This window comes from Lagopus leucura, unplaced genomic scaffold (assembly GCF_019238085.1).
Source record: "Lagopus leucura isolate 7727_CA_CO unplaced genomic scaffold, USGS_WTPT01 Super-Scaffold_100021, whole genome shotgun sequence".
In the NCBI taxonomy this organism is placed as follows: Eukaryota; Metazoa; Chordata; class Aves; order Galliformes; family Phasianidae; genus Lagopus; species Lagopus leucura.
This window is the reverse complement of record NW_024962274.1, coordinates 587,998-653,433: the sequence shown is the minus strand read 5'-3', so window position 1 is coordinate 653,433 and position 65,436 is coordinate 587,998. Positions and strand designations below refer to the sequence as shown.

At 42.9% G+C, this 65,436-nt stretch overlaps 1 protein-coding gene across 5 annotated transcripts; it reads left to right on the top strand.

Moving 5' to 3' along the window:
- The first annotated feature begins 5,183 nt into the window (after positions 1 to 5,183).
- ARMC9 (armadillo repeat containing 9) lies at positions 5,184 to 62,987 on the top strand. 5 transcript variants are annotated; one of them, XR_006180362.1, is made up of 26 exons: positions 5,184 to 5,286; positions 6,430 to 6,555; positions 7,093 to 7,263; positions 8,154 to 8,309; positions 10,973 to 11,065; positions 12,250 to 12,274; positions 16,269 to 16,426; positions 17,584 to 17,682; positions 23,668 to 23,703; positions 29,557 to 29,591; positions 30,321 to 30,432; positions 31,348 to 31,440; positions 32,385 to 32,475; positions 33,389 to 33,512; positions 34,794 to 34,933; positions 35,720 to 35,796; positions 37,624 to 37,698; positions 38,761 to 38,851; positions 40,243 to 40,301; positions 44,675 to 44,779; positions 45,478 to 45,593; positions 48,848 to 48,972; positions 51,792 to 51,921; positions 56,277 to 56,449; positions 58,983 to 62,566; positions 62,905 to 62,987. XR_006180362.1 is itself a non-coding variant. In XM_042878095.1 (25 exons), exons 1-25 carry the CDS (start codon positions 5,236 to 5,238, stop codon positions 59,003 to 59,005), a joined length of 2,484 nt encoding a protein of 827 aa, XP_042734029.1. In that variant the 5' UTR covers positions 5,184 to 5,235; the 3' UTR covers positions 59,006 to 62,609. The 5 variants fall into 5 exon arrangements, 2 of the variants coding, with proteins under 2 accessions (XP_042734029.1, XP_042734030.1); XR_006180364.1 differs by lacking the exon at positions 62,905 to 62,987 and having other exon boundaries at positions 58,983 to 59,099; positions 62,488 to 62,609; XR_006180363.1 differs by lacking the exon at positions 62,905 to 62,987 and having other exon boundaries at positions 58,983 to 60,990; positions 62,488 to 62,609.
- Positions 62,988 to 65,436: the final 2,449 nt, after the last annotated feature.

The window sequence follows — 65,436 nt, the reverse complement described above, 5'->3', positions numbered from 1 at the left end:
GTAAATGGCATGAGGTTTTTGTTGTATGTATGTGGGAGTATCTTGCTACATGTGAACATGCTGCAAACTCATGTGTATCGGTAGAAATGGAAGACAAATCTTGCATGTAGTGCCTGGGAGTTTTTCCAGGAGATGGTTTATTTTGGTGGATGTTACTATAGCAATAGAATAGTCCATCTTTGTTTTCTGCAAAGCTTAAGAAGTACAGAGCAGAGGTATGGGACTGAAAGCCAACTTTGAGTCCTAGACTTCAGTCAGGTCCCTGAATTTGAAATGTTGTCTCAGTGGGGGTGCTGGCCAGAGCTCACTGTTCTCAGTGTGATGCAGATCTGTTCTCCTGCAGATCAGAGCTGAGAATGATCCTGAAATATCTACAGACAACATTTGTGGAGGTAACATTGGAAACAGAGGCAGTCACTGCTCTAGTCCAGTGGTCATTAGACTTAAGACCCAGGGGACTGAGAAGTCATTCCTCTCGAAGCAGGAAGTTGTGTGGTAGGTGGTTTTCAAAATCTGTACCTTTTGGTTTATTGGATAAGGCTGCTGGTGTATTTGGGGTTTCCCTTTGGGGACTTTTCTGACTGGCCCCAGCTGAGCTCTGTGCTGCCTGGGCTGGATCCTACCCCTTCACCAGTGTGTGCTCAGGCGGCTTCCCTGGGGACAGGTGGGGCTTGGCCCGTGAGGTCTGTGCCGTGCCTGAGGGATGGAGGCAACCTCTGGCTTTCCAATGTTTGGTTTGGAGAATGTGTAGGGGGAAAGTGCTGTTGTAAATAATGTCATTGCAGCCCCAGTGGCTTTTTGGCTATGATTTCCTAGGGAGCATTGCTCTCCTGGACCCATGTGGTGGGACCCACCCCTGGGGTGCTTGCCAAGGGCTAATTGGGTCTGATGCTCTTAGGTCTTCATGAAGGGAGAGGCAGAGGTGGCAGGAAACACGTTTGAGTAATGGGCCTTATCTCACTGAACCTCAGTCACTAATCACTGAAAGAACCGTGCTGTTCTGACAGATCCAGGATGCCCTGGTCATCTCCTCAGTGGCTAACTCAGTTAGCTATCTCAGCTGGGCACAGTAGTGAGGGGAGAGGTGGAGATGGAGATGCTGGAGGCTGTGCTGCCGGGGCAGGGTTCATCTGATCACAGCGGAGCCGCCCTCCCTATCTCTGCCCTCCCATCCAGGCCCAGGCGAAGCCCTTCCTCCTCGTCCTGGAATGCCAAGGTTGGCTGCCACTGATAGTGATGGTGACTTGGTCATTTATCTGTCTGTATTCTGCAGGCTGGAGGACTGCCGCCCAGACTTCAGTCTGCCCTGGGCTGTCACTGGTTGGCTGCTGACAGTGCTAGCTTTCCAGCACTGGGTGGACTGGACTGTTCTCATGCTCCATTCCTCAGGCAAGGAGAAGCTGCCTCAGCCCCTGCTGCTCAGTTCCAGCTCAGGGCTGGCTTGACTTTGCTTCTGAAATCTGCTGTGTGTGGGCAAATGGTCCAACTGGAAGGAGCCCAGGGCTGGAGTTGTGTGTGGAGGTCTATATTCCAGTTCCTGGCATTGGCTGCACAACTAAAACTTTGTTCTATTTTGCTTAAAAGAAGCACTATTCATGTACTTAGATTAGCCATCAGTATCTCCTGTAGTGAGCAGAAGGATCAGCAATTACCCATGTATTACAGAGAGGTGGCTCACAGCAAGTCATCCCTCTGCCAAAGCCCTTTGGACATCATAGAGATTCTGAAGCCACGAACCCCAGGCGACCCAACTTCATGGGCTTGGGCTGATGGACCCACTGCCCCACATGTGTGCACGTGTGTTCAAGCCACACAAACCTCCGTCGTCCTTTTATGTTGCAGAAAATGGATGGCAGAAGAGCTATACCTTGAGGGTACAAATGAGGTGGGAGCTGCCATGCAGGGCACCCCAGAGCTTGCTGCTCATATCCTTTCATAGGTTCTGGGCAGAGACATTTTGTGCAACAGCATTCGTGGCCAAGAATACAAATAGCTGCTCTGGTGACCCAGGGAAGAACTGCAATACAGGCAGAGTTAATTATCAGCTGAAATTATGGGGACATTGTTCTTCCAAAGATAACCTACAAAGGATGAAGCATAGAGCAATTTTTTCCCCTTCAGGATGAAGGAAAGAGACCTGAAATATTTGGTGCAGTGTCTTTGTTTTCAGTGTTAGGGTGGCTCTCCCATTTAGATGTTTTTCTCCATTCTGTCAGTAAGAATCAAGATGAATTAACTTTTTGTTTCTCCACCATGTCTTCCCAGAAGAGAAGCTGAGATAGCTCTGGTTGGTCTGGGCAAATTCTCTGTTTTCTTTAACTTTACACAGAGACCTATTTTGTTTTTATCCAAAGCGTGAAATCTGGGGCCCAGGGATGAAGAAGGAGCAGCAGAAAATAACTTGCTGGAAACATCTGCATAAGGCATGAGAGTTCATGCATTCATTCATAGTGGAAGCCTGCTGCTTGCTCCTCTTCCAGGCTGGGGATTTTGCAATTTGTCCCCGATTGATCAGGTGATTTCTATAACCAGCTGGAAAGCTCACCCCGCTGCCTCCTTCCTGCATCCCATGGCACCAAATCAAAGTGTCTGTTGTGCCTCTCCTAGCCAGGGACTTTGGTTACAGGAAATTACTGGAGAAGGGTTTGCGTATGAATATACTGGCATGGGGCTGACTGCATCCTTCTAGGCTGAGGTGGGGAGAGGTGAAGCTCAGCAGCAGCTACACAAGCCCAGGGAGACAGAGCAGCTTTGTGGTAGTTTGCTGCTGCAGCAAACAGAGAGGTTTTGCAACTCATTGCCTCCCCTTGCAGAGGGCCCTTGGGGTCACACTGCTGTGTAAGTCAAATGTGAACAGTGTTTGACCTCGGTCCAAGCTAACCTCAGCCTTGGGCAGTCCTACTAAGAGCCAGGCCGTGCTCCAAACACAGACATGTGCCATCCATCCACCAAAAGCTCTAATGACTTCTTATTCATTCTCTAAACGCTCCTTTAAAAGTCTTCATTGAAAATCCAAGCCAGAATCTTTTTCAGCAACTAAAAGCTGAAGTTTGACTCAGAAAATAACAGGGTGTCCAAGCTTTGAAAAACGTTCTCCTCTTGCCTGGTTTGCTTTTATTTTTAATGCAAGAAGTTGGAGAGGCTGCTGAAAGAAGCCATTTCCTACAGAATCTTCCACCTGGGCACAGGACACAGTGATCTGTTTTTCAATTGGGCAGGAGGTCGCCGTCCTGCTCACGGCTGGGCAGCCCAGCCCCAGGAGTGCTCAGCAGTGGAACTATCACCTGTCCCAAGGACAAACGTACACTGCAGAGCTGCTCCATGTCCCAGGCACTGACAGATGTCCCCCCTTGGCCGTGGAGGGCAGTGGGTGCTGCTTTTCAGGTCTGAGGCACAAACGTTGCATCTTCCTGACCTTACACCAGATGCTGGCGCTTTGCAGCACACAAAACTGCTAACTGTCATGCTCGGAATACAGATTTCCCAGCACTTCCTAGCATTTTTCTGGTGCTTTCTAAAAGCATTCCTGTGCTAAGAATTTAGGCAAGACCATAGGAATTTCCCACAGCTTTTTGGAACTTCTTCGTGGTTTCTGGGAATATCCCTGTTCATTCTAGGAATTGCAGAGAGCCTTGTTGGAATCACAGGCTGGAATCCCAGGTACTTTCTGAACATTTTGGAGTGTTTCCTCGCAATTTCAGCATACTATCATACACCTTTCTAGCACTTTCTAGGCCTTTTCTTGTACTTTCTAGGAAATCTCAGGTGCTTCTTAAGAAACAAGAAGTCACTTCTAAGTATCTAAGCACTTTCTAAAGATTGCAGAACACTTTCTGAACATTTCCCAGTCCTTTCTAGGAATTCTCCCTTGCTTTCTAGAAATTACAGGCTGCTTTCTAGGCACTGCTGAGTGCTTTCTAAGACTTGCATTGTGCTTCCCAGGAGCGTCTTTGATCCAAAAGCCAAGCTGCCAATGTTCTCCATAAGCCACAGGGCTACACAGCTTTCTGTCTGCAGCGCATAGCATCTACTTTTAGAACAAGCAGAAAAAGACCTACCTATCCTAACTCTGAACATGAATGATACAGTGGCAAACCCTGGAAGCAGAGCGGTCTGTTGAGCTCCAGCCACAGTTCAGATGTTTTTTCAGCGTCTGGAATTCACAGCACAAATAAACCCAGGGTTATGGTTAAACAGAGAGTGTTTTGACCACTCAGGCAGAGGAAGGTGTCCCTGCTTCAGCTCAGCCACGTTCCCTTTCTGCATCCACAGACCCGGCTGAAACCACTCAGTCCCTCACCTGGATAACCAGGCTTTGCAGAGGGAAGGCACGGCAGAGGAGTAGATCTGCAGGGCTGCATTTGCTCTGCATGAGGTATTTCACATCTTACTTTCCTTTCCCAAAGAACAGCAGTCGAATTCAGTGTTTTACACTTGAATGCCAACCCACTGCAGGCAGAAGGGGGAGCAGAGCTATTTGCAGCAGTGCTGAATGGTGATTCCCACGAGTCGAGGATGGGGTGCTGATGCCTGCTTACCCACGGGGACGTGTTTCTGTCATAACTATTCTCCATCACCTCTCTCTTTCCCAACATTTATCCTACTACGTTGACAATTTTAGATCTGGCAGCAATGTCCAAGGGTTGGGGCTGGGTTGTTTTTTTTCCCTCTGTCTTCAATATAAAATAAAAATCCTTGGATGACTGGCCAAATGCCAGCGCCCTGAACCACATTCATACTGGAGCGCAGCGTTGGAAAGTTGGGTTGGGAAACGGTCTCAGGAGAGAGCAGAGCCACTGAGCCGCCTGGTGACCTCAGCTTTTGCTTCCTGTCAGGCTGAGATTCAAAGGCTGGGGCAAACGCAGAGCACCGCAGCCTTTGCGGCTTTTTAAAGGCAGACGGTGCCTCGTTGCGCCTGGGGGTGGGGTTACGGGGAGGGCGTGTTCACCCAGCAAAGGTGCGGGCACAGGAACACAAAGCTGCACAGGCGACACCAGCACGCCAGCCACATCACCGCCGGCAGACCGTTCTGCTGCTAGCATATGCGTCCCGCAGCCGCGAAGCCACCACCCCTGTCACGTGGTTCCACTTTCCGCTTGCGATTGGCTGAGCGCGATCACGTGTTGCAGGAGAAGGGAGGAGCGTGCGGCCGCGGTTGCCACAGCGACCGAGGGAGGCGGCGGTCGGGTAGGCCGCGCGGCGCCGGCGTCGCTGTGTTGGCGGTGCCGCTCAGCGATGGGCGACGTGCTGGCTTACGAGGCCGAGTTACTGGGACTGGTGAGAGAGGTCGGTGCCCTCTTCTGTTCTTCCCTTTTGCTGAAGCGAGCGGGGAGCGAGGCGCTGAAAAGGCGCTCTGCCATCCGGCCGCGTGTTCGCTGCAGCCACCAACGAGGCGGGCAGCTCTGGAGATCCGAGCGGCAGCGCTGCCCGTCGGGTGCTCCCGTCGTCCTGCCCCGAGTGCCCGCGGCGTGTGCCCGTGTGCGCGGCTTGGCTGCGGGGCTCCACAGGCAGCTGCTGTGGAGGGGCGGCCAGGAGCGGCTGCGGCGCTCACCTTTGTGCGCGCTGTGTGTTGGAGCCGCTTACTTTCTGCCTAACGATTCTACCGAGCAGCAAAGTAATTTGAAGCCTAAATCATTTTTGGCTCTCAGTATGCAAATCTAAAAGCAGTTTTAAGGACTTGTTAATATAGCACCGCTTGTGCTAACAACGCAGGAAGCAAATTATTTCTCTTCCCTGTGGCCATATTCAAGTTGACGAGATGAAACGCGGCTTCTTGCCTCGTTAACCAGTGCCTGAGGCTCCCGAAGTGGGGAGGTGCGTGATGCGGTGCCTGCGCGTGGTGGGGGGAAGGCAGGAGGCTGCCGATCTCTTCTTCAGAACGGTGCTCAGCTGGCCGTTGATTTGGCATGCGCAGCCTCGGATGCGAGGGGCTGGAAGTGCCTCTGCCGTGTGTGAGTGCTGCTGCGAGGATGAGGATCACGCTTAAAATTCTGTCCCCCGAGTACATCGTTTGCAACGAAGTTGTTGCGTTGTTCATTCAGGCGAGGTGCTGCAGCAATGGAATTTGGTTCTTTTTCTTCTTTGAATGAAGTTACCGTCTAAATTAGGGAGCATACTTCTTTCAAAGTGGCTGTGAGCACTGTTGTAGAATCTGTAGAAGGTAATCTACCTGGGAAGCAGCATTTTCCTAGCATGTGAGACATGGTTCTTAGTTTGTTCTCATGCAGACATTCAGCACTCAGGGACCGTGCTACCAGAATCACAGAACTGTAGGGGTGGGAAGGGACCTCCAGAGATCATCGAGTCCAACCCCCCTGCCAAAGCAGGTTCCCTACCGAGAAACTTCAGAGGACTTTGGCAATTCGTGGGCCCCTCTTTGAAGCATAAATAATCTAAAAATGACAATTTCTCTATGTTTTTATCTCGTAGTATTTGGATTTTGCTGAATTTGAAGAAACAGTGAAGGTATTTGCAAAGGAATGCAAAATAAAAGGGAAGTCACTACCTAAAACAGCAGGTGTTTCCTTGAGAGATTCAAAAGCCATTCCTGTTCAGGTAATGCATCACTTGCACTTATTCTGAGTAACACTCAAACCAGCCAAAGTCCACCTAACACTATGTGAATTATTACAACAGTAATGTTATCTGAAGCCTGCACCCATTCTTGTTTATTTTGGAGAAGGCTGCAAGCACTCTTCTTTTAGTGCAGGAAGCGTTGAATTTTCTTTTTTGCAGAACTCCAGTACCTGAAGCAGTAGGTTTGCACTATTTCAGCTTTTTTCAGGTTGATGTACTTCAGCAAGGCTGATTTCCAGACACTGTAGGCATTCGTTTTTCTAGTATGGTAAAGATGAGTCCCCAGATAGATGCTTGAAAATTCTTTGCTTCATGTTATGAAGGTTGATTCATGCTGTTGGAGATATTAGAGACAGCTTGAGAAAGAATATTCAGCTGGTCACTGAGTGGTGGGAGGTTTGGGATAAAGCTGTAATTCAGAATCTTCAGGTGTCACTTAGATTCTTCATTTACTGTGGTTAAAAAATGCGGCTCTTCTGTTGTTTGTGTTTTGATTGAATGCTTTTGCCTTTTCAGAAAGATCTGCTCAGAGCATTTGACAATGGTGAGCAGAAGGCTTTCTTCCAGCTCTGGGAGGAGCACGTTTCATCTTCAGTCCGGGACAATGAACCAGTTGCTCAGAAGCTGGAGTTCCATCTTCACGTACATTTTGCCACCTACCTCTTAAAACACTCTGTGGGAAAGCCTGTAAGTTTATTTCACAGTCTGAATTTCAGATTGCTTTTGTTTTACTTGGTCTGTTTGGCTTTGGTTTGGATGAAAATGGGATGCTTCTTAAGAAGTCCCAGGATACGGATCCTGCTTTTGAGCAGCGGCCTGTGTTTTAGTTGAAAGCTGGCCCTGGTTTGTGAAGCAGAGAGATAGAGGTTGGAGGTGTCCTTATCTTGGAGCTCCTGAAATACTTTGACTTGCAAAATCCCAGCGTACAGATAATTTCACACCTCCTACAAATGTAGGATAGGTCTGAATAGGAGAGGAGTATACTTACTGGGGCTGCTGGCTTGAACATGGCGCCATGGGAGTTCATCATACAGCCTCTGGATCCAAGCTCACTCAGTTTCTCAACAGTAAGTCCACAGATGGCAGAGAGTTCACTGCAAGGCATAATAAAAGATACTGGAAGAATTTTATTAATAAGGGTTATCAGTGACTTTGAGAACAACTTCTTGTAATGCGTATCGCTTCTAACAATTTCTCTTCAGAATTTAGTACAAGTCTAATTTTGAAGATCTTGAAACAAATTAAATATATATGGCAAGAAAAAATTACCCCCTATTGCTTCTCATGCTGAATGTGGGTTTTGATTCAGTGATTTCTTCCCTCTGTGTCGCTCCTGACACGGTGTGACTGGATCTTTTCAGCTGCAGTTATCACTGAAATGAAGCATGTCTAAAGTCAGGTAGATATCTTCTGTCAGCCTGGAGCATGAAGTGACACTGCTTTATCTGTCAGAAAGTGGGCAGGTATACTGGGCATTCAAAAGGCAATTGTCCCTCTCTTGTTTCGTTACATTTACACGCTTTATAGTGCATTCAGAATGGCAATCTTCTAAATAAATGTGTGGCTTTCTTTCTTAGGACAAAGCTGAACTTGAGGAAAGAATTTCTCATTTTAAAGCATACTTGGAAACAAAAGGAGCTGCCCTGAGCCAGACTACAGAGTTTCTTCCCTTCTACGCTTTGCCTTTTGTTCCCAACCCTATGGTGCATCCTTCATTTAAAGAACTTTTCCAGGTAAGCATGTAATTTGTTGAGATGACATTTATGATGTTGCTTTTGTGTTGGTTTTTTCCCATATGATGATAGATGTTGGATGATGTTTGATTTGGTAATTGCTTTTATTGTTTCTTTTTACTACAGCTGTACAATAAGAGAACATGTATTTGGTGGAGGAAGGGCTGTGAGGGTGCTGTTGAGAACAGAGTAAAATCTTAAATGAATTTTCTCTTTGCTGGTGTGCTGGCTTTGTGTCTTTTCCTTTCCACACAGCGCTTATGGGAATCACTACAGAGTAGTTCAGTTCCACTTCCATGCTTTGAGGTTGTTGCCCAGGATACCCCACTATCTGTGTATGGTTTGGTTTCAAAGCGTCATAGCTAGGTATAAGGAAACTAATAGAGTTTCATTCAGCTTCGCTTAATGTGGAAAAGAGAAAGGCAAGTAGCTAAGTAATCTTCCCATAACAGAAATTGAGGATGTGATTCTTTTAATTTAGATAACAAGTCAGTGTTCTCTGAGACGTGCTGGAGAAGTGTCCCTGTGTTCAGTGGTTTCATGACTGCTGCCACAGACATTTTTCCTGGTTAATGTTTTTTTGTGTGAATTGTTGTAGCCTTTGCCTTTGGCTGTCAGGGTTCAGTTCTTAGGCACGCACACGTGAGGTGAAACGAGTGTAAAAGTTACTGATTGAACCTTCAAATATGTTTTCACCTCCAGGTGCACTTCTGTAAGGCTCATAGTGACCGACTGCTCCTCTGTTGATGAAGGGGTAACAAAACTCCCTTCCACTGACAGCGCTGTGGGCAGTGTGTAGGGGGGTGGTTACAGATGTGGTTGTAAGGCAGTGGCAGTTCCTGCAGAGGATATTTCACCCATTCCACCAACTGGTGGCTTGTTTGTGTAGTGACAAATTGTGCTGACTTCTCATCTGTGCAGCAAACAGCTGGTTATGCTGTTGCATTTGAGCTGGGTCAAGAAAGTGAACTGCTTTGTTGCAGACGAGCGTGTATATAGAGCTGCCATGTATGTACGTGCACAGACAGGCACTTACCAGTAAAGTAGGTGCAGTGTTTTTGCTGGGTTATGTGCTTATGCCTCTTTCCCCCCCCCCCCCCCCCCCCTTGGGCAGTTGTGCTAGCTCACCTGGGGAGCTGTGTACAGTGCTGGTGGTGGGAGGGGATGTTCTTAGCCTGTATTTCAGCCACGTGCTTCTTCATGTCAAATCAGAGCCCAAGGGATGCTTGCCTGGGGCTGACTTGAATGTAGCAGCTGATGAGGAGCTCCAGTTTAGCACCAAAAAAGGCATGTACTGCAATTTTCCTTTGGGACTAGCTATAAATAATGAGGTGTGCTGGTTGACCTCAGTGTTGGGCAATGACTGCTCTTTTAATTACGCTTAGCAGATTATTTTTTAATACCTAATCTAAGACAGGATCCTCTGGTTTATTCATAGTAACTCAGTATCCATCTCTTAGTCCACAGCCACTCATGTTTTCTTGTGGGAACTGTACAGCTGGCTGTGTGACCGTGTGTTAGTGTGGAAGCACAGGTTGTTCTGCATTTGAGAAAGAACAGCAGTGAGTCACTCCTCTACGAAGCAGTGTTCTTATGGCACCTCTCTTCTCAGACATCTCATGCTTTATGTAGCTGGAGTTCCTAACTGTTTGTTTAATATATCTTGAAAAATAATACACACTTCTTTCTGTAACAGACATAGTTCCTTTGGTAATATATGACATCCTGTGGTTTACCAGTGTCTTCTTACTGAATTGGTGACTGCAGCAAGGAAATACTGTATGCTGTCCAGCGTGGTGAAATATGGACGAGTTCGAGCTGCAAGAACAGCTTGCAATGTATACATATCCAGCAGTAAATTAAGAAGCTCCTGCTACTTGTTGGATTGTACTGCTTTTTCACTTGTTGGAAGATACTTCATTCTCATCTGTTGGCTTTAAATCTGTTATAAACCGAGCAGAAACCAGCAGAACTAATGGTTTGAAATACAAGAAAAATGTAATTGGTGAATTCTTAGACACGGAATTTTTGTGCCTTAACTTTTGTTTTCCTGCACTTAAGAGACACTGTGTCAGACAGCATTCCGTTGTGGTTGATGTCTTGGTCTGTCTTTTCATGGGAGTTTTGTGTTTTTTTTCCCCTCCAAATCCATCTTGGAAATGTTGTGCACTGTTCACTGATGTCACGTCGTGATGCTCCCTGTAGTTATGGGCAGGGAGTGAAGTCCCAGATCTCACTGGGAGTAAATGATGACTTCGTTGCTTTCCTTTTGATAACAGAAGAATGGGAAGTGGTTCATTTGGTACTTTATTTAAAAATGTGACATTCTTGCTACCTTTTTGTCAAGTGCTTGTATTTTAAAGGTGCTTCTAGTTGAAAAACAGTTGTTGCATATGCATATAATACAATGATACTACATGTTAGATTTAAACTTGAACTGAAGCTAGGTCATAATTTTAGAGGTCTTGAAATAATATTAAATCCACTTTGCTGTACTTTTAGGGGTAGTTAGCTAACACATTTGCTTCAGTAACAGCAAAGGAAAATCTCACTACAGTGTTAGCTGCCTTGTTTACTAGTGGAAGGTTGATGTGATCCAAGCAGTCCTTTCAGCAAAGTGTACATATTTGGTGAACAGCTGTCATCATTTTTTTTTTTTGAAGGATTCTTGGACGTTGGATTTAAGGACAAGATTGGAAAAGTTCCTGTGTCTGACTCTCAAAGCCAGCCAGACTCCCAGGCTTCTCACTTTATTTGTATCCTTTTGAGAAAATACTTTGAAGATCATTAGAATTGCTGTAAAGAGGCAGTGTGATTTATTGGAAGAATATGCTGGAAGATTTATTATGCCATTGCAGAAACATTGCAGTTCAATGTCTTTTATGGTAGGAAACATTGTTTATATTCCATGTTCAAAAAAACCTTTTTAAAAAAGTTATGTGAAGGCAATACATGGGTGAATACGAAGCACACGTTTCTCCTGTGACCATTCTTTGTTTGCATGCATGGAGTACAGGCTATCCCAAACCTGACTCCTGTCTTTGTGTTCTTAAAGCTCTCAGTCTTTTCCGTTAGCCATTTCAGGGACTGGCTGAGTGGTTTGCAGGACTTTGCAGAGATTGCTGTTTTACTAAATGAGTTGCATTTCCGACTATTTTTCTTCCAGTGACACTGTTTGAGCTGTGTTGTCAGACCTAAAGTTGCAGACTGACTAGCTGTGTGACAAGATTACCTTCTCCATTTTTGGTCAGGATAGTGGAGGGTAAGGCAGAGAGAGCTGAACTGGAGTCTTTGTTTCTGGCTTTATTCTTCTCTAGCAGATGAAGTTTAAATCCTCGTTCACGTGCCCCATCCTGAAACATCACGCAGAGTGGTACTGAGCTGGAAGTGTTATTCCTGCTCCATTCTTGTTTATTCCCCAGGATGAGGAGCAGTAATCAAAACAGTCTGCTTTCACTTCCATATCGCAGCTGTTTGTGTGTGTGTGTGACACAGAACAGTTAGAGAAAATTGTCTCTCATTATACCTCTTTATGGAGTAATGGACTGGATCCCAACTGAACCCTGAGTATTTCTTTGGTGTAAAAATTCATCACTTGGCCTACAACATTTGCATATTTCTATGCTGATTTCGTATGTAATCAGCAGTTTGACTTCTGATATTTATAGTTAATATGTTTAGTCTGGAGTCACCAGATCTTCAGAGTTGGATGTGTTATGTGTAAAGGCCAGCAAGAAGTCCCTATCTAACAAGGAGTGTTGTGCACTTAAGATTTGTATGTACTTACTGATTCCTTTATTGTTGCTTTTCTACAAAGCATTGTGCTTTGGCTGTTGTCTGGGTCTGTAGGAATCTCTGGTTTGGTTGAGTTTACCAGGAGGTTGGATTTCTTTGTGCAAGAGGAAGTGCCTTTTCCTGAACAGCTCCAACTCATACACAGAAGGAGAATGGACAGTGCAGTAAAGGTAAGTGCTGAGATGTGATAAGGATATTACGTATTATTAGGGGCTGTAATAGCAGTGGAAAGTAGGCCTACAGTGACAGGGAAGCTTTCAGATGCATGGCAGCAAATCCCTTGAAATCCACACCCGTTTCAGTGCAAGTCTGCTGGAGGTCTGCAGGGCTGAGCACAGGCATGTACTGGGGCTGGGAGAGGCTGAGGATGGGGTTTGTGTTTTATATCTGTTCTGTCCTGAAATAAAATGATGGTAAAAACAAGTGGCTGCACAAAGTGCATGCCAGCTCTCTGTTTTCAGTTAGAATAAGCTTCCTCAGATTCGTTTCCAGCACCTGCTTATGCCTGTCTGCATCTGGTAGACTTCGCAGCTCAGCCGGTTCTCCTGCAGACTGTGAGACCTTCGTAGAGAAAGTAGATTTTTGTTCCTCTTCGATTATCCTGTTTGAGCTCTTAGAATAGTACAGTTGTGTGTCTCCTAAGGATCTCTTAATTTAACATCTTAATTGAAGCACGATTCTCTGATGTGTTTTTAGACAAGCTGCTCATGAACACTTATGTGACTCAGTAATGGGGGGTCCTCTAAAAATGGCATTTCAGAACAAAGTCCCATGAGATGCTGATGGCACTTGAAGTGCCTTTTAAAAAGCAATAAACAGAATTTATGTTCCCAAGCCAATTCATTTTTTTTTCCATTCAACCTTCAATGTTCAGTTTATTGGGAGGGATTTCTATGAGCCCAGCTTGTGTTCCTCAAAATTACTCTTCCTATTAGGAAAAGTTTTCCCTCCAGGATTTATTCTCTGTAGATTGAATTAGAAAGAAAATGAGGTTCATCTCCCAGAGTGAGGACCAGGTATTTTCTTTAATGTTGTGCTGTAGATTGCATTGGACTTTAACTGAGTAATGAAGAGATCTTTGCAGATTTTTATTTTATTTATTTTTCCAAAAGTCACTTTTTTTCCCATTGCCATGGAGTTGAATTGAATCCACACGGCCTTAATTGGCAGCTCTGTTGTGTGCCTTAATGTTTGGGTAGGTTTGGAGTTTTTGTAAAGGTTACTGAGGCTTGTATCGTGTGAAAGTATGGGGTGTGAGAGGTTAGTTCTGCGTGATGCTTCTCAGATGGCGTGGGATCTGCAGTGCAGACTCACCACTGAAGAATGTTTGTTTTTTTTTCTGTGGAGGAGAAATGCTCAGAATACTGATAGGTGACAGATGAACGGAGAGCACTGTGGTGAAAATGCCTTTAGTGAATAGTTGCCAGTCATTAATCTCGTGCTGAAGCTCTTCAAGTAAGGGTGGGATGGTGCAGATTGTTTGGAGGGCGTCCTGGAGAGTTTTGTGTGTGCACCTTTCCTGTTCAACCTGCTGCAGTCTCTGGCTCTTTGCCTGTTTGCTACAAAACCCTATAATAGCTTTATGACTTCCAAGGCTGCTCATGTGGCAGCTGTGCTGAGCTTACAGCTCACCCTGATGCTTTCAGTTCAGGTAGAGAACTGCAGAAAGCCTGACACCTAACGAGAGCTTCAGGCTTTCTGTGCATCCTTTGGGATGGAGGGAATAGAGGGAAGGAAGGGTTTGGAAAGTGCTCAGCTACTGTCCCCTCTATTCCCTCGTTACAAATCTGTGTGTGAGCTCACAGCTGATCTTCCACCATTTGGGGGGAAGTGGAGAATGGGAGAAGTGTGTGGCACGATGTGCCTCTATCAGGATTTACTGTATGCCAAATGACTGCTAACAAGGAAATAGGGCAGTTCCAGATATCGATTGTAATTTCTACAGAAAGGAGGTAAGCTGCTAGGAGTCGAGGCAGCTCCTGCCTCTCCCTGGGGCAAAATATCCTGTGTCAGACACCAGGGCACCTCAGCTGGCAGCAGCTGCAGGGCACTGAAGTTCTCCTCTTTACTGCGAGCTCCACTTCATTGCATATGGGAGCTCAGCTTGGGCAGAGTCTGCTTCTAGCAAAGGCTGTGAGGATAGGCAGATATTAGAGAGATGGGGAGAGCGAGCACAAGTTCAGGAAGCATGTTTGAGGTGTAGGTGAACTGTCATGGAGAATAACAACCAGTCTCTGGCTTTGAGAGAAAAGCTTGTAGAATTATGTGTGTAACTCCTTGGTTACTCGTAGGATCTGGAGTCATGACATTAAAAAGGCTTGGCAAATGAACAGACACGATTACATGCAAGTCAAGAAAACAGGTAGAAACGTGCAGAAGTTCACAAGATGCCTAATCTTCATTTGGCTCAAGTCAGTAGCTTTTCTGTGTGCTGTACCTTCCTACACCAGGAAGTCAGTCATCTGCCCTTCATTGGCCTCCCTTTCCTCTTGCATATAAATAATGGTTATGGTAGGTCTTAGGTCTGAACCTTTCTTTATTCCTCTCTAAGCTTAGCTTATGATAAGTTGGCAGTAGAAAGCATTCATCTGTATTCAGAGAGAGGAAAAAAAGAAGGCAAATGTTGTGTGACTCTGTGCCTCCTGTTACAGGTGCAGTTTGATCCTTGCTGCAAGGTCACTTAGATGGAAAGGTGCTTTTCATTCAGAGGTGACTCTGAGAAGCACCTTTCCTATTCTGACTCAGGTTGTGATGATTTCACATTTTAAGCTAGCAAGTAGATAGTGTTTTTTACCTAGACTGTTAGCTTGCTATGCTGGCATTGATTATGGGAATACGATGGGAATGCAGGGGGAGAAAATGGGGCAACATAGCTGCAGGAAGAGCTGGACCTGTCTGCACGTGGGTCAGTTGCATGTCCACAGTGAAAGCTTCCTGCATCGTTAGTAAGAGAAGCTTTCATGAAATACTTTGCCTTTTTTAGTAAAATTACTGTTTGAGAAGATAGTGATGTAAAAAATGCAAGATGTGTCATGACTTTTGATTCCTCTCTTCAACCGCCTTTTCTCAGTGAAGGCCCCTGTTTACAATTGATAATCCCTGGATTTAACAGACCAGGGGTATGTTGGACCTGGTTCTTAACATTTGTGAGTTATACTGAGTTTAGTGTATGTAGTTATAGTCCCTATGGTTGAAAGACAGATTGTCGTCGCTGGAAATTCTCCATATGAAAAGTAAGAAAATGTACATTCTCTGTATTCCATGCATTATTTTAAGACTAAATTTATAGCAAGCTTTTTAGTTTATTAATGCACTGTTTTTTCTCTAAAAGATCCCATTGGAAAGATCATCTTGCTTAATTTTCTGAGGGTAAAGATAAGCTGTTCTGCCATCTATTGATTTTCATATAGATGGGATAAAAGCAGCTTATTTCTGAAACCCTAACAATCCAGAAGACAAGATTTTGAAGCAATTTCCAACATCACAATTCATAAAGCTGTCTAATGATGTATCTTTTTCATTTATAGTGTGAGTCTTGTGGGCAGTTCTATCTGAGCAGTATTTTTGGCAGTTTTGTCTCCTAAATCCATACTGCAGTCCCTTGCAACTCTACTTTCTGTAGAGTTACTTAGCAGATATTTGTATGTAATTCGTATATCTCTGCCTTCAGAATAGCTTGACTATCATAATAGAAGGCAGCTTGAGAAGGCTCTGCAAGATAGCCACGGTGCTGATCCACCACTCTGCATTCCTCCCTCTGCTGATGATTGCCATCTGTGTGCTAGCCACTGTAGAACAAAGCAGAGGTTTGTGCCTGAGTTCAGAGCAGGGGGCCGTGCTGTTTGCAGACAGCTATGCGTACTTTCTCCACGGCTTGTTTGTCGTAGCTGCAAGGTATTCAGCTTAGTGCTTTGTTTTTAAACAAAGAGCATTAACCGTGCTGTGGAACTCTACACTGCTGTAGGACTCTTCAGGTGAAGATCCCAAAGTTTTCTATATGCATCAGTTATGTTTCTCAGCAGTTCTGTGCTACAGGAAGGTTTGCTCTTTATCTTCACAGGAAGAATGATTCAGAGCCAAGAAGAGAAATTAGTTCTCTTCAGAGCACTAAATAAAAATGCTTCTGGGTTCTTTTGCTTTCATTTTTTTTTATTATTTTGACAGAAACATTGCAACATCTCCATCAACAACTAGTGGAGTCAGAGCACAGGACCATGACCTACCTGAAGAGGTTTAACAAAATGCAAGCAGACTACCATAATCTCATTGGAGTCACTGCAGAGCTTGTGGATTCCTTGGAGGCCACAGTCAATGGCAAAATGGTGAGAGCTGACTCGGATGTCTATTTGCTTCTCTGCTAAGCTGAGCTTGTTAATTTAATTTAATTGGTAAAGTGAATGGGCGTGAGAGGTGAAAGGGTTATTCATTGTACCACATGGGCACACATATATGTGGCTGGAGGAGTTACGGCTTTCTTTTGGGTATTTTTTCATACAAAGATGATTTTATGCTTCATCTTTTGTGCAAGAATACCTGTGTGCTTGAAGTTCAGTGTAACCTGCGGAGGATTCTTGTGGCAGACATTGAGGAGGATTCTTGGGACAGCCTCTAGGTGCTTTTAAGGGAGCTGTGAGTTGTTAACAGGAAGAATGATCTTGAAGTTCCTGTGCTGCTTGCTGCCGTGTCTGTCTCTATGTACTTCCTCTCATCAACTGATGGTGTTGTTTGATCCTTCCCAAATGTGTCCAGCTGATGGTGCTCTTTCATTGTATTCTTGGTTTCTGTCACTTCTGAGTCCAGAGTGGAGCTGAACACTGAGTAGAATAATGCTGAAATGACAGCATTATGAATTTGAAGGGTTTTATTTTCTTGCTGTATGTCTATGAATATGAGAAGCATCTCAATTTCCTTTCCTACAATCTCTCACACATGTTTTGGACAGCAAATAACTGTTCTGCAGTTAAGCAGTTATCCAGTGGTATAGATTTACCAAAACAAAAAACCTAAACCCACTGAGATGCAGTACAGAACTTTGCTTCATAGTGAAACATAACTCATGTTTATTTCCTCTTCTGTACAACTGTGACTTAAGTTCTGCTCTGTAGATAGGTAACACTTCAATAGATTGTTGCTTATGTGAAAAATGGAAAGGTGTTTCTTACTACTGGAGAACTCACCTCTTGATTGAGGAGAACTTATATGCAAGCAGTGATGCCACAAATTTAGTTTTTCTCTAAATTCTGAAAGTGCTTAATGCAAGTTCTGGAAGGCCTAACTTATTTCCCAATGAAGAGAGTTTACAGTTCTCTTAATTTCTGAACCAAACAGTAGTTCCAGTATGTACCTTGCTCTTGCATTGATGAGTCTTGAATATGTGATTTCTAGCCTTCAAAAAAATCTCTGTTACACAAAGACTTGTCTGGTAGAAAGTGTAAGTTTTATAAGATCTTGTTCTCTTATTGTGTTTCCTGATTTGTAGATCACACCAGAATATCTTCAAAGTGTTTGCGTTCGCCTGTTTAGCAATCAGATGAGACAAAGTGCAGCACAAAGTATTGACTTTACAAGGCCTGGAACGGTAAGTGGTGGAGTTTACTGGGCTTTTGTGGTTGGCTTGTGTTGTGTTTTTGGCTTTTTTTCCTCCACGCTGCTTAGGTACCACTGGGGGGGAAACATCCAATGCATATTTGAACACATATTTGAGTTAATGAAAGGTGAAGCATAACGTGTTCAATTGGCATAAAAATATGGCGTAAGATTTTGTTGATCTTACATGCTGGTGAATGACTGTTATGCAGCCACAGGTGTGTAGGTATGATGAATTCTGTTGCTATGATAGCACAGTGGACTGTGTACTAACGATGCTAACTGAATGTTTAAAAAAACAAACTGATGTCTTAAGCGTGGTTTGGTGGCACATCGTACACAGTTTTAATTTAGTGAAGAAGAAGTGGTATTTCTCAGCTCTGGACATGTACTTCCTTCTGCTGTGAGGGACTCTCCTAAAACCCCAGAGCAAATTGGGATTGCCGTCCAAAGAAAGAGCATCAGGCAGAATAGTGGGAACACATGAGGAAAAGCAGCAGAAGGGAGGACTGTGTTTTTGTAATAGTTTTTAGAAGGCCAATCTAAGCCACCTTGTTGATTTACATGATGAGCTTGGCTCCATATCTGAAGATCTTTATCTTACCAATAAGCGAATCGGGATGCCTGGTTCTTTTCCTTCCTTCTCTGTTCACATACATACCCTTCCTTCACTGCTAATGCTCAGAACTCACATCTTGCCCTGGCAGTGTGTTTAGGCGATGCACTCTTAGCAGCTCTAGCAGGCTGCTTTTCCAGGGGTTCAGGAAGGAGCCAGGATTTGTGTCAGCTACCTCAGCTCTAAGGACTGTATGCAATTCTTCTCAGATAAACGCTGTGTCCTTGGTGCATGGTTATACCATCTTCTGTGCCTTATTATAACCTCCCTCCTCCAATTTTTCTTCTAAAAAAACCAGTTTTTGAGGTTTTCCTACTTTCCCTGTCAGCAGCTTTCCAAGATGATGCTTCGTGTATCCCATTCACCTGCATATTGTCACCTGGTGCAGCCACATGCCTTCTTCTCTGAGTTCCTGCTTTTTTGCTTGTTTCAAGATTTTCCCTTTTTCTTCTGCACTTTCAAGTTGCTTCTTTGTGTGATGAGAAGACCTTCCGATCTCCTGAACCTTTTTGCGGGCACAGGGCAAATTGTCTTCCCTATGCAAGTTGACAGTTTCTCTTTTCATCCACTGCATGGTACATGGAAGTGGCTGAAGCCATACCTTTGCCAATAAAAGCTGAGTGAACTACATTTGTCTTTTTGTTCCCCATCACATATGCTGCTTTTAGCAAAAAACGTCTTTCCTTCTGCAGCCCTGTGGCCTTTAGGCTTAGACATCTGTTTTATTCTCTGTGAAAAAAAGTTTAAGATCAATAAGTGATCATTGAAGCAGTGGGTAAGCAACAGTTTACGAACACAGAGTGTCAGAGGAAACCTCTGTCACCATTTGTAAGAACAAATGAAGATAGCCAAACAGATTTACCTGAAATAGTTGACACTTGGCTGCTCCTCCAGGGCAGATTAGGTGACTGTTCAGAATCTCTTTCAACCATTTTTCATCTGTTTCCTTCTACTAAACAGTGTTGAAATGATTGTCAGCCTTACACATCATGTTTGTTTGCTCCTGCTTCTCTAAAAGTGTCTCTGAAAGCTTTTGTACTCTGGAAATGCATTTATCACTGCACTTATGCCAACATGGCAATTTTAATGTGATTTCCTGCTACGCAGATGGGTCAGAGAAAGAAGTTTTGATTGGAGTGGGTTTTCTGCTCACCTGAAAGTAAATTTTGCCTCCTTTTCATCCCAAATTAGCTGGGTTAAGCTGAGTAAAGCTGTCTTCTTTTGGCACAGTTGAGTATTTTTATACTAGATTTTACTAGCATAACTATTTCAGTGCATCTTAATGGTCCCCTACCCACACTGCTTGAGGCGGTTGTTGTACCATCAAAGTTCTCTAGGGAAAGACCAGGACAACTATAGCACTGAGTCTGTTTAGATTAAGGGTTTCTCAACTGGTTCAGGTCACTCCTTAACAGTGAGGTTATAGTAGCTCCTGTGGTTGAAATTTAAATGTTGTTTCTATAAGCAGACTCTCATACTGAAGCGGTCTGAGCCATTAGCCAAGTTGTAGGGTCAGGACTGATCACAGTCTTCACTGTAGAACTTAACTGCATAATAACCAGATTCCTCCATCTTATCCTTTTATCCTACTTGATAATACTTTCTTGTTTATTTCCCATGTGAATAGTTCTGTTTCTATACAAGAACAGCAAACATGCAGAAACACAATTATAATAAATATATATAGCCCCAAAATACTTCTGAGCACTCCCTGCCTCTGTTGATCTGTGAAGCCAGATGGGACGGACTGAAAGCCATACTGGATCTGTTTGCCACTGGGTCACTAAGGCATCCCATTACTTCTAATTAGCCGTTCCAAATGCCTCATTGTTACACACTTAGATGTTATTGTTCTACGCTTCAGTAGTTTCACATAAGTTTGGGAATAAGACTGGAGTCATCATGACCCTGACAAAGTGGTAGCATGAGGTGCAGCATCTGTGCTGGATTTGTGTTGGAAGATCCCATCACTTTTTGCTTACAATTAGAGGCACTGAAGTGTGGTCTTTCCAGCTACTCCATCTCACAGAACCCCTGCTGCTCTGAAGCGACAGTCACCTGTATAACTGCAGGTGGAGGAGACGAGAGGGGCAGCTCCTTTGCTCATCCTTACCATTAGGTTACTATATTGGCAAAATGCAGGGGCTGGCTAGATGTGCAATAAATAGTTTGGAAAGAAGGGATGGTTGTGTTCACCCAGCCGTGCTGGCTCAACCTGGGACAGTGCAAGATTGGGAGCAGGTGCTGAGAGCAGGAAATGCTAAAGCTCTCAGTGCTGCTCTGAGGAATGTGTACACAGCCATGCCTTAGCTGTGTACAGAATTTTTTAAAGGCAATTAGAAGGTGATGCCGCAATTTTTATTTGCTCTGTTTGTAATGTCTGCCCTTGAGGTGTATCTTGCACAGGAATACTTAGAAACTGTTTTTAGGAGGGAAAGAGTCTGCTTTGCTTTTCAGGCAAACAGGCATTCTGCAGTCATGTTGAAATTAAAGGTCTGCCACTTAGTGCACAGCTGACATTCTCTTTCTAATAGGTTGTAGCATCATACTGTGAGATGTGTACTTGGACTTGACAGTGTATTTTGTTGGATCAGCTGCAGCACTGGTAGCTTTAGGATACGCTGGGAAGTAGGACTGTACCTGCGTCATCACCATGAAGTACTGCCCAAGGAAACTAAAGAGTGTGCCTTGGATTATATCCTTGGTAGCATTACTTATCTGTAAAATTTATTTTGTTCCCAGTGCATTGTACTTGGTGAACAATTTGTAATATCTGGGGGTAAAGGCGGGACATGACACTGAGAAGTGGCATTGTGTGATATAAAGCCATGACGTCTCAGGCTCTGAAAGTACAGTAAAGATAGCATGTATATATCACTTACCAGTGTGTGCTGTTCCTGTGCAAACATCAGCTTCCTGCTTTGTCTCCTGTCAGCAGAGGCCTGTCACTTTCATACTGCAATAAATTCGCATCAGGAGAACAAATCCCAGCACCAGTCTTACAAACTAGCTTCGAGGCAGTAATGTTTCTCAAGCAAGAGACTTTCTCAGTGTAACCATATCCATGAAATCTTACTCAGTAAGGGTGGCTGGTGTTGGCTGTTGCTTTGAGCTCTCCGATGAACTGGCTTGAATCTCATTCTTTTGTCAAGCAACTGTATGCTTCTTGCCAGCTCTGCAACCTCGTGAGCTGGTGAGCCTGATCTGCAGCCCAGTGACAGGATGCATCTGCTGCATGCAGATAGAGGGATAAAGGCCATGGTACACTGTTGCAGGTGGAGACTTTTCTAAGGCTTTTGTGAGGTCTTACTTTCTCATAAGACTTTTTTGAAGGCTATCCCCATCTTTGATCATGTCACTTGACATGTGTGCTCCTGTACGGGAAGATAGGAAGGCCAGGAGAGCTGTTGGAGCAGAAAATGTCTGGATTTCAGGACAGGAGGTCAGAGCACCCATTCTGACAAGTTGAGGCAACAGTCATCTGAAGATTTAATCAGATTTCTGACTTCATAATGTTTGGGCAAGGAAATAATGTGGGTAATAGCAGATAAGTTTGAGATTAATTCTTTTAAGCATTTATTTGACACTTTCCCTTTTATTTGTAATATACTTGAGTTAACTCTGCACTTCAGTTTTCTTGTTCTTTTAATGTTGATTTGTCTGATGAGTGAGAAGCATGGATTGGAGTCTTTTGTTGCCTGCAAATGTGTCAGTTTAATTCACAGCATGAAGCCTAGCAGTTTCTTTCTCTTCCCTAGCTTGGATTTGATCTTCTGTCCTGATCCAACATAGCTGTTAAGCAGGAGCTCAGTCTTAAAGCCGTGCATAGATTTTCCAATTCACATACAGTGCACACCATCCTGAAATTTCTTGGATTAGGGTTAATGTAGTAAGAATCTCTGAACTTTGGATTGAAGGGGAAGCTGGGAGTACCTCCCCAGATGTGCAGTCTCCATCACTGTCAAGAGGAGTCTTACCCACTGGAAAGAGGTTCTGTGATTAGAAAGCTTTGTAGTTGATTTCATATGTTGTTCTTCTGTCATGGAATAGAATTAATACTCATTATGTTTTTGCTGCTGTTCAGTCTGATTATATTTGCCTGTGGATCTAATTAGCTGAATTAATCTCCGTAGTAAGTTTTGAGTGTCTAAGTTTTTCTTCTGATGAAGTATGCATTTATTTTCTGTCCCTGTCAGTGGGATGATTCTTATATGTTGTTGCTTATATATGAGAAGACACAAACCTGCCTTTAAATGTGAACAAAGAGAAGTTTTTTCCTCTGCTGACACAGTACGTGATGCCTTCCTCTATGTAACTGCATCTTCTTTGCTTCATCTATAAAGCAAGGTGCTGTCACTCGCAGGGACTTCCACAAACTTTTCCTGTTGTCATCCTCAAATCCTTTACTATCATCTTTGTCCTGATGCCTGTGGATATTTTCATTGGCTCAGGTCATGTATTTGGTGAAATTTCATCTCATCACACCAGAGGTCATCTCATGGTTTCTTTTGCTCGCTCACTGTGTTCTACCTCTGTTATCTGTTGTGCTAAATTTAAATCGTCTTAGCCTGGAACTCTGTGTGTGTGTGTGTGTGTGTGTGTGTTTTTGTAAGAGTTAAAATACTCATTCACTTCAGGGCATTCAACTGTTCTTTTTATATATTAACCCGTTCTGGGTTAAATCAGTTATGTATCTTAGTCTCAGTAAAGAGAACATGGCATGTTTATACTGAACTGCTCCAACCATGAATCGTGTCTGATTTTTACCTTAGTAACTCAGCTGTAGGTTTCCTTTCAGAGTCTTTTCCTTAATGTAGGCTTGGAACCTTTGGGGATGGGGAGTAGCTAACATTCCCAAAACACCTCACATTGTTTCTCCTGGCTTTTGTTAAGTGATGGTGAGAAATTTCAGCCAAAGCAAGTGTGGATAAAATTTAGAGCTGCTTTCTCATAAGCTGAGGCCTTCTGATAGAAAGCCATGTCCATTGAGACTTATCTCTTCAGCTGCTTCAGTGTAGTGAGCAACAGAATTTGTAGATCCACAGCAATGTGGCAGTGCTTGGCATACAGCTGTTCTAACCAGCAGTTATGATGGAGTGATGTGCAGACTGGTACTTTCACCAGGTATTGGAAGGAGGGCATGAGTGTGTCCTAAGTGATGCACTCTGATTTCAGTTTGTGGAATGGGAGAAGGTGGGTATACTTTTCCTTATAGAGCTAATGGTCTGTTAATCCTTAGCTAATTTTAATTTTTTAATCACTTTTTTAAGGACTGTGCATTTCTCTGTGATTTATTTCTGTTAACTTGTGTTTTTTTTTTTAATCTTCTTTATTTTAATGTGTGCCTGTTTGCCCATAAAGGGACATTGCTCTATGAGCCCTTGTGATGACGGATATGTAAGTGTCTCTATCTTTATATCCTTTCACATTGCCTGCTGCAATCTGTCGCTGTTTGTATCTCATTTCACAACATGTAACCATTTTCTGTGTATTTTAACTCATCGCTACATTAACTGTATGGTTTATATCTGCTGAAAATATGTGCAAGGCATGGTATTTGTGCATGGAGAACAGAAGTTCTCAGTAACCTTATGGCTTTGTAATATGTGTAACACAGCATGTCAACAAAAGATCAGCTTTGTCCACAACTTTTACGTGAAACACAGCTTCTTTACAACGTACAGAAAGCGATTGTTTCTTCCATGTGAACGTCAGTGTATATAATGCGAGGTCTTAGAAGAGTGCCAACGCTACCTGATCCCACAACACCTTTGAGTAAACAGGTGGATGGATATTAGTGCTTGAGATAACACAGCTTATCAGAGGTGTGGCTTATTTTATGTGTTTGTAGTTTTGATTTGCAGTTAGAGATGATAATTTTTTTTCCATGCAATTAAAATGGCCCCTTTTCGTTAGAAGCCAAAAAAGCAAAAGTATTCTGCGTACTGCCTGTGACTTCTGTAACCCAGATGGAGGCTTGTATTCTGGCAATATTACAAATAAGCCATAAGAATCTAATTCTGCCCAGTGCATTCTTTGCAAAGAGAGGAAATGAGTCCAATTCTAAGTCAACATGTAATCAAATCATAAAGGTGATTGACACCAATTCTAAAAAATGCCAATCAATTTTCTGTTTAAAATCACCCTCATTTGTTGGTTTGGTTTTTTTTTTAATTTATTTGAGTAAAACAAGATCTGACCTTCCCAGGAACACTGAACTTTATTTCAAATGTGTTCCTCACTTCCCACTTTAATGCCATTTTGTTTGGAGAAACAATCACCATATGCAACAGCCTATTCCTTATGTGCTTCTTTTTTTTGACATATAGAATACATGTTCATCTGTGTTTAAAAGATGACCTGTATCAAGCACCCTGGTACTGCAAATGTGAGAGGCACTACTGGCCACCCTTTGCTGGGTGCTCACCATTCTGTTTTGTTTCATTGTGATCTGTTTCAAGATTGAGAAAACCTGTTTATAGATGTGAGGACATGAAAGAAGTGATCTTTGCTGAAGAAAAGTTCTGCCTGTATACAGGTAGCTTTAGTAGCATACAATTTTGTACAATGCAGAATGTACTATCTTGCAATGCAGAATTGTTTATAATTTTTTTAAGCTGTCTGACTCTAATTTTGGGGTATTTCTTGAGTAGATAGATTGGTTTCCTCTAACATCTCCTTACTGTTCATATATAGCATTATTTCTCTGTCATCTGTTGTCATTGCTTTGTTGCATAGCATTACAGTGTGACTTTTTTATGCACGCTTCATGTCTCTCAGAGAAGCTATTTTTTGTGCCAAGTAGGAAGTTTTCATAACAGCATATCTCTGGTGTAAGTAAGGAGAAGAAATAATTTAAAACATTTGCAGATCTTATGAAATAAATCTGCATGACCCCAGTAGAGACCTGCCAGCTTACACAAGGTCAGTGCCTGAGCAGTGCTAAGCTGCATGCAGCAGTCTTCCTGTCGTTAGCGTGTGACAAATGAGCTGAGCATTCGTTGGTGATTTCTAGTGGTATGTACACCTTAGATCAAACTTCTACTCTTCACACATCCATCACATATCTTTGATTATCAATTCTGAATCTGCATTGCATTTACAGTGAATCCTTATAGTAAGTTTTCAGAGTGGTAACTGAGGTCAGAACCTGGTTTTTAGCTTCAGCTACATTCAGCACGTTACGAATGTACACATCGAATAGTGAAGTGGAGTTGGTTTGAATGTGGGGCTGCAGCATTTGATAAGCTCAGTTGTGGTTTTGGCTTGCAGATGAAATGCATCTGTTTTCTTTTATAAATTTTGATATAATATTTTTCCCTTTGAACTTTATTTTATTCCATGCTGTTCATATTCAAGCATCGCTTCTTTCAAAAATGACGGGCTGCCATCTGTGGCTAATCTGCACTGTGACAGAGTTGCTTTGCTTAATATGGCACCTGGTTTGGCTTTGGTAAGGAACATCACAACAATAAGTCATACCTCATGATCCTACCAGAATGAGCAATGCTTGGGCTGTTATCTTGTTTGTTTCTCTTCTTTCCCTAAGACACCTGGTTTCTGCATGTGTTTAATTATGGAAAAATGGTTCTGCCTAAATGGTTTTGCATGAGAAGTATTTTGCTTGAGATTGAACTGATGTTGGGTATTGCACATAAGTCACATATACTGTATGTTCTTCATGATCATTCCCTGACCAGCACTTGTTAGGCAGAAAGTTGGATAAATATTTAACCTGATAAGACCAGGAAAAGGGCTTGGGAGGAAATACTAAGTTTAAAATATCTCTTGACAACAAATCATTTTAATCTGAGAAACTGCTGATAAAAAAGGAGCTATGAAAGCTTGGCTGATGTGGGCATTGTCTGGAGATGAGTGTTGGATGCAGATTGAGGAAGGTCTCTTCTCACAGCGCCATTGGCTGCTTGTGTTTCAGTCTGTGGCCTTGGATTCATCACCTAGAAATGAAGATTGTAATGGTTTGACTAGCCTTGGAGAATAGTAGGAATTTATTGCTGGTAGAGTCACAGCTATGAATGCAAAGTGCCGATGGCTTCACTTCATCTTGTGCCATTATTTAAAGCAGCTGTTATAAATAAATCCAAGTTTCCTGCATCCAAATACTCTCCCTTGCTTTCTCTCTTACAAACACCATGCAGTTAGAACTTGGACACTACTGCCACAGAAGTGACAAGATGTGAGGGTTCAGCATTTAGATTTAAGAACTAACAGCAAGAGAGTAAAAGATCCATGTGGATCAAAAACCAGGATTCTGTTCTGCCAGCTTTCATTAGAGAAGGCAACCCGAACTCTTATCAGTTGAGATAAAAAATGAAATTTTTCCTCATTTAAATGTAACCCTTACTTCCTAAAAATGTAGAAGACTTCATGTTTTCACATTCATCTACAACACGAAAGCCTGTTTTTAAAAGCTTTCGGCTAAAGATTTGCAAAGAACTTAAACAAAAGGAGTTTTGTTATTGAATTTGTAACAGGGCGGATTGTTGTTGCTGGGAATCTCTTGCTTTTGCTTTCTATAGTAGGGGTGTGTTGAGAAGATGAAGGCTGCACTGACACTCCTGCCAGCAATAGTATGTGTGAGAGCTTGGCCTTGGAGCTGCTGTGTACTGGTGAAGAAACGACATTTTTATGCTGGCCGGATTATATGGCTTCGTTGTGTTAAAAGTGCTCTTGCTTTAATTAAACCCAGGAGCTGCTCTGCAGGACCCAGCTGTGTCTGAGGTGTGATTTTTCCTTTTAATAAATGTAATGCTCAAGTCAAGAAGTAGAACTTAACAGAGCTTTTGAGGGTTAGATGGTGTCGTGGTGCTTAACCAGGTAAATATCCTGAGATTTGGGATGTCTCTGATCGGTACCAGAGAAATGAAACAGAAATGAATAAGGAAGAAAAAAAAAAAAAGCCTGCCTTGTGAATTGTGGAAGATGTGAGGCTGAGGAGCACGTGCTTTGGAGGGAAATCTGTGGTGGATGTGCACCCTGTCCCTTGAGTGGGACAAGGTGTTCTGTGAGGGGGGGAAGAGCACCCTGCTTACAGGCAGGAGTTAAAGTGAAGTGTTAGAATGGTGTGTTAGCTGCAGGTGGAGGGCCCATGGGGCTCACCTCTCAGGGATACCTCCGTTGCTTGTCCCAAAGTAGTACAGACCCCACAGTCATTGCCCTGCAAGCTCCAGGAGAACAACTGGATGGCGGAGCTTCCAGAACAGACCAGAAAGCGATATAATTCCCTAGCAATTCCTCTTGTCATAGAACTCCTTAAAATACAGACCTACATAAATCCCAAAACTAGGAAATAGTGGAGTTGTCACTATGCTGTATCAGCTGTTGCTATTTTGCAGAATTTTTCTGTGTCACAATCATAGAATGATTAAGGTTGGCAGAGACCACTGGGATCATCTAGTCCAGCTGTAATCAAGTACTCATTTTCTTGTTTTCCTTTTTGTGGTGTTTGTGTGCCGTGAATGTTTGGTTGTTTAATTGCAAAGCAATAGCTTGTAGCACTTGCATGCTGCCTCTCATTGGTAGATCTCAAAGAAGAGCTCACTGGAGAGTCTGATGCCTGTGTCCTTCCTTTTTGGATAAGAAAGTCGGGGCCTAGAGATAGGAAATTACACACTTAAATGTTGTCTGCTTCTGATGGCTGAGTCAGAGCTATACACGTCTCCAGCCAATTTCTTACGCAGTTTGCCATACTGTAAGGATATAGATTAGCTTACTTATGTCTAATTCCAATCGTGCAAAGGCAGATGAAGAAAGGAGGTCTCTGCCTGTAATGTGGTTGCGTTATCTCTGCTTACCAGTGATGCTGCCCACGGTCAGTCAGGTTGAATGGAGGTGCTGTGAAGGACCAGCCAGCCCTGAGAATCCTCCTGTCTGCTTTGCCTAATCAAACCTGAAGCAACACAAACCGTGTCCAGATTGCTTCCCAGGAACACCAAAGGGCTGGGAAAGCCTTCACCCTGTGAGGTTCTAGGCTGATGCTCTTGGGTCTGAAACGCTAAGAAAAATGATTGCAAATAAGTGGGGGGAAAACGATTGAAATATATATGATATTTTGAAGATTTCTCTGCTGGTTGAGAAAGATGGTTATGTGAGGAGTGCTGTCAAGACAGGTTAATTCTGAAGTGCATGACCTATTAATTATCTATTGTATACCAGTCATTCATTGACTGAAACATAGCATGAAATGCTTCCTAGTGTGTGTATAAGCTTATTTCACATTTGAGAGAGCTGTTCCTTCTATTACAAAGAATACCCATGAGCTTTGTGAAGACCTCAGCTGGTGTAACTCGGTATTCTCTGCGGCACTGCTTGCCTTTTGTCTGCTAAATCCCTCCGTTTTAAATCTGACAATAGACTCTGATTATATAGCTCCCATTGAAAGAGGCTAGGTTAGAAGAGGAGGTGGGTTTTGCAGTCATAAATGGTAACGAGACACTGCATAGAAAGTGAGTAGTGAGACCGACACAAAAGGTGACACAGAATATTCTGTGAACGTGGCGTGTAGTTGACATTGAAATGCATAATATGAAGCACAGTTAGTGCTAGCTAAAGAAATATTTATTAAACAAGACATCTTTTATATGGTGTTGACATCTTTAAGCTCTGGCTTGTGCAGCAGTGGTGCCTTCCTTTGCTTTGAGTCACGCTGCAGCAAAGCAGAAATATCCAGGCTTAAATGGAGCTTATCCTAGGCATGTTGTCCCACATCCCTTCTGTCTGCAGTAGGCTTTTCTTTACATATTTATGGCTGTGTGTATAGGTATATTTTAATAGCAGCAGGAAGTCTGAGACAATTGGTATTGAAATTGCATTTGGGTGAAATGCATGGTATGTCTCCACTGGGAAATTATTGCACTGTTAAGGTATTAAGATTTTTGAAGTCAAGAGACAATGAAAAAGGTCTTCATCTTCCTCAGTGGATTTCAGAGAGTATTTTCTCCTCTCTCCCTTTTCTGCATTTTTGAATGTTTGAAGTGAGTTTTTGGAGTATGTCAGTGCAGACAGCACAGATAGATCATAACAAAAGGGATTTTAACTTTTTAACTACTTTGAAGGAAAGGGAAGTATTGAAGTCTTTTCTAGCTGTATTTCTAAATAGCAACATAGGTTTTATATGAAAGGAACTGCAAACCTCAGTGAGAGAAAGCACTCTGGACCTCATTAATAATAGTTCCGATGTGAAATTTGAACTCATCTGTTACAATTTCCTTTTTTTTTCCTCTGATCCAGGCTTCCACAATGTTAAGAGCATCTTTGGCACCTGTGTAAGTATTGCTGAGCTGCATTTATAACTGTAAAAAACAGGAGGAGGGATTGGTAAACCTAAGTGCCCTGCCTGTCATTTGCAAATGGAATCGGTCTGCATGCTTCCTCTCATTGATCTCGGTGAGCATTGCGTGCAGGCACTATGTGCTGGGATTCTTCTCTTGGGCAGGTTCAATAACATCCTCATTTCAGCAGGATGTTGCTAATCCAACAAGTCTGTCACTCCACACCTGGGAGCTGTTTGCTCTGTTTTCTGTGCTGTTTCCGCACCATACATTCCTATTGTTGGAATTGCTTTGCTTCTCACAAATCAAGGGAAAAGGGGAGTTGGTAAGTTGGTAAGGTGTTTTTTATGTGTACTTTGGGATCTTTTTTTTTTAGTGCTGAACTTAGGAAATGTTGGCTATCATTAAGGTAAAGATAATGTGTCTGAGGTGAGAGATTTTTAAGATGCTCAGACCATCAGCTGGCTGTTTAATGTCTGCAGATTGTGATGACAAGTGAACTGCATCTAAGGTGGAAGAAAACCCAAGTTCAAGACATTGTCTTAAGTTGTTTATTCTAACATGGTAATGGTAATAAAAATAACAAATGTATAAGAATGTGGAGACCCTTTTCCTGAAGCAGAAGTCCTGTTTTGGCTCTTGACACCTCAGTGATATCATCTGCACCAAATAAGGAGTTTGGATGAACGTCAAAATTCAATATATTTCCTATTTGTATTGTAGGAAGAAGCAGGATGTGCCCTTGTTGCCCTCTCTGGACTATGAGAAGCTGAAGAAAGATTTGCTTGCAGGGAACGATCGTCTCAAGGCCTTCTTACTGCAGGCTCTGCGCTGGGTGAGTAGGATGGCTTCTGTAGAAACAGATCAGTCTCTTCTGGGGGGGGTCTAGAACTAAAATCTATCTTGTGGGCCAGGTGATTGTTCTGCTGGTCACTGTTATAGGCAGCATTTGTCTTTGTCAGTGAATCTTGCTGATGGTCTTCAGATGATGAGGGAAGCCCTGGCAGTAGGTGTGTGTATGTGGCAGTGCTCTCTTTGAGAAAAGCCAGATAGGAATTCCTGGGATCTTCAGTGGAAGTTGTTTTTCAAAGAAATAGCTGATGCCTAAAACAACATTTTCGATGTGTTGCTCTGTTCAGATTCACTTAAATACTGCTGTATCAAAGAACTACCTGATTCTAACTGGTACTTTCCCTTCGTGGTGAAGGTGTTCTACAGGAGCCTACAGTTTTGTTTAACTCAGATAACTTCATAATATTTTTGAAGAACTAAAGGTGACAACAGGAAGCATAATTTTCCTGCTGAAAAGGAAGCTGACAATTTCACTGTGACAGACATGAAAGATGGTAATAGTGAAATTCTGGTCAAGCTTCAATGTCTGTTTTCACATATCAAATAAAAAAGCAACACCTCCTGGTCAGACCAGCGGTCCCCCTAACCCACTACTCTGAGGTGTTTTAGAAAAGCACTGCATCTGTGGCTATTGAAAGGGCTTTTAACTTCATGGGAAGTAATGCTGTGTCCTTCATGCAGAACAGCTTCCAAGGAACAGTTCTGTGATGGATCACTAAGCCGAGCTCAGGGCAGTTCATCGCATTCCCTTAGATCACTGAGGTTGAATTCCTTCTCCCTGTGAGAAAAGAATTAATTTTCAGCCATGTGGTATCAGCACCTTTGAAATCTTGTGGTCATCAATTCACCCTACCATTGATTTATTTGTCTGGTTTATTGATGTTTTTGTTTATTTCAGCGCTTGACAACTTCATATCCTGGAGAACAGAGGGATACTGTCCTGCAGGCTTACATCAGTAATGACCTCTTAGATTGCCACAGCAAGTGTCAGGTCAGCTGGAATAGTCTTCCTCTTCCTTGTATGTGATACTGCTGATTTCTTTCTGTGAAGTGCTTATGAGATGCTGTGTTCCTTTTTGAGTGCTGATGTGTTGTTAGATAAAACATTCAGTCCGTTTCACTGATAAGATGTGAATTAACACTTTGGTCATAGTACCTCTACAGAATATCTGATTGTGCATGTATTCAACAGTATTTTGGTGAATTTGGAATGGTTTGTTGTGTTGATTCACTCACCGTGTTCCAATACTGTTGCTATCAAGTGTGAAAACAGTTTTCTTTGTTCATAAAGGTTACTTTTCTGAGGGTCCCCAGTTGTTTGCAGCAGTGGGCCTGCATCCTACCTTGTCATTGCAACAGTAACTTGTACTGTTAGAAAAGTTAAAGCATTAATTAATCAGTGATCTGATTTTCCTCCCTGAAAATTTCTGTAAGAGGAGAGCTAGGTGTAAAACAGGGAATAAAAATGGTTTGCAAGGTGGTGATCTTGCTATGTTCTAGAGCTGCTTAGTTGTCAAGAAACAGCACTTCTATTCAGCTGACATTAACATTCAGTTAGTGACCAAAAAACTGCTAACTTCACTGATGAACTTACATGGACTAATTTTAGATTTCCTCTTTAGCAGTGCTGGTTCATTACAATTCTCACCCTACACCATGCTGTTCTAACGGACTGAGCTGAGCAGCTGTACTCTGCTTATTTGTTCATTTTCTGCCTCTCTCTCAGACCTCCCCCTGACCCCGCACCAAAATAAGATTTAAAGAAAAGAGGAAGTGGAAAATTCCAAATCCTATTATCAATTTTAAAGATGTCAGTATGCAGTCCATGCTTGTTTGCTTTGCAAATTTACTGAAAATTTTACGGTGTTATAGAAAACTTATGTTTGTTTTTACCTGCTTTGGTGTGCTGTTATTAATGGTTGCTCTCTTTTTCAGAGAAGTGTCCTTAAATTACTGCAGTCTAAGAGTGAGGTAGTCAGACAGTATATGGCAAGGCTCATCAATGCTTTTGCTTCATTGGCAGAAGGTAAGAGATCCTCTGCAAGGGAAGAAAAAAAAGAAAAAGAGAGCAAAACCGTTTTCATGTAACACTGATAGAGAGAAAAAGCATTTTCATATAAAACTGATTCACAAGTACTGCATGAGTGCGTTCACTGTGTGTGGGAATGTAGAGCCTTGTTGGCACCCTTTTTCTGGGGATTTGCTCTCACATGCATTCAGAAGAGTTTTTCACTACCTGGAAAGTTTTCCTTTTGACACTGCATATGCACCATTTCTGTTGTCATTTGATTGTCTGTGGTCTGTGTGGGGGCTTACCCAGCTTAGTCTTCAGCCTCTTTATGAGGGTTAAAAAACAGGGGAGGGAAGAAGGGAAGGAATATTCCTTAGTGATTGAAGTGCCTGTAGGCAGACCTGCTACCAGGCTGCACGGTGGTCCTTATTGCCACTGTTCTTGCATTTCCTGCTCCTCACCTGAATAAATTTTTGTGCATCACTGCTCCCTCTTTGGTTGCGTATGTGCAGCCGTGTCTCTCTGCCTGTCCCAAATTAGCCTTTGGTTCAGTGTTAACTATTGCTTGGAACTGAAATTGCTTTTGAAGTCAATAGCAATAAGGCACCTAACTTTCCTGAGCTCTTTGGATGTGTCTGCTCTTTTTCTGGAATATACAAAACTGATAAATCAGAGAGCATGTGGATTCTGTGTGGTGCAAGCAGAGGTACTAAATGGGCGGTTGGGGACCTCTAATGCTGCGAGCGGGTAGAGAGTAGCTGGTCAGCTACAACTCATTTGTGCAGGTTTGTTTGGGCTTTGGCACAACATTGTGTCTCCTCAGGAAAAAAAAATGGAGGTCAATCCATCTTAGTCTTCCAAGGAGAAGAAACTTTTCTGTCATGCATCGGTATCTCAGCATCTGTTCTTTCATCGCTCTTTGCACCAGGTCGTCTCTACCTTTCTCAGAACCCAGTGTTGCTGCAAATGCTGGAGGAGAGACTGAAAACTGAGGACAAGGATTCCCTTACATGGGAGAACGTTCTGGGGGCTCTGCAGAAATTCAGCCTCAGGTGATGAAAGCACAGCATGCAGTGGTGACAGCAGGAGAGGAAATGCGGGCTAAGTTGGGCTCTGTTCAGGGAGGAAAGAAAAGCGCTCGATTTTCCCATAACAATCATCAGCCCCTCTGATGGCTGATGAAAGCAATGTCATTTATTATAGAGGAGAACTCAGTTTTGCTGACTGAATTAACCTGACTTCCTACCAGCTATCAAGACACAAGTAAATGTACGTCTCCTGCCGTAGCTGTGTGTGCTTTTGTATGTGTTCCTTAACTGAGCAACTGCAGTGAAAGTCTTTATGTAGAAAGTTCTGAAGATCCCACACAGGAGGGAAAAAAAAAAAAACAAACAGCTGACTTACATTCCCTTGTGTTTTGTTATCCTCTTTACAAACATTTTTCAGGGTTTTCATCCTCAAACTGTTAATCCTCCTTCCTGAGGTTGTCTGTGCACAGGCTGTTCTGTTTCTTACTTCTGCATCAGCACTCTGACTCAAAATGTCCATTGCAAAAGAAATATCATGCAGATACTGTAAGATGCTTGATGTTATTCTCATTTATCAAGCAAGTATTACCTAGACTTCTGTTTTCTGGCAATCAGGTGGCATATTCAGCTCCGAATAGCTAATTAAATACAGGTAGGAGTGTTTAGTTCTTGTTTTCAGTCACACTATCTCTAAATTAAAACCATAAGTTGTGTTGCTTTGTTTCTTTGCTGGTTTTGTTTGTTTGGACTTGCTGAAGAATGAATGCTGCTGTTGGATTTGCTTCATGCAGATCTGTAGATGAAACACACGTAGATGTGCTTTGTATGAGTTTACACACTGCTTCCTCGTATAGTATCTTATACATACTTGAGATGAGATAGAATGAATCTTCATACCCTATTGCTTGAAATCATAAGTTAGTTTTAGAGAAAAGGATTTTTCCATTAAAGCAGTGTTTGATAGTACAGATGAGTTTGAGTTTTAGGGCCCAGCAGCATTTTGGTGAAACAATCTACTGAAAATTTCATTACTGAAAGTTTTTAACTTTTTAACAAGTAACACTTCACCTTAGAGAATATTAATGTCAGACACTTGGCATGAGGGACTTTCTTTTTCTTTTCTCAGTGCAGGGGTAGGTGCTCACTTGCTTTCTTGCTTTGCTCTCCTGTAGTTTATATTTTGTTGGCAAGCTAGTTTGTGGCAGGTAGATGGAGTAGGATTTTAATGCGCTCATATTAGTTAAACGTATTCAAAAGCTACTTATGTTCTCATTTGTTTTGTGTGTGTGTTGTGTTTAATTCTAGACGTGCCCTGCAGTCAGCAATGATCAAGGATGGGCTCATTTTCTGGCTGGCTGATGTCCTGGCGGATACAGATAGCCTTTCTGATTACACACTAGAATATTCTGTTGCCTTGTTCATGAATCTTTGTTTGAGGAGTGCAGGTATATTACATTTTGAATTACAGCTTTATTCTAAGAAATAAATAGGGAAGATCCTGAAAGCTTCTATTGGTATTCCTGGATTCTTCAAAGTGACCATAACTAGTAGCAGAAACCCAAATAACCAGTGATATTTGAGTGTCATAACCCGTACTTTTGAGTCCATCTCTTTCTGAAGAATCCTGAACTATGGAGATGAGCTTGACCAAAATCAGTGGAACTCTCCAAGATTTCGTTCCTTTTTTAGATCAGCATGTGAGAACTGCCTTTCTGACATTCCAGGTCTGCTTTTCAAAGGGCGCTTGATACTTGTGTAAGAGATCTGTTTGTATAAAAGTAAGTCAGAACTGACTTGATCAGTATTGGAAGGAGTTAACCCTGCAGCATGTGGAGTGGAATGCTTGCAGGAAACACTTGGACAGTACAGAGATTCCACAGAGGAATACAGTGTTATTTTCTATGCCTGAGAGATTTAAAAGAAGCTTAAAATAAATTTCCTCTTAAAAATGAAAGTAAGACAAGGATGAAGAAGTGGCTGCTTGGTATAAGCAAAGTAACACCACTGTCAAATCCCTTTGTGTTGCCTCCTGTCCACGATTACCACTGCATGACTCTGAAGCAACTCCACTGATTTCACTCAGTTATGTTGAGCAACATTTGGAAGGAACAAGGAACAGTATTGCTCCGTGTAAATTAATTATATTTAGTACTGATTTTGAGAGATTATTAAGAAACTTGCTCTGATCTGTTGTTTTTTTTCAAGCATGCTTATGCTTTCTCCCTTTGCAGGGAAGAAAATGTGTGCAAGGATTGCAGGCCGTGTACTCAAAGTTCTCTCTGATCTTCTTGGCCATGAGAATCAGGAGGTACTGTGTAGTGAACTTCAGGTTAAGGAAAAAGTGGAAAGGAAAATTAAAGCTTAGGCATTCAAGAAATGTGTAAAGAAGGAAATCAACTTCATTTGTTAATTAAGTTGTTTGACATTTTCCTAAAATTCACAGTGATGTTAATTTGATTTCACTGGACACTGATCTTTCTGGATGTAATTATGTCTTCCTTTAACAGCTGTTGATGGGCAGACATGAACGTCTCCTAGATTCCTAATTAGCATGCAATCCATGTGCATTTTTGATTGTTGTTTCTGATGCTATTTAAACATCATATCAAATCCTCTCTGGTTTGAACAATGTGTGGTTCAGGACATGCAAAGTATTGGGTACAAAGAAACAGAACTGCTACTGGTTTAAGGAGTGTTTTAAGCAACTAGTGACTAATATCTTCCTGTCTACCATTTTGTTTAACCTGCCACTTCACCATTTTGTGGTTCAGTTTCTTTTCTTTCTCCAGACATGCTTGCATGCGAGTACTAAAATTGATAATTTATGTCTACCTGATGTTTTCAATACATGGCTGATAAAATTATCTTATATAACACATTGCTTTAGCTGTCCCTGCAGAGATGCACTTCTTTTAACCGTGGGGTAGAATTCAAGGAAAAATGCAAAGAAAGATTCAATGAAGTTGATATCATAAAGAGGCAGAATTTTGAGGAGAATGCACTGGATTGATTCCTTTACAATAGCAGGAGTTGTCTAGGGACATCTGGTTAAAGCATAGTATGGACTCTGGGTTCTCGTGGCTATATCCAGCAATTGAATCTTGAGGGTTTTTTATCTCTTAAACTGAAAGAAAGTTTCAGTGAAGTGTTAGCTCCAACTTTTACAAATTTGGTAGAGGATGTACAGTTCTTTACTGCTACTGTTTTAATTAGGATGAAACTTGTCATCTTTTCATCTTGTCATACTTTCATTGAACTGTTTCACTGGTATCTTAGAATGACCTCGACATTTCTCTTCAAAAGTGCATTTTTATGGCATAGTTTGCATCAGTGCAACTGGTGGAAGGTTTGTGCTTGCTGTTGATGGTACAAGGCAGTGTTCTTGGGTGCCTGCAGAGCTTTTAGAGAAGCTGTGGGATCCTTGTGTAAATCCCATCACTTGTTTTCCTTCGCTTCCTCTGCTCACAGCCCAGCTCACTTATTCCTTTTTTCAAGGTATAAGCAGAGGATGACTGAAGATCTTAGTGCTCCAGCAGTAAGTGGCGAGCACAGATGGTCACATAAGTGCCAGTACAATTGGTTAGACAGATCTGCTGGTTTTCACTATCCATATTACCAAGTACTTTTGCTGCTGCTGAGGGACAGTAATAGGCAGCATGGGACGATCTTCTGTGCTGCTACAACTTTTATCATTCTGCTTAAGGCTACAGCATGTGAAGCCTGTCTGCATTTGTGCTGACACAGTCTTGTCCCAGTTTTTTGTCCTTTCCTATTTTTTTTGGACTGTCACAAGTGCTTGTCAGAAACTGACTCTTTTCCTGCTTTCCTCTTTTTTTTTCCCCTTGGTGGCAGTGCATTGGGTCAATTTGCAAGAATACATTTTCAAAAAAAGAGGAGAGAAAGTCAAAACACAGTAGTACTGTTTTAAATAAATTGTAGCACAGTGTACTTGTGTCCTATAAAGAAAATCACTGCTTACCATGTGGGAATTTTTGCAAATGTAGGCTAGCTTGATTAAACTCTCTAAACGTAGTTATTCTGCTCCTTCACTCTTAAATTTTGGCTATAGACTACTTGTCTGAATGTCAGAGTTTTTCTTAGTGATCGACTACTGGCCAATATTTCTTCTTCTTAGATACAACCATACGTGAATGGAGCACTCTACAGCATTCTTGCTATCCCTTCGGTCCGAGAAGAAGCCAGAGCGATGGTGAGCAGTACTGCTTTTATAGCACAAAGGTCAACTCATATGCTGAAGATGGCACACATATGGGTACAGGTCAGGTGGTGTGTGGCAGGATTGTGAGGTAGGAAGCATGGTATTTTGAGAAGGACGTCCACAGGAGGCCCTCTACCTTTTATATGCAAGCAGGTATAAACAGATTGAACATTTTTGCCATATTTGCTGATCTTTTTCCAGAGGTGAAGTCCCACTAGTGCAAAGGATTCTTTCCAGATCATAAGTTGGAGGTGTTATTTTTGAAGTGCTGTCCATATAGCATTTTGTAGACTGAATGTGGCCCTGATGCTTTCGTTTGACCTTCTGTTTCCTCCCCTTAGTTCATTTATTCTGCACCAGCAAACAAGCCAGTAAGGGTACAAGTTCCTCTTGCTACTGTTTTCCTGCCTGATGTAGACATGGTTGGCTGGGGAGAGCTGGTGGAAGGTTTTCAGAGAACTTGGAATTGAAAGTTAGTCTAATGGTAACAAACATGCTTTGATTAGAGCTGGAGGAAACTGTTCCTTCCTTTATACCTTAAGAGCAGATCTAGTGAGTTATACAGACATAACTGCTGTTAGATGTTTTACTTAGGAGAGCACAGGGCACTGGATGTCATCTTCCATGATTAAAGACACAACATCAAGCCTGTAAGGTCCACTAAGGAAGAAACTGAGTTTAGGAGAAGGCTGAAGATTGTCTTGCTTTTGATTTTTCCTTCTCTGAACTTCACACAGTTGTCTGTGAATGCAAATTTGCCCTTTTCTGTTGACTGCTGTGTTGACAACTGAGTTGAGAAGGCAGAAGTAACAGATCTGTTAAAAATGGCTCTTCATCACGAATACTTCCACATTTAAATCTAGAAGCAGTCCAGACAGTGCATTTCTTTTCTTTTGGAAGTGTATGGACAAAAAGGAGTGCTTAGAGCAGAGCACAGTGGTTTGTTTCACATTGCCTGTGTTTTTCCCATCAAAACGATGACATTTTAGCTGACGGATCTGTCACTGTGGTCATGTGAAATACTAATCTTACAGTGTTTTCCACTCCATCCAGGGAATGGAAGAAATTCTACGCTGCTTTCTCAAGGAAGGAAATGCAGAGATGATCCGACAGATTGAATTTATTATCAAGCAGCTCTATTCAGGTCAGACGAACAAAATGCAGCTATCTGAGCTGTAAATCTTCACAAAGCCATAAGTAGGCTCATGTTTTTATTTGGCATTGAAACTCCCACAGAGTGACAATAATGTGATGGTCTGAGAGAGGGTGAATAGTGGATGTCAGGATGTGATATGTTTTAAAACTGACTTTTGTGTTAAGAATATAAAGAAGGAATAATAGGCTGCGTAGGTCTCAATCCTGGAGTTTGGGGACTGTAAACAAAATGACCTTGGCTGTTTTCTTTCATACCAGTGGCCTCCTAGAGACCTCTGGAGACAGGTGTGAGCTGAAAATATGCAGGTGATACAATTTGTAAAGTGGAGTTTAGTAACTGTGTCTCTGCCTGTCCCTCACTTTGTAGAGGAGTGGAGCTCTGCATTCCAAAGTGGCTCTGAGCAGGGGGCTGAGACCCTCCATTTTGGAGAGCATGTTGGCTGGTTGCTGGAGTCATAGGGGCTGTGGTAATACAAAGTGTGAGAAGGTGGAACGTTTGTTTTGTTTTCTGTTTCCTGTGTCCAAAAGGGAGGCAGAGGAAGAAGAAAGCAAATAATGAAAAAGAGATGAATTCTAATGAAGTTTTTCTGTACAGTGAAAGTGGAACAAGTCTGACTGCTTTCTTCTAGAAAAAGACAGCATATCTTTGGTTCCTCTGCAAAGGAACAAATAGAATATTTAAGCACCATGTTGCTACTGTGCAATATTTGTTCACCAAAGTTACACAATCACTCCTCTCCTACCTGTGAGAATGGCATTTTTATAAAGGGCATGTCAAATAGATTGGTGAGTGAAAGTTGAGTATAATGGTTTGCAGGATAAGCCTGGGTGCTTTTTACTAAGAAGTCTGTTTGTCCACATAATCGTTGGCATTTAACAATGTCATTGATGGTTTTTTGTTTGTTGCTGTTGATTTGCTTTTACGTTGTTTTTTTTTGTTCTGTGTTCCTCTGTATTGCACAAAAATTACAGTAAGTAATTCTGCACAAGTCTGTATTTTTATTTGTAAACAGTGCAGTAATGAGGTGTTTGTAAAGAGAAGTGGAACTTTTCACTAAAAGCTAGTTGAAAAATTGAGAACTTTGCAAGTGAACACTTTGATTCACACATCTCATCAGAAAATATGCTGGGGCACTGTGGTGAGATCTGTGAGAAAAGTACCATTCCAGAGTGTTTCTACTTCTGTATTTTTTTCCTGGATAAAAATTGATTTCTAGCATGCTTTACAGGGGCAAACAATTCCAATAGATGTCCTGAAAAAAATGGCACATCTGTATGAGAAGCAAGCTGAATCATATTGCTCCCAAAGAGAGACGAAAATTAGAGATTCTGTCAAGCTGGATGTGTGCTCTTACACAGTTTCATTTTTCTTCTTACTAGAAGAGCCACTAAATGACAATATTGTGTCTGATGATGAAGAGGAAGAAGAGGACGAGGAGGTAAGTCATGAAGGCCCTCTGAAACCTTTTAGAGAAATCCTTCATCCTCTAGACAGAAAGAATTCTTATCAGTAAGCCACATCTTGTTTATTCCATTGAGTTGTTTTTTTCTTTTTTGTTTTGTTGAAGTCCTGTTTAATCTCCAGAATACAATAAACAAGAAAATTAATAAACTTTTTTTAAGGTATCCTCATCTGTTTAATGTGTGGCAACTTCTTTTGGCACTCAGAAATTTTGAGATATGTGCAGTAAGTTGTATGTTGTGAGGGAAAACCATAATTCCACATCTGCAAAGAAGTGCCATAAAGAGAGGGAAAAAATGAAGATAGGAAGTATCAGAAGTGATACAATAGAGAAAACTGCTTGGCTGTATATTTCCAAGTCTATGTTAAACACTTTTTATACTGATGATTTTACTTCAGCACTTTTTAAAGAAGCTGACCGCACAGAGTAACAGGATCCCAGGTTTGGAAGCATGCAGTGTGTTTGGTTATTTCATGATCCCATAGCAAGGAGGTCAGGCTGCATTACCTACAATTGCTACATTGCTGTAAGTGCATGTGAAGGAGGACTTGAAAAAGTGCTGCATGGGCAGCTACACTGGGAGCTGTATGGGAATGAAGTCTACTGTATGGCACTTCTCAAGAAGTCTTTCATGAGAACCTTGGAATACTGTTTGAACTACATGTATTCACACCAAGGAAGTCAATGACATTGAGAGCTAGTGATCTCTACTAGACAGTCTTGTATTATAAATATCAGTGGGGAGCATTTTTACTGGAAACTGAGTTTACAGACAAAGAGTGAGTTTTTGGGCTGGACGGACTAAGAGTTTAAGTCCTGCGGAATTCAGCAAGCCTGTTGTGTCAGCGTTTGCTAACTTGTTGCACATAAATGCTAACAACCCTGTTACACTTCAAAAACTGCCCTGCTGCTGCAGGTTGTTGAGCATTTTTCAAACGTACTTTGAACCCGTTACATTGTGAAAACAGAGAAAAATGTAAATATGTTGTAAAAGGTGTGGTGTGCTCACAGCCAGCACTGAGCGTAGCGCTTTGCTGGATCCACCGATGTCCGGGAAAGCCTTGTAATCTTTTTTTTCTTTTTGTTATTATTTTCTGCATCGTTTAGCTTTTTTGTTGTGATGCCTTCCCCTGATTTCGGAGCTATGTGGCACTTCTAGGTTTAGGGCTATGTGGAGATTTTAGTTTAGTCAGTTCTCTCTCTTCTCCGGAATGGGTTCTGTGAACTGTACCATGCTTTTTCTAATCAGATTGTTGTAATTGTTTCAACTCCTGCTGCTCTGAAGTGAGTTTTTCAGTAACCTGTTCTTCCCATTCCTCCAACTCATAACCGGTGCTTGATGTGCAGGTGGTCATTCTAGGAATTCATATTAGAACTTCCTTTCGTTCATTACCCTGCTTGGCATCTTTCAACTGACATTCCAAGGCTTTGAGTGTCTTCGGTGTTTTGCAAGGATCCAAGGTTGTGATATTTTCCCTTGAATGCTGGTACACGTATTTGAAGGTTACTGTTGTGAAAGCATAGAGATAAGGAGGCCCTTCATGAAAGCAGTGGCTTTGGATTGTATGGTAGTGTTGCATGTTTTCACTGACTGATTTTTCTGCTGCTCTTGGGAATGAAAAGATTTCTCCTATTCAGTTGTGTCCCCTGGACAAGTTGCTGCTCACCGTCCCAGCCAAGGCTCTAGGTCAAATCAATTTGAGATGTGTTCTTACCACCATCATGTGATTACAGCAGGCCTCGGTCACTCCTTGTTTTACTCAAAAAATAACAATAGGCTTTTGAAACAAAGTGCCTGATTTCGGTTTTGCATTAGCTTTGCTATTATGTTCAAAGAACTCAGATTTAGGCAGTTCTACAACTGCCACCAATGTAACGTTGATTGTGGCGAGTTTACAATCCTTATTGCTGCTGGGAGCTGTAATTCTGTTCTGTTACATGTAAGCCTGCTTTGTTAGTCTCTATACACAGAAAACACAGTCTGCAAACAGTGTGACAGCAAAAGGATGTATGAAACTCATAATGTTGTTGTGTTCTTAACGAAGCAAAGGAAGGTTTGTTGTCTCACTGCCTCAATGCTTGAGGCCCTTTTGTATTTTGGAAATGCTGAGAGTTATTGTTCTTTGGGGCCCTGTGATAGCATCTGGTATTGTGATCTGACAGCAGAAAGTTTTGGAAGGCTTTGGCAGAAGTCTTGTCTTGATGTAATGCTTAAAAACTACTGCAGACGTGTGTCGGTATGCAGCCATGTATTGACAATTTATGACATGCATTCAGATGACCTGCTGGTACGTTGCTGATTTGCTCAGCACCAATTTTCACTCCCTCAAAACTTAAGAAACAACAAAATGAGTCTTATCTGATTTTTACCTTCTCTTTTATTGCTTCCAAGAGCATGCAAAGTGTCTCCATGCTGTTGCTATTACCTTTCCTGGTTTCTTGTGTTGCTGTTTTTGTTTGTTTCACTTTTGCCTGTGTCTAATTTAGAGTTGTTCAATTCTTTTGGCTTTGAACAGATCTTGTGATAATAACTGGTTTCTCCAGGCCCCATAAATCATTCGTTAGAGATGCAGCTGAGAGACATGACCATTCATAGCTACAGAGGGTCTGATACGAAAATGGTGGGGGAAAAGAAAATCTAGCCAGCCCTTTTCATCACTGCCACCACCTCCCCTCCCCAAAAATACAAAACAAAAAAGCAAAGAACCCATTGATATGCAACTGAAATTGGACTGCTTTTTTTTTTTTTAATAAAGAGTATTAATTTTTTTTCATCGTGTGCTTATTAACATTAGTGTTATTTAGTGAAAAATAATTAACACAAAACTTTCCCTAAACACTTGGATATTTGCTCTACAACTTGAATCTCATCACAGTACTTGTGGGATTGATTCCATCGTGTTATTTGATGTTTGGACTCGATGATCTTAGAGGTTGTCTCCAACCTTAACAATGCTATGATTATGATAAAGGGCTTTGCTTCCAGTGTGTGCTGCAGCAGTGAACAGGGCACCAGTTGTGTTTTAGCAGCAATGGAGGCATGGTACATCTGTCAAAGCTTTTCTTCCAAACAGGGAGCCAGAGGAGGAGCATGTTCAGGCTCAGTTACCTGGTGTGTTATATAACATCAGGGAGCAAGATTGGCAGGGAGATCCTTCCCAGGAACCAGAACTCAGAGTTCTCCAGGTGACAAAACGTGTCACCCAGCACAGTGGGTGAGGTGGGACCTGGGGACACCGAGCTGATCAGAGAAGCAAAGTTAAATACAGCATGCAGGAAAAAGCTCGATGAAAGATCGGGGTGATGGTCTGTCTTTTCTGAGTAATGAGCAAGAGTTCTGTCAAATATTCTTGAAGGAAACAATTTGCTGTTGATGCTGCATTGTCATACTGTGTAAAACAAACAAACAAACAAAACAAAAAACAAACCTCCCAGCAAACTATTTCTAAAGCCCGTCTTTGTAACTCTTTTTTTGCCTAAGCACAGTATACGTGCAGTCTTTCTGTTTTGTTTGATACAGATGGTTGTTGGACAGTTTACAGGTGTTTATCTGTGTTTTTTTTCATGATCTGGCTTATTTCCCACACCTACCAACTTCCAAGCTGATTGTAGCATATCTTTCATTGGGAGAGGAAGGCAGATGGAACATTTCCCTGAGGTCCTGTACAACCTTATCTTAACAATCCAGTATCTCAGTAGTGCTTATGAAAAACTTTAATTTGTATATGGAAAATAATTATAGTGGGGGGGGGGGGGGGGGAAGGGAAGCCTCCAATGTGGCTGAGAAACAGCATTAGGTTACATTTTTCAGTCTGTACTGCATAACCATATGCATAACCATAAGTTGGTTGTATGGGTAGATCTGTAAAAACTACAGCTACAAACTTAGCAGCTGCTAACTGCTACAAAAATAGCAGCTGCTTGTTAGGGATGGAGCATTGCATCTCTTCAGACTAGCATAGGGTGTCCTGCAACAGTGCTAAGTACTGAGATTTTCTTGAGCCCTTCTTAGGTCAAGGAATAATTATCTGAGGCTGGAAATTTGAAGGATGACAACTTTGAAGTGCAAACTGTGCTTTCTGCTGAATAATTTTTGGAGGAAGGTGTTGATCTTCCTTCTCTCAAGATTCTCTAGTTTCTGATTACATTGAAAGCTCAGTTGAGCTTGTATCTGGGTGTCTGCCTTTTTGGTAGAAATTAGCTGTACGTTACAATTCACATGTGCAGTACTGACAGTCATTTATCTGGAAAGTACATATCATCTAAGTGACTACTGAAGTGAGAAGTAAATTTGAAATGAAAACTTCCTCGGAACCTGTGCTCAGATAACCTGTGTGTTGCTGTTGCAGGAGGGCCATGACATCATGGAGGCTGACCTGGACAAAGATGAGGTTTTACAGCCTCAACTGGGAGAGCTTACAGGAGAGAAGCTGTTGACAACTGAATACTTGGGAGTAAGTACTGCTTTCCACGATCCTTAACAAGTGAACTTGCTGGATTAAGTGTTTAATTTCAGCACTTTCATTGCCTTCTAAGATCATTCTGTCTTCAGTTCCTTATTTTAAAGGATAGGTTGTACCTGCATAACAGTCCACACCTTTCACTCTTTTTCTTAGCTGTAGTTCAGAAGTAGCGTAAGTTTGAGAACAGCAGTTGCCCCTTCATGAGGTGGTCAGGCTGCAGCTTAATAAGGAACTGAAGGCAGCCTTGGGGTTCTAGTGCTAGGTCAGTGATTGTGACACACAAAGACAAGTGCTGAGCAAGTTAATGCTGGAATATTGCTGGTCTGAAGATTAATTATTCAGGCTTTATGTCAGATCGAGTATTGTATGTCTTACCTCAAGCATCAAAAAGCCATTACGTAAAAAAGCTTGAAGTTGGCCTGAATGTCATTTATTATGCTGCGACAAGTTTAAGTGTGACTGCCTTCTGGATCTCAGAGTCCACAGTCTGGTTGTGGTGGTGATGGAGATGACCTGAGATAAGATGTCATGGAACAGCCCGTAGTGATCTCTGAGAGCTGTATGTTGTGGCACTGAATCACAACTGATCTTCCAATGTAGTATTTCTATAGAATGTCTTCAGTGGCTCCACTTACCTTTATTCCCAGTCTTCTCTTTGTTTTTCCATTTCTTTGTTACCTTTGTCTCAGATAATGACTCATACTCCAAAGACCAAGAGGAAGCTGTTTTCTGGTGTCCATCAGAGTATAGATGAACCTCTCCAGAGACCTGTGACACCAGGTTATCACAGAAATTTATACCCAACGTAAGTTGAAACACATGAAGCAAAGTTGAATTTTTTTTAAAAGCATCTTAAAAAACAAACAAATGCTTCCTACTTCCAGATAAATAAAATCTCCATACTTGAAAGTGCACTGCCATTGTCATTCTTTAAAGATCACTTCAGAACAGAATGGAGAATGCTGCGGGCAGGCAGAGAAACATCCATTGGCTGACGTCACATAATTTAACAAGTAGAACAAATGTTTACTGATCGGTTTGATTTGAAGTTGCATTATATTCCTTGTGTTCATAATCCTTTCTTTTTCTTGCAGTGTGTTCTGTTTGTAGCTTGTATGGGGTATGTAAAACCTGGGATTGGCTTGGGATTCTATCAGCTTGGTATTCTGAAGACTGTCCCATGTCATTCCTCTGCTGCTTTCTGCTTTCATGTTCGTATTTTCAAGTTTTTAAAATACATTTCTTCCACATTTTAGGGTGGAAGGTCCATTCAGACAACAGAGGACTGATGTAGGCAGTAGTTGTATGTGTATAGCTGAATCTGACCTGAGCTTACTGTTGTGGATGGGGAGTGATTCCAACTTTATCCTGCCAGTGTCCATTTCCACCACTATTTTGCAGTGGCATTTGAACAAGCAAGTGAACTGACTTGGAGCCCTCCTGATTCACCAGAAACACTTCTTTTCAACTGTTATGTTTTTGTGGGGTTTTGTTTTTGGCAGCAGTGCAATTCATGTGGGATTATATTGATTTATGTCACTATAGTCTCAGTATGGACAAGTAAAGCATATGAGATCTGGGGATGAAAAAAGGTCAGGAAACATCTAAAAAAAAAATTAGGGAAGGTGAATGAAACACACACTTCTAAGGCAGAAAGAAAAGCTTTGGCTTTTGCAGAGCAGAATTTGTCCTGCGCAGTCTTGAGTTTTTATTTTTATTTTTTCTGACTGCTAGCCTGGAAAGAATGACCTCTGTTTGAGCATGGAGCCTACTTCTGCCTGCTGTAACCTGGATGCCAATTTGGAGTTTGCATCATTTCTCACGGTCATCAGCTTTTGCACCATTTCAATGTCCAGAGCTTTTGCAAGCCCTCTCCCTCTTCCTGTATATTAAGAGAGTGTGTGTGAAGAAAACACCATCTCATTTATACAAACTTGTATTAGTAGCATAGAGATTAGATAATCTTTTTTTCTGCAGTCGTGCAAAACAACTGCATGCCTTAGAAGTCTGAACTGGCTAATGCATGATTAAATACACAGTGCCACATCATCGTAGGGTCTGTGTTCAGAGTCTCACTTCCCCTGCATGGTGTTTTTCCCATAGTGGACTAGAAGATCTGGACTCATACTGCTCATACTCAACAGCACCAGCTGTTAAGGTAGCCCTGCTTAGCATTTTGTATATTTAGAAAGTATTAGAAAGTATTTTTCAAGAGTAAGTCTTAATTACTACTGGAGTGTCTCGAGCTTTACATTCCTGCTTTAGAAGTGGAAAGGAAAAGTAGCACGTGAAGATGAAGTGACTTTCCAAAGGGAAAAAACTGGTCAAATCAGGGGAAATAGTTTTTATTTCCTGGTGCGATGTAATGCATTACAATTAATGTGTCAGGAATGTTCTCTATGATCAAATTGATCAAATGATCAAATGCCTCTTTTTTTTGCACCATCTACCTGGGTAACGTGTTTGCTTAACAGAATCCTGGGATTGCCCAAGTGATGCCAGTGTTGTTGTCTTATCAAAGCATGAACCTCCTTCTGAACATCTCCCCAGCCTCTGTAATGCAGCTTCAGGTCACTGCTAGATGCAGAATAAAGCCACCTTTTTACACATCTGTGTGCAAGAAAAAGGCAGCGAATGAGCACGCTTGAACTAGATTTTGTTCAGTAATTGATGCACTTTGGTGGCTTTATGCCTTTCTAATTCTAATAAGAATTGACTCACTAGAATGAGAAATCCTCTAATAGGAAGCCTTGCAAGAGCAAGACAATGCAAGTAGTGAAATCTTATCTGCTTTAATTTGAAAGCAATATCTGAAGTGGATGTATTTCATAGTTTAAATGGTTCAGATGGCTCACATTCCCATCAGCTGAAATAATATGAGAAGTGTCACTTCCTACTTTCTTGTGTAGCATATTTACTTAGGAGCAACCCAGGGCAATTTGAATTGCCTGAGATGTTTGCAGAAAAAATTTGCAAGACTTGATGCAACGTATTCCATCTTTAAAACACGATGAAAGAGAATGCTGTTAATGGAGATGCTATAATGCATCTCTGAGTTGTTGGTTCAGGAGTCAAAAAAGAAGAGGGGGGATTTCTGGTGCTGAATAGGAGTATTCACACAGAAAATCAATACAGAGGAGCTACTGCACAAGGAGCTGATATTCCATGCTGTTTTTTCTCTGACTTCCCAGCACAGACAAGTCTCTGGTTATTTCAGATGAATTGTCATGGGATCCCTGTACGGACAAGCTCTTGCTTTATGGGGAGCCAGGAAATACTGCAAGGCTGCTTTTTTTCCTTTCCCTTCTCTCCAAAGCCTCACTGCTGAGATCACTGGAGGGGGACTGAGCTACTTAATATTCTGCTAGCTGTTTCCTTAGAAACTGGTTTAGCTGAGAAATCACTAACTGCCTCCTTGGAATGTTCCTTTTCTAACTGGAAATGTAGCTTAATTGCCTTAACCTGCTATTGGACAGGGAAACTTTCTGCGTCTGCCCGTTTTTTTTTCATGGTTTGCACACCCTTCTCACTTCTCCTGGGTTTTATTGCTTATTAACAAGCCATCTCATTCCTTTTCTCATCTTCAGCTGCTTAGATTTCTCATTGACCCACCTAACTTGGGAAATCTATGGTTCTACATCCTACCTCCTTTAAATGAGTGCTGTGTATTGCTCTCTATAGAGTGAAATCCTTGTCATAATCAGGAGCAAAACTTAAATGCATGAAAAAGCTGAGAACTAGAGACCTCACAGGCCCACTGCTGTAGTATTTTTCTTTAAGTGTCATGCTGGTATTTTGGGTCTTCAGACTGCAAGGAGGTACAGTTTCCTTTCCTTGGCTCTTCATTGCTGTAGGAAAAAATGTTCCTTCCAAATACGTCCAACATCAGCTGGTCTGGGGAAGCTACAGTTGTGCAGTTAAATTATGGCCTTGGCACTAGTTTGCTGTATGAAAAATACAGATTTTAATTTCTTCTATGACAGGCAATTTGAAGAAAATCAAACTTCTGCTCAGGTGACTGCAAATATTCACCGGCCTGCCTTTTCCTTTCTCCTCCAGGCCAGAAAACGATTCCATTTCTTGTCACGATAGAGATGAAAATTCCCAGTCTCTGCTGAGCGGTTCTCCTCCTGTCTGTGCCGGGAGCAGCTCTGGCATTGCTGACCTCTGCGCTTCCTCTTCATGTAAGGAAGTTGTTGGTGTCTGTCTTGACTGGGGCAAGCATTTGGGACCCAACGTGTTCTGTAGATTTTTGAATTATTATTTTCAACGTAGCCTTGGAGCATGCCCTCTGTTTGGGGCAGCCTGCGTGATCCTGGGACCACATTCAGCTCCAGCTGAATGAACAGCTGCAGAAAGTGATGTGCGCCCAGCAGACACTAATAGTCTCCATTGCCTTGCTCCATCTCCCTTCCTGTGGAAGGGTCAGGGATCATACCCAGGGCTTCCGACATGCTAAGTGGATTTTCTTTCACTCCATGACGTTCTCTGCCTAGGGAAAGAGCCGCAGCCCAGATACAGTGCATTTCCCAACAGGCAAAGCCACTTACTTGATCAAATACAGCCTTGTTTAGATCTAAATGAATTACTGTGTGCTGGCACCTGCAGGCTCCATTGGCCAGACCCCTGTATAAAAGTCAAGGCAGCTGCAGTTATCTACTTCATTTTGCAACTGCAACCATAAAAGCTTGTGGAGGATGGGAAGCTCTATGCTGTGTAGCTGCTTTGTGGGTGATGCTGCTAAAGATTCTATCCTTGCAACTTGCACTGAAATCAGTGCACGCTCATCTGGACGCGAGAGCTCAGAAACATGTGATGGAGTTTAAGAGGTTATAGGCTTCTGAAATACTTCTGATCTAATATCCACAGAGTCGTGCAGCTTTTGATGTAACTGTTCTGACCTGTTTGCAGGGATTCATTGTCGTTTCCAATTAGAGTTTTAAAGCAAAATGTTCTGCAAACTTAAATAAAGGATGTTGCAGCACGTCTAGTACAGAATTACCAATAAGCTCAGACAAAAGCCTGCCTTTACTTTCCTGAAAAATATGCTTTGAAGCAGTCAAGAAATAACATAGCTTTTTTCTCTCCCTTCTTGTTTTTTGAATTTCCTAGAGGAAATGAAAAGGATTCTGAGAAAAGTAACCAAGGTCTTGCAGACAGGAATCCATTTGCATAATGCCTAGAGCTGATAAATATAACATGCTGAAAGGCCATGATAGAAGCAGATGAAGCTCCTGTTTGAGCTGGGCACTTGGGTTCTTGCTGTTGTGCAGGAGTGAGAGCTGCTGTCCTTGAGCCTTGCTACATGCAGTAGCATGCTGAGTGCAGCTAAGCCTGCTCTACAGGGAAGTCAGAAGGAAAAGAAATCGAGTTGTACATATGCTTTGTAAAGGAAATTAAGCAAAGCAGGTATAAAATGTGCTGCTAGTTGCTGTTTTAAAGCGTGTTGTAGATTCAGCTCTCCTTTGGATGCTATTTCCAAGGCATTATGCAGCCACCAGGAGCCAGCGTGCCTTCTGAACCACATCTTGTTCATATCTTGCCAGTGAAATGCATTCGCTGACCTCTGTCTCCTTATCTGTGCTGCTGATGCTGTCTGGTGGATTGCTTGCAGAGATTTGCGGGGTGGCTTACAAAGGGAATCTGAGCAAGTCAGCAAAGCAAATGCTAATTTTTGAAGGAGAGAATGGATTTAATGCTTTCATGATGAAGAAAATGCTGCCAACTGTAACGTTCTCATATTTTCTAACCATTTTTGTATCCTCTGAAAACATTTCCTAACTATTTTCAGTCAAAACTGTGTGCAGATGGATACTAGTAAGATAACTAGATTGTACTGCTTATAAAGGCTCTCACAATGCCGGTCAAATGTTGTTGCTGTTAAATAGAATAAGCAATTTAATGACCTCTTGAGTGTCAGGAAGCTACTCGTTTCAGAGTATGTGTTTTTCAGCATCACACAAATGCTTTGGTTTTCACAGTTTTATGAGTTCCAATCATGAAATGAATAATGAAAGACCAAGAGTAAAAAGAAAAGCTTTATGTGAACAGTTGATATCAACAAGGTCATGTCTCAAGGAAGCAAAACTTAACATCAAGAAACCTCTCCTGTTGTCTGTGTCCTCTGCACCTGGATCTAGTCACCTGTTCTTGTGTTGCCTTCTCATTTTTCTGATTCTGTCTAGGACCATCTTCCCATGTGATCAGTTTGGAAATGTGTCTATAATAGTAATTCTGACCTTTTTTTTTGCCTCCTACAAGCAGAAAACTTGTGGACTGAAGATGAACCTCGGTCATCTTATTACACTCACAGTGAAACCCAGACAGAATATGCACTAGGCAGCCAAGTTCTTGTCTGAAAGGGGCCCGAACTCTATCCCTATCAGCATGTGAGCAAATAAACAGGAGGGCAATCTGTCGCAGGCATGGGAGGAATGCAGAGAAATGGAGCTAGGGATTTTCCTGCCCTCATATTGGACTTGCACATCTTGATACTCTTGTGTCTCTCAGCAAGCTGACTGTCCTGTTTCACATTAGCACAAGGCAGAAGGTGAGATTTATTGAGCAAATGTAATAGAGCTCAATTCTGACAGAGGTGTCCTGAACACTTCTTTTTTTTTTGCCTGCTGTGGCAGCTGTTGCTGTGGATATGGACAGACCAGTGCAGGTGGTTGCATTCCTGTGGCTTTAATAAGGCATCAGATATTAACTGATACATGTTAATTGGTGGTCTGCGTGTTCCTAGGCCATCACAAATGCAAAGTGGAGCTACTTTGAAAATGATCCAAGCGTGTTTTACTTTGCAGTTGTAAGGGGCCAGAAGTATGCACACATGTATGCACACATGCAGTTAGCTTGGCTCAGCTGATGAGCGGCAGAGTGCTCTGCCACAGTAACTCGGTAGCTTGCTTCTGTCTCTGCCTTTCTTTCACACAGCTACTTGATTGTGTTTCTAGCAAACTGTTAAGAATTCCTCACTGAATTGTGTTTCCTTTTAAAACAGCAATTGAAATGAAGCCATCTAAAATATTCTCATCAGGCCATAGGATGGACCGAAGCATTGAAGCTGGTGATATCTTGTCTTCCCAGTCTACTGACTTCACCCAAGACAAAGTGAATGGGCACTCTCATAGGTATGATTTATCCAGATAGATATCTAAGAGTGTGAGAGGAGTCTGAGGGGATTTACCAGCTAATTCCATGCTGCTGTGAAGACAATCTGTGAAGTCATTTGATGTATGATGTAGTCTGGTCTGAGACAGCTGTGGTAGTGCTTGCCAAACAAAATACCCTTAGCAGTGCCAGAGGCAGCCATTCAATTTCTAAGCATCTGGTCCAGAATGGGAGAAACCTCAAGCAAGATGTTACTAATGAACATCACATGTATGCACAGCCTGGTTTTCTGCAAGTAAAACTTCCTGATTGCTTCCTTAAATGACTCTACTGTACCCCATGAAAAATCATTGGAATAGTAAAGAAAGAGGTGTAGCTATGAGAAGAGGGCAGGAATTAATGTACAGAAGAGAGATTAAGCATTTAAGTGGATATGCTGTGTTTAAACATGCTGAGAAGCTGGCATTGCTGACTGCAGTCCTTGATGGTTTGTTTCCTATGTGGGAAGAGCAAGGAAGTCAGTATTACATGCTCTCCCCGTAGAGGGTTTCAACTTTGTCTTGAAACAATTTCAGTGAAGAGAGATCTTGCTCTCCTTCTCCTGTTCGTATATTGAGCCCTCTCTGCAGCTTTTGTCGTATGGAGGACGGTGATGTTATATCCTGGATGAGAAGTGGGAATTCATTAGGAGTTGGACCAAGACTGACCAAAGTTTTTCAGGACCTGCATGTGTCCTTCAGACGTTAACAGCTTTTTCCTAAAGCTAATTTGATTGGGCCAAGTTTTAAACAGTGAGACTATAGAAATGTTAATAGCAAATACATTCCAAAAGTAAAACACAGAATGGGTGGAGATGCATTAAAGGTTTTAGTGACTCTTCACGGTCAGATTTTTCAGAAGGGCTTAATCACCCGTGTCAGTTAAAGCTCCAGTACTCCTGGGAACTGCATTATTTGCTTAGAGCTTTGTTTCTATGTGGTGTACAGATTCTTTTATATATATATATATACACATAAATATATTCCAATTGTGCTACTTCCATGGTGAGATCTGAGAAATAATATACTGTCAACAAATTGTCGCTGTTGAGCAGTTGGAGTGCTTAGTTGTCATACTATCCCAGCATTACTGGTTTTACTTCAGTGTTGCCTCTCTTAACAGTAGCTAAGCACTTACTGCAGATACAGACAGACCATGAGAATGTTGTGACCAAATTGCTTGCTTTGTGCTTTGGCAGATGGTGGGAGGCTATTTCTCAGGCTTCAGCTTGCAAGAGATGATAAATAGGGAGTATCTTGCCCTCAGTGTGTGGCTGTGCTTCCCTGCAGTCATTATCCATTGTTAAAAAGATATGTCCTCAATAATCTTGAATATTTCTGAATAAAAGTGTGTCTAAATCTCAGTAATACATTTCTAACTGAACGAATGCAGCACTGCAGAAGGAGGTGATATCTCTTCATCTCGTGCTCCCTCACTGTGCATACAGTAATTGGGATTTACGAAAGCAGCCTCAAGTTACAAATGTGGGAATGCAGCCATTCACAGTCCAAGCAGAACATAGGGTTTTCTGTGTCGGGGTCTTTTGTTGATATGTTGGTGTTGCTATAGCTAGACCTGCCTTTTTGTTCTTCCTTTCCTTCTTTCCTCCTTGGAAGCATACTTTCACGTGTTTGCAAAACAGAGTGAATTAATAATCCTTGCTTTGGTCACATGTCTACTGTCAGAGGAGCCTCCTTACTACAGAAATACTGAGACCATCCAAAAAGTTCTGTATGAAAAAGGAAGACTGACTCGTGGAGATGCTGAGAATTTCTCCTCTTCCTTGAGCAGCATTAATTGAGGATTTAACTGCAGAGAGATCTGCAAAGCTGCATTTGCAGTAAATCAGTCTAAGATGCCCTACTAGTAGCTTGTCCATCACAGTTATCGTGTTTTTGTAGGAACAAATGGTTGCAACTGATGCAAGCCAGACTGGCAGCTCCTTCTGCACTGTTCTTCTCTGCTGCATTTTGATCCACTGGGCTTTGAGCAACCTGGTCTAGAGGGAGGTGTCCCTGCTTACAGCAGGGGGGGAGTTAGAAGTAGGTGATCTTGAAGGTCCCTTTCAGCTTAAACCATTTTATGGTTCTATGAGTCCATGTAACAATACAGTTGTGTTGTGCTTCTTAGCTAACAAGGCATGCATTTGTAATAGACTTGAGTTTATGGTGGAGGCTTGCTTAAAAAATCCCTTATTTTTTATCGTGACTAGGGCCAGCATCATCATAAAGAGATTAAGCTCTGGAGGGTCTACTCCACTCTCCCCTTTCTTTCAGTCTGGTAAAATTGGCCAAAAGTCTGAGTGTGCTTCTCTTGGACAGAGCAGTTGATATGTTCCATTTATATGTCAAGTCTTGTCAGACCTCTTGGCTTATTTAGATCTCAGTGTCAGTCTGTTGTGTACTCGAGTAGACAACCATTTCCATTTTTCCAGACAGTTTTCATTCTCATCAGTGCAAATTTAGGGTTCTGCTTTATTTTTTTGTGTTACAGCACTTGCTCTCAGATTGCCATACTTTGTCATAATTGACTTCTTCACCAAATATCACAGATCATTATCCCACAGCGGATTTTGCTGCTTTTTTTCTCAAATCCTGAAGGATGCCAGATAGGTAAAATACCATTAAAAACTGAACAACCCGTTTCTGTTGGTCTTTGTGTATTGATGTAGTAGAAGATGAAGTAGCTCAGTGACACCTGGGCACAGGGAGACTTGAGGTGTGCTGTACATCCTGTCAGAATACCAGCAGAATGTTCTTTGACCTTTACAGTGTTTACTAGTGAGTTATTTCATATAATCCTTTCCAGGCAGTTTGCAAATAACGTGAGCCATCATACAATACCATTTTGCATTCCTTCTCTTTGATAAAGGTATTTGCAAGTAATGAAGAATCTTATTTATGGCTCAAATACTGCTGAGGCTGTTGGGTCTTGCTTTTTCATCTGTGTTAACACACCTTAGTCCACATAAGATACCACAACTGTATTGAAACGCAGCACTTGAGCCCGAGTGGATAAAACTGCAAACAAGCCGTAACAATGAAACTGTTTGATGGGGAGAGACATTTAAAGATGTGATTCAGAGCTCAGGGTAAGTTTAACCCATCTCTGGATTCTGGCTTTGTTTTGCTGGTTTTGCTGCCATCTACCACCTCCTCTTTTGAAATGGTGCAAGTTTGATACTTGTCATGCTCAGTGGAAGGTGGAGGGCTGCGGAGGTGGTTCTGAGGAGACCAGTTGGTGTCTGTCCCTAATAGTTAGCACACAGGAATGCAAAATATGGACAATTAATGTTGCATCAAGTATAAAGAAGCGCTGGCTGCCGAATCTCCCTGCAAGGTGAAGCAGGGGCGATGGTTGACTCAGCAGCATTCCCAGGAGGCGCGGAGGGATTAAATGTCTTGAAAATCCCCTAATCAGCCTCTCTGATGCTCACAAAGGTTCTTTTGATGGAGCTAATAACACTGCGACTTTCCAAATAAAATTTAATCACCTTCCTTTCGATGGCACTTTTATGGATCTCCTACTTTGACTCTGCTTTTATTTCCTTTTAATACAATGTGCTTCTTTATGAAGCTGTTATTTCACTTTAATCTTTTCTCCCCTTAGGAGAAAATTGCCTTACCAGAACCAGCATGAATATAGATTCGAAATTATGTTACAAACTTATATTTCCTAGTAGCCTTCACTGTTTGTATACCAGAAAAAATATATTTATGCTAAGGACAGGAAAGGACAGTGTGTCCTCATGTAGTTATGGACTAAATCCTAAAGACTGGTATTCTTGCAGCATGTGCAGAATATGAAATCACAGCAGTGTTCTCAGTGTGAGCGAGGTGGCTGTGTGTTTAGGGAATATCTTTTATGGAAGCTATTGTAGCTTTTTGTGCTTTTGATAAAGACTTTTGGGAGATGTATGAATCTTGTCACAGCTGGGAGCCAGCAAGGCTCTGCGTCTGTTGGTGTTGTGGCCTACAAGGATGCATTCCTATGCTGTAGCATCCCTATATACAGTTTGCACCTCTGAATGAGTCTGTGTAAGATAAAGGTGATAGCAAACAATGTGGACAAAACAAACAATGTCTGTTACTTGTTTGTGAGGGACCTAGCTTAGCAGGTTCAATGGTGTTGTCTAAAGAGCCAAGTTTGAATAGAAGAGGCACATCCATGAAGCTGGAGGCTGTGGTGGGTGCGTGCCCTGCAGCAGTACCAGTGCTGTCATGTTCCTCTCCATTTGATTGTCTCCCTGAATTGGTCACTTGGTTTCACTTGATTGCAGGCTTCCCGTGCATATGTTTCTCTCCATGCATCGCTAACCCTTTTCCATGTCCTACAGTGAGTTTTCTTCAGCCTTTACCAGCAAACCTAAGATCCCTCGCACTCCTGAAATGCACAGTGCCAGCCCCAGAAAGGGAAAGATCCCAACCATTGCCCCCCAGTTCTCCCAGTCTGGACCCCAACAAACGAGCCGTCCCAGCTCCTCGGGATCATCCACAAGGAGCAGACAGAGTAAGTGGAAACAGTCATCATTCTGCTTGTCAGCACTTTGGGTGGGAAAGGAGGGAGTTCTGCAGGAGCTCTCCAGGAATGAAGTCGTGTGCTGCAAGTGTGCCAGGAGTATATGACATTGTACTTGTCATCTGCAGGATGCACAACCATGAAATTATATCTTGCTGAACACTGCTCCTCTTTCCAGACTATCATGTGAACAGAGACACACTTTTTCCTGTCTCTGGGTGGAGAAAAGTGGCCCAATTTCTCCAAAGTCTCGTATTAGACATTCTCTGGATGTCATTACTGTCTCTTTTTCTTTAGACACTTGTTCGCTCTGCTGTATAACTTGTCTAACGTTCTTGAATTTGGGTCCCTGGGTGTGTCCACACTGCCACTGAATGCAGACCAGATGTTAGCAGGCAGCCAGGCATGGCGTGCTGCTTGTGGCAGTCATCCTTCTGCAGGAGACTCGCATTTAAGAACCGTCTGGATGAGTTGTTTCCTGAATAATGCAAGCAGCACTAGATTGCAGTGGGCTCAGAAGAGAGGAGGGTGGTGACCTGAGGTTGGAGGGGAGAGAAGGAAGCATGCTTCAGGCCTGCCAACCTCAGCCCAGTGAAGTAGGAATGCTGGTCTCAGATACTCATGCAATTGTGTGTGGAGATGAAGGGGGTGTGTAAGCTGTGGGTTCTGGGGTGGAAGAAAAGGCGATGGTGCATTCCCAATGGGAAGGTGCATTCTTGAGTGACAAGTATAAGCCTTTTCTTTGGAGTGCAAATAAGACGCCCCTGAGGCCAGCAGCAATTAAAATTGGAAGGAGCAATGTGCTGTATGTTCCTATTGCAAAGGTGTGGTGAGAGATTTAGTAATGATCACAAGGTAACAGCAGCTCCACTCTTAGCTGAAACTGTTACCTTTAAGCATTTCAGGAAAGTGAGGCAGCTCTGAATGCTTCCTGCACCTGCCCGAGAAATGAGGTGCGTGCTTATTGTTAACTTCTCATTCCAGGTAAGGAAAATGGAACATAAAGAACTGAAATAACATAGAAAATCGTCAAAGAGAAGGGAATAACTTCCTATGTCTTCTGTGCTGCTCACTCATTGCTCTTTTAAACAGTTTAAATGTGCAGGGAGGGCACCTTTCTTTCAGGGAGTACAGGTGGGGCAATGGAAGGGAAGTGTCCCTGGTGGCTAAGAGTGGTTTTGACATGTTGAGTACTTGCTTGAATAGTCCCGTGCTTAGGTAATACTGCCAGCTCGTTCAGCTTTACTTTTGCTGAGTATGCCCCGTGTTTTACCCCTGACATCAATGCTCTCCATTTCCTTAGTACTGACTACACGTGGAGCAAGTGACCAGCAGTCTGTTCATTTCAGTTCCTGTTTCATTTCCAGAGTCAGTAGTCCATTGAAGAGGAAAAGCTTTACTGAATAAGGGGAAAGCACAGAATGGGTGTGCGCACCAAAACTTGCCCAAATCCTTATTCTAGTTTCTTTTTTGGAGCTTTTCACTTCATGATGCCTGTGTCCTATGAAAGATGTGAAATGTATGTGCTGCTTTTGTAGGGATATGGAGTAAGTTCCTTTCCCAGGGCACAGTGTATACTGCAGCTGATTTTGAAGTTGTGTTAGAGGAGCTTTAATCAGAGTTCCATGTGTATAATGTGTCTCTCTGGAAGACTGTTTTTACTTCTTGGATTTCTTTGGAATTCTGCAGAAGAACAAGCTCAGGGCGCAATGAGGAAAAATATGAGTTTCTGATTGCACTCACTCGATGTGATTACTTACTTTAGAGATGCAGTTTTAGCTTTCTTTTGATGTTTGTTGTAGGTGTTTTTACTGGAAATAAGTGGCTTTTACACAAACTGAACTAACTGGACTGGAGTGTGAAGGGTGTTTGGAATGCCTGAGGAATGCAGATGAAGCACAGGTACTCAGTGCAGCTCCAGCCCTGGGGCCAGGATCCTGCCTGAGATGGAGCCTGCTGTTAGCAGAGTGCCAAAGCTACACCTTGCAGCAAAATGAAGCTCCTCCAGATGCCACCAGCCATGCTGGAGCTTTCTCTGGCTCCACTTCCTAGCTGGTGCAGGGGTAGCAGTGTGGCTGGAACACAGAGTGAATCTCCAAATCTGGAGTTTTTCAGTTGCGCTTTATGTGCTCTGTGTGCACATGGCTGAGTGATTTAATCTGCCTTGTGCCTTACTCTGCTTCTGTTCCAAACACCTCTTAAGGGCAAGCCAAAGAGAAGGGATGTGTGCATTGTACCAAGCTGTGCCCAGGGCATGGTGGAACTGGAGTGGAACAAAAATCTGTGCTAAAGGAAGGAGCATGTGACTGCGTACTGGTGGGTGGCTTCCTGCTGCTCCAGGCATTCTTTCAGTATCCCTGACAAGTTGTTGCCATAAACACTTTCTGCATTTTTTAAGTGGTTAAGGTGCCTTTGTGTATGTTCTCTGTGGTGGCTGTGTCACTGTAGAGTTCCCCTCAGGCAGCTTTTGCCCTTTGATAAATCTTGCTCAGTTGACAAGCTCTCTCTCTTTATTTTCCTGCAGGCATCCAGTCCTACAGGAAGTGAGAACAGTTCCTTTCCTCGAGAATCACCTGTCACATTGCTGAAGGACAGAGCCAGCTTCCTGTAATGAGCTTTACTGGCGACCTACTGAGAAGAGGTTATTATCACTGCACGGCGCACGCCTTGCACGGTGATTCAGGGATTATCTGATGGGCTGCATCTGCTGTCATCTCTCAAGCTGGCTAAGACAAAGGCCTTGTTACAATTCGAGGTCTCATCAGCTGCCCACAGCTGATACAGTAGATGGATATAGTCCCAGCATCTCTGAGAGTTTAAAGAGACATTGCTACCTCCAGGGAAGTCTCTTCCTCTCTGCTTTCTGTGTCAGAGTAAATCGCCTTTGAAAACGGTGCCTAGGGCTCAGCACAGGATCTAGCCAAGGAGCCGTCTTGTTTAGGCATTGCTTGCTTGTAACTTGTTCTGTTGTCTTTTTAATTATGCTTTTGTCAATGAGTTTGGGAATGTCTGAGTTCCAGGGATCAGCACTAGGAGAGAAAGCATACCTGCCTGTGTAGAACTACTGCCTGGAGCAGCTGTGTGTGGAGTGAGGTCTGCATTTGAACATCAAAGTATTTCATCAGTGTGTGACAGTTGTAAAACTGTGTGCCACTGTCCAGCTGCTCACCTCACCTCTGGGGGTCTGATCAGCAGGTTTATCTGTAGTAATTACTCCTATTCAAATGTACTTTGCCTTGGTACTTGGTTGCCACTGAAGCTGTAAAGCACAGAAGAAAGCACGTGTGTTGTAAATTGATATTAAAAGCAAATGCTTTTAGGTAGGTACAAGAAGGGAGAAGTTAAAGCTTTTGTGTTGGAGTTCCACCGTGAGAAACACATAAGATGAACTCAGCCCAAGAGGTCAAGCAACTCCAATAATGGCAATTACCTCCACCTTGAGAGCAAAGAATTGTAAAGTCAGCAATCGTGTCCAGATGAAAGCTTCTCTGTGATGAGACCTCGAATTGTTCCTCGTGGTGGTACGTGGTGGCAACTGAATAGCCAAGGCCATTTCCTCTCTTGATGTGATTGCCATGAGACCAGTGATGCTGTGTCACTGTCTGACAGAAAGGCATCCAACACACGAGTTCCTCTCACCCCTTCAATAACAGACTTCAAATTGGAGTTAGGATCTCTTGAAGAAAAAGACATCCTGCAGTCTGAAATCTGATCGTATTGATATGAAACTCAGTAAGTCCACAGGGCTCACACAAAGCAGGCAGAGTACGGGTGTTACTTTAATGCCCAGCTGCATAGGACATAAAGTGATTGTAGGCAGCTAATCACCCCTATCCTGCAGGTCTCTGAGGTAGATAAACCACAGAAAAGCTCTGATCTGTGCTTAGATTGACCCACCTCCTCTCCAAGTTGATAAAGCAAGTAATGGAAAGATGCCTTTTGAGGAACCAATAGGGGCTGCAATACAAGGCAGCCATAAAAACTCACGTAGTGGATTTGCATAGTGGGCAGCTTTGCTTTTTCCTCTGTGCTTTTCTTTTCTTTATTTTTTTGCAGCATGTAATATCAGCTGTCCGGCTGTTAACACTGAAGTGCTATGCATGCTCATCTGCATCTGTAGGTGCATAGAGAGCCCCAGCAGCTGAGCTGAGATTTATCTCACTGCAGTGCTGAGTTTCGCATTGGAGACAATTTTTTGTACTAATGCTTGAGAAACTCCATTTGCCAAATACTTGAGAGGGACTGTGTGTGAGCTTCAAAATAAATTATGGGCTGAGCAGCAATATGAGAACCTGACAAAATACTGTGTCCTTCTGTTCTCTGTCTGTTCACAAAAATGATGCCGGTCAGAAGGGTTTGAAGCTGTAAGAAGTGTTGATTTTGCCTTTGTTAGCAGGACACCGCTGCCAGAGGTTGAGAGGTCCCAGAATGATCAGGTCAGTCACACACACACACACAGCAAATTCTGCACCTCTCTCTTAAAGGTTGCTGTATGCCACGCAGAGGTCGCTGCCAGATCCAGCAGCAGCCTGGTGAGTTCCTAACAGGAGCAGTGGAGATTGCCTGCTTGAGTGAGAGGGGTGTGACTGTACCTGAACTGGCTGCAGTGTTACTTGCAATAAGTGCACGAATGGCACAAGACATAGAGCTGGGATTTTTTTCTTGTGTGACCAAAGTGCTGTGTGACACTGGCATGCTTTCTGCATATGTCCTGTTTATCTTCAGTGTTATTGAGACACTGAATCATAGAGTATCCTCAGCTGGAAGAGGCTCACAAGGATATTCAAGCTGAACTCCTGGCTCCACACAGAACCACCCGAAAAGCCAACATTCCCTCTGACAGCATTGTCCAAATGTGAACTGCACGTCTAATTACATTTGCATGGAGAGTTCATTCTATATACTTTAAAATCATCTGACACTGATAGAGCAAAATTGTTTCTAAAAGGATATATTACTTTTTCCTCTCTGTGATAAGTTTGTTTGGTGTTTCATGGATATACAGGGTGTGCATTTGTTTACTTTCCGCTGTTTTCTTTGTGATAAATTCTGTCCTCAGCAGCTTTGTCTCCACCTGAATGGAAAGCACAGCTCCCTCACGCAGCCTGGCCCGCAGCTGCGGAGCTGGCATTGTTTGCTCTGAAGTGCTGCAGTGCAGGCATGAGCCTCTCGCTGTGCTTTGCCTCACAGAATAGCCCAGGTTGGAAGGGACCTCAAGGATCATGAAGCTCCCAAGCCTCCAGCACATACAGGGCCACCAACCTTCACATTTAATACTAGACCGATCTGCCCCGGACCCCATGCAATCTGGCCTTGGACACCTCCAGGGACGTGGCATCCACAACCTCTCTGGGCAGCCTGGTCCAGCACCTCACCACTCATAGTAAAGAACTTTCCCCTGACATCCAGCCTAAATCTTCCCTGCTTCAACTTAAAACCATAGTTCTTGGGCCTTTATAAAATGGTGGATGTTACAGCATAGGGAAGAGAAGCATTGCAGTGCATTCGTGCATGTCTTTGAGTAGTAACAGTGGGATGGCAAGCGAGCTGCCTGCCTTCCTGCTGTTCCTCCCCGCTGAAGTTCATCTTTGAGCCAGACCTTCCTGGCAGCACATCCATCCTCACACTTGGTTGCAGTGTGGCTCAGTGCTGGACCAAGTCCCAGGAGGGGAAGTGCTGGAGAGCAAAGAGGTGCACCTCGCTCAGCCTGCCTGACCTCGGGGTGGCTGGAGCAGGCCCTGCCTGGCTGTACCTGGCTGTGGAGCACCAGGGGATGTGCGCACAGCTAACAGAGGCCAGGACCAGCAGCCCTTCTGGCCTGGCATCTGCACAGTGCTTGGTATCAGACCTCTCAAAGAGAGCTGCTTCCCACTTCCTTGCTGCATGCTGCCCTGTGAAGGAAAGGCATTGAGTTCACTACAAGGTCACTGTCCAAACTTTGCTCTTTCAGAACCTGATACTCTGCAATCAGCAGACTGAATGGCCCTCTGACATCCAGTAACTTTCTGGAACATGTCCTTTTATTGCAGGTTCCTTCCTGGCTTATATTTACAAGCAACGCTGGTGTTAGTTTGTGGAAATGAAAGTGAACAAGCCTCAGATATCCAGGTGACAGCATTAAATGTTTGCTTTGTGCTTATCTTCAAATACACGAAGTGCTGTTCTGGTGTGATTTTAAGGCCAAAGTTTTGGAGAGTGCCATTATTCGCTGTGGATGGGAATGACTTCACGAGGTATTTAATTTAAAAGACAGTTTCTTTTTCCATTTTACAAGTCTTTAAAGTGTTGCTTCACTTTATTTGCTTTCCTCTTAATGATGCTGAGAGCTAATTTTAAGAATAAATGAGGCAGTTGGGTGGGTGCCTGAAAGAATAGCATTGCTCTTGCAGATGTGTGAGCTGTTTTGTATGTTAGACCTAAGGAATAATCCTGCTTTGTCACTCAAGGTTTCACTCCGTGGTCCTCTTGCTCTGAACAGTGATGAAAAAGTGGAGCTAATGTGAGGATGAGTTGTGAGTGCTGGAAATAGCAGCTGGATGCCAAGGGATACGGTTCTGCCTTCACTCTGCCATGTTCTGCTCTGGCTGCCCCGGTCCTCATCTGGATCCGGTTGGCTGTTGGCAGAGGTCGAATGCTTCCTGAGAACAAGTGGCTTCATTGTTCCCATCTGCTCACGCGCTGCCCTTTGGGCTCATGGTTCGTGTTGGTAGCATGGAGGAGGACCATGAGCACCAAATGAAGTGCCGGCGCTGTGCATCACACCGCAGGTCAACCCAAAACGGCAGAGCGAGGATTGATTTTGGGGTGAGTCTCATCAGCTTGGCTCAATTTCATGGCTCCAGGTCCTGTTTGTGTAGGGCAGAGTGCAAAGCTTAGCCACACCTCAGCTGGGTGACCTTGTGGTGAGAGTAATGTGTTGATCTGTGGAATCCAATGTGAAAAAGGAAAATCCGGATCTCCCATTGCCCACAGCTGTGGGTGCCCCATCCCTGTTGGTGCCCAAGGCCAGGTTGGATAGCCCCTGGGCAGCCTGAGCTGCTGGAGGCAATCAGCCCACAGCAGGGGATGGGGATGTGGGCCTCAAGGTCCCTTCCAACATAAGCTGTTCTATGATTCTGCAATCCATGCTGTAACTCTCATTATGTTCATTATTTGCTGTGGTGATAAACACAAACTGTCTTCAGCCGAGCTCAGCTTCCCCCAAGCAGTCGTGAGGACACAGCACTCTCCTCGTGGGGAGCAGGGGATGGCTCAGCCCCTCATGGAAAGCTGCTTGTTCCAATTCAGGTGCCTAAAACATTGTTTTTCATAAGAATTTGCCTCCTACTACAGTGCCTGCGTACAGATCTGGCCTGGTTTTCTGGAGAGCATGTGTGTTGTTTCCTGCCTACTTCCTTCCCTCCCTTGAAATTTTGTTTTGTTTAGGGCTTTTTTGGCATTACTTCTTCCTATGATGGGAATTATTCTGCAGGGCTGGACTGTGTGCTCTGTGGCACAGGAAAGGCACTCATTGCACAGCAGCACAGACCCGATCCCACCGGCAGAGGTTTTCCATCTCCAGCCGGAATTATGCAGGAATCTCCTTCCTTTTGTGCCGGGGCTGATTGCGATCTCTCATTACCTTTCCCTTCTGACGTGTGACGCCAGTGCTTTATGCAGAACAGTGTAGTAAAGAGACCAGTCTGGGGCAGGTCTGCGACGGAGCGCAATCGATATTCATGCAGCCAGGGAGGAGATCTCTGTGCCTCGTTAGGCACCACTCCATCCACCCACCATCCCTGGGCAGTGGGGATGGAGCAGTGGGGCCGGAGCATGGTGATGTAGTGTGCCATTTTTTACGATGCCCACCATTGCCTTGAGCACAGCAATGGATCCTAGGCCGCCTTATCTGAGGGACGAGGTTTGGTGCTGCTGCTTGGCACGGGCACTGCCCACATGTTCCTGTCAGTGACCTTCCTCTGGGCTGTGAGTGTGGTTTGTGCTGGGAATACCCTGTCCCAGCTGGAGAATCAGCTCTTGGGGAAGCGTGTCCTTGCTGGGGCTTGTTGAGATGATGGCAGGGGGTGTGATTGGCACAGAGGTGTGGGTGCAGACCTGCTCATTGCATACCACAGGAGCTGGTAGAGTTTGTGTGCCCCGTTACTCAGCACAGAGCAGTTACAGAGAGAGGAAAAGGGCTTTTCTTCCATGCCTCCCAATAGCTGCCATAGGGCAGGCACTGTCCCAAGCACGCTGCTGCTACCAGCGCTCTGTGCCCTGGGGCAGGGGGGGAAGCACAGCCAAGCTCATGTAATGCAGGGCCGTGTGGGAGCTGCCTTCAGCCAGCTCTGTTACCTAATGCTGTTTTGATGCACGGATTCTCTCGGAGCAACTCGGATTGAGTTGACTTGTGCACCTCTGATTTCTGTTTGGCTCTTAACCAGGGAGAGATTAATGCTATCGGTTTGGTGCACCGGTGGGGAATGCCACTGGGGGTTATTCATGGTCACCATGGAAGAGCGGGGAATAGAAACTTCACCGCACCCATTTCCAGCTATCTGCGAACATCACAGCATTGAGAAATACCTCTGTGCCCTGGTGGGGCACTTGTCTGAAGTGCAAACAGAGCAGCACAGAGCGTGGAGCCGTGTCTCCCTCTTATCTCTTCTTTTAACTCCTTCCACCCTGAGCCGTTCTGCATCTGCCTGGGGCTGGGAGTGCCAAAGCTCAGCATGAGGCTGCTCCTGGCTCCCGGTGGGGCTGGGAAGCAGGCAAGGTTTGCTCCCACGTCCAACAGAGCCATAAGGAAATTGCAACACATCTTAGCCAGCACCAGCATAACCCAGCCTCATGCAAGGGCTGTTACCCAGGATCTGACTTTTCCTCCACTCCATAAGCACAAGCCACGCCACAGATCGTGGCAGCAAACCCAGCACAGCATTTCCTTTTGTTCCCATAAGCGCTGATAAGGAGGTGCAGATTGGAAGCACGCTTTGATT

What these genes read in the sequence shown, in the direction of transcription:
- ARMC9 (XM_042878095.1), top strand. Translation starts at nt 5,236, where the DNA reads ATGGGCGACGTGCTGGCTTACGAGGCCGAGTTACTGGGACTGGTGAGA. An exon ending in AACACTCTGTGGGAAAGCCT is followed by an intron (nt 7,264 to 8,153) that starts GTAAGTTTATTT and finishes TTTCTTTCTTAG; the next exon opens with GACAAAGCTGAACTTGAGGA. An exon ending in TATCAAGCAGCTCTATTCAG is followed by an intron (nt 38,852 to 40,242) that starts GTCAGACGAACA and finishes TCTTCTTACTAG; the next exon opens with AAGAGCCACTAAATGACAAT.